Raw genomic sequence first — 72089 nt, 5'->3', positions numbered from 1 at the left:
TTGCATTTCAACTTGTAAACCCACTTTGTAGCAATGGCCTTTTTGCTAAGAGGCAAATCACATAAAGTCCATGTGTCATTTTTTATAAGTGCATCATATCCAGATTGCTAGCCATCCATTTTTTTGAATTCTGTGCTTCATCAAAAGACAGAGTCTCCTCAACATCACATAAGCTAGACACAGCCAAAGCATAATAATCTGATGCATAAGATGCATGAGGAGAACCTGAACAAGTGTGACTAGATAAAGGTGCATCCAATTTTAGCCAGAAATGCATTAAATTCATGAGACATATACTCCCCCCCTCAATCTGAACGGAGGGCACCCATATTACATTTTGATACATTTTCAGCCATAGCTAGAAATTGTTTGAAGCACATAAACACTTCAGACTTCACTTTAAGCGGATACACCCATGCATGCCTGGAGTAATCATTAATGAAAGTCACAAAGTAAAGGTAATTTCCCAAGGACAGAGTTTGCATGGGCCCACAAGCATCACTATGCACAAGCTGCAATCTACATGTGGCCCTAATTGAACCATCCTTTGGAAACTTTGAATGCTACATCTTACCCAAAATAGAGCCTTCACAAACATGTTTGACATGTGCTTCAAGAGGTGGCAAAGAAGCAACAATATCAAATATTTACAAACGCAACAAACTAGCAAAATTCAGATGCCCAAAACGTGCATGCCAAAGTTTTGCATCTGAAATAGCCTTAGAATCCACAGCTACAATTCCAAAATTTTACCCACACTTGTCGTACAAAGTGAGCTTATACGGCCCACAACATAAAATGCCTGATGCAACGATCTCATTACCAAAAGTGAGATCGTGAACTGTACAACTGTCATCCAAAAATTTCACAACAAGACCAAGTCTAGCAAGTGCAAATACAGACAAAAGGTTCTTCTTGATCCCAGGTACATAAAGTGCATCAACAAGTGTGAAAAAATTGCCATTCGTAGCAATAAGCACAATATTTCAAACTCCCTTGACTAGATAAGAGGCATTGTTGGCGCAAGTGATTAAATTCCCATGAGGGACATCCTCGAGTGAGGTATACAAGTCACGATGAGAGGTAATGTGCTTTGTAGCACCATTGTCAAAGTACCACACATGAGCATCTGCAACAATTGACAAACATGCATCATGTACAGAAGGATCATAAGTGCAATCTGCACTAAAAGCCCATTCTGCATCAACATCAGCATCACACTCTCCTTTCACAGAAGACTCAACAATAGTTGCATTTGTAGTGGAACCAGCCTCTTTCTTCTTAGCCTCTTTGGCCTTCAACTTACGACACTGCTTGATCAAGTGATCATTAGCTTTACAATAATGGCAATGCATCTTCTTTTTGCCCTTTTCACCAAAATTCCCAGACAAATTGCTGCCAACAAAAGCATTAGGAACAAGTGATTTACCACTCATAGAAGAACCATGAGAAGTGGCTACAATGTTGTTACCACCTTTTCTTTGAGCAGCAATAAGGCATGTTCAACTGCATGCTGTCTAGTCCTGTTTTTTTGGAGAAAGTGACTCTTGCAATAGCAATGTGCATAATACATCAAACTTGACAACTTCTAGATTTCCTTGGGTCATAAGTCTATAAGTACTAGCAAAAGTCTGGTAAGAATCTTGCAAAGCATCACGAACAGTCTGCACAAGGGAACTGTCAAAAATGACTTCGCCTACAGAAATAAGTTACTCATTGATATCCTTGACAGTAGCAAGGAAAGTGTCCATATCATCTTCCTCGTGCATAATCTTTGAATCCATCTCTTTATGCAGCAATGCAATTTTTGCCTCATTGCGACTTGCATAAAGACCAGTCAGAATATCCCAAAGCATGTTTTGAAGATTTTGTTGAGCGAATGTGAGGAGTAATAGTGCGCTTCACAGATAATGAGGGAAAGAGTGTGATTGAGTATGACTATCTGTCGTTTTTCTATTCTCGTTCATTTGATCTTTCTTGGTAGTTCTATGGTGACAATGTAGGGATTCTGTGGTCTTTGGACAGGCGGTCCCCTTAGTGTCAAAGGCCAAGTTCGGGGCTTACTCGATCAAAGATGACAAGATTGTAGTTACCTTCTTGAAGAATGGTTCTCCTGAAGAGAATAAGGTCATTGCCAAAGTGGCCAGAGTGCAGTCCCTTGCTACTAGCAAAGAGGCTCTTCTAGCTTCCGGCCTTGAGTTTGCCTCCAAGATATAGTCCCCATTCCCACGTAAATTTTTTGGCAAGACACGAGAATTGATTGCAAGTCTTCAGTTTCAATTATAAATTGTAATTATTGCTATTGAAATAAGTAGAAGTTTTGGGTAGGTGTACTTTAAGAGAGAGAGAGAGAGAGACAGATATATATATATATATATATATATATAGAGAGAGAGAGAGAGAGAGAGAGAGAGAGAGAGATTGAAGGAGAGGGAGATAAAGAAATAGAGATATGAAGAGGTAGAGGGAGATAGAAGGGGAGTGCAAGAGAGAGGGGAGAGGGAGAAAAAAAAAGCTTGCTTTGAAAACTCTATTTGGAGCGAGCTTTCTAGAGCAAGCTTTTAGAGTGAGCTTCTTTACTAGATTTGGTTAGTAGAACAATATCCAAAAAAGGGCTCACTATAAAGCTCACTTGAAAAGCTTGCTTCAAACCTCAGCTCAAGTGGCCACAATAGGTTGCTTCTTGCTAAACCATGATATGAATGAACTACCGAGCATGAAACAAAACTACTTGTGGACACTTGTGTGTCATAACAATCGGCCCAATTTGAGTTTGAAAAGAAAAATCTGGCAGCAATGATCCTCCCTCGGGATAAAACAACCCAAGAAGTAAAGAGCCACTCCTTGCTACAAACGGGAGCGTAGAGAGCCCTGCAAAATACTCAAAATAGCACATAGCAAGACATAAGCGAATAAATCTACGTACCTACTGATTCGCACAAATTCATAATCGAGCACAATACAAACAAAGAGAGACAGAGAGCGGGAGAGAGCAAGAGAGCGCGTGCAGGTGCACCTCCTAGAGTGGAGTGCTACACAAGCACGAAGATAGAGAAGAGAGGAGAGGAGAGAAGAAGACACAAGCACTGGGTGCAATCTCCCCCCGTGCAAGAGTGACCATTTCCCTCTTGCATGTATTTCATTTATAGATTTCTTGAATGGTCAATGTGAGTACAAACTGGCCGGCCGGTCATAAATGGCCAAAGGTCTTTAAAGAGCACTTGAATAAATATACATAAAATGTAATATCCTTTTGCAATAGCCTAGCTCGGTCAAGCCTTTTCCACCTGTCAGTTGCAATAAATAATAACATATCAATTCCATAACATACCTCTCCATTGGAAAGCAATTGTCCTCAATTGCAAAGATTTAAAAAAATCTACAAACGATACTTGTCAAAAACAATGATTAGAAATCTGTGTCAAAAACTAACATATAGTAAAAACAATGAAACTAAACAACATTGCTTATGCCTGTCGTCATCCACATACTACCTATTCTAGTGTCCCATACCACTGGAATAAGCAGTATATGTCATAGGATATCATTGGTCACACTCATCATTCCATTCTCATCATTCTCAAGTTCAATACTATCGCGATAGAAAATCAACATATATCCATTCCAAATCCAAATCCAAATATCCTTCATTTTGTATACGCGAGTAACAAAATCATACCAGTATAGTGATGGCCAGCCACTACAACGTGATTTTGTGAGTGGTGTTGCCTAAATCGACGAGTCTACACCCAACGTGCTGCCTAAATCGGAGAATCTGCATTGGATATTGTTTAACAATCATGAATCTTTCGTTTTATCAATGTGCTGCCTAAATCGGTGGATCTACACCGAGATGAATATCTACGTACTGCCTAAATCGGCGAATCTGTGTGTCTGTGATGACCAATGGACTAGGCTAGGCATAAAAAGTAAAAATAAATGACATGTTTGATATGAAATTGGAATAAACTAGAATGTGGAAGCATGTACCAAATGTTAGCGATTATCACACACCAAGTAAGATCATGTAAGTAGTGGTATGCAAGTCATCTCAGTAAGAGTCTAATCAAAGAATGTAGACGTCATGACATTAGAAACAATGGATATTGCAACATAATGTAAACAAGTAAGGAAGTTATGTTGTCTTAAAGCATCTGGCCAAATTATATAAAAAATTTATTGCCTGTTACAAAGGTACTTGGGTCTTATAGGGTGTGAGAATAGAAAAAAGACTCACTTAAAAGAAATCAAATTTAATTTATCGAACCACTATTGAACTAGAGGATTTGCAGAGAAGGAGTTGTGGTGAAGAGTGATGGAATTTTGAGGGGCTAAGATAAGAGAAGAGATGGGATAGGCACTTGTGGTGAATTAGATAATGTTACTTTGAGGTCAGAAATAGATCGTATTTATCAAGAATAATTGAAATGATATTTCAAGAGGGGTATGATCAGAAAGCATTAAGAAATGTCATACCTGGGGCTTGATATGAGAACATTGTAATTAGATTTATCTGCAAAACTTTTCTAAAAAACAAAGCACTAAAAACAACTTTGTGTTAAATTCAACAACAATCTAATCATACACTGAATTTACGTGGCCAAAAAATCAAAATATCTGGAGTCTATTGATTTTAAAATTGATAATTGGAGAGAGAATTTGTACAAAATGGGAACAATCATAGTGATAGACATACAGGGGACATGCCATGTTAACAGCTAGTGAGAAGTGGACATGAATGTGTGATATATTTTCTTACCGTTGGATTTAAAAGTGGAATTATAATGCACAAAGAGTTTGTGTAATTAAAATTTAGGTAGATTCATTTGAAAAGAATGCTAAATAAATGTAGAACACAGTTATAAACATTTTAATACCGATAGCAAGAACTTATCGAGCGTATGAGTAGTCACAGGACAACTTGTGCTCAGACAGTTTTGAAGCACTTAATTGTGGTTGAAAGCTCCATCGAAAAATTGTTGTCAACTCAGTGACCATGTTCAACTAGAATAAGTTGCTCGGGAGAAGCTCCAATTCTGAGGGCGGTTAGGGTAGGACACTGATGTCCAAATTATGTATGAGCCATGCCTTTTGTGTTTTTCACGTACCAAGTAGATGCATTTTCTCTAATGTATCTTTTTATTTTGTTTTTTTTTCAATAATGCATTAGTGGATTATTATACATTGCATGATTGTCAAAATATAACATGAATTGAAGTGAATTACCATAACATAACAATAGGGGGGTGGTAGGGGTTGTGAAGAGAGTGAAATGAAATGGAATGTTATAGTAATCGTCTTTAAAATGCCAAAATTACCTACGAAAATAAAGTGAGAAAATCCTTGTGTATCTAATCCAATACCTAGGTACAAAAATAAAATGAATTACAATGAAAGACTAAAAGTTTGAAATCATTAGATGAAATGCAGCCGCATCGTCGTGAATGCTCGAGGATGCCCATCATCGTGCATTGTCAGAGAAAGTATTGCATTGAAGTTGTAGTGGGACGGGGAAGAGAGAAAAATGAAAGGAAATGCTATCTTCCAAAGGCCTATGGGACCAATGATACAATCTTTATGGATCTAATACAATTTTTGGGTAAAAAATAAAATGAAGCAAAACAAAATCTAAGGATGGTGAATATCGGGCACTGTCAGAGGATGTATTGCATCTGAAGAATTTCGTTGCTGTCAAAGGATGTATTGCATCGGGCGATGAAGAACATTGTCAATATCCCTACTGTAGGTAGTCATGTGAGAGATAGAGAGAGAGAGTTTGTCACCTCACGAGAGAGAGGGGTGGCGTGGTAGTTGAGTGAACCACATACATGACAAAACGTAGTTTGCAAACAGCTTACAGTGTGTGTGTGTGTGTGTGTGTGTTCCCTGCTAACAAGTGGATCTCTCTCGTTATCTCTCGCCATAGTCGTGTGCCCTGTTAGACAAGGGGAACTAGAACCTAGGAGTCCACCTCCCAACCACCCACTATATAGCATGGCCCCTAGCCCTTTTCTCTAGTTGGACTCCCTTTCCACACTGCCTAGCCCGACCTTGCCCTTGTCTAGTGCGGCCTTGCCCTTGTCCTGACATTACTCCTCCCTTAAAGAAGATTTTTCGTCCTCGAAAACAAAAGTGGGAAACTTCTTCTTAAGAACACTAATGTTTTCCCAAGTGGCCTCCTTCATGGATCCAACTGTTTGGTTGACCGGAACACGGTTCCGCAGGAGGTTCAATGAAACCAAGAGTAACATTTTGATTTTCCACATTGTTGTCCGTTTGCAACTCGCTTGTGTTACCAATTCCTATCCTATCATTGTGTGTAGACTCCATTTAGAACACACATGAGTATTCAAAACGAGTTATCACACAAATATGTACCCTAAAGAGTACCTCTTTTCACTTTCCATGAAAGTAACTTGCTAACATACTCATCAACCAAGTTTAAGTCCTTGACTTGTTTTCCAATTTCAGCAGTAAACAACCCCACCATCACTAGTGTTCAAGGTTGAGAACTTGATTTATACATGAAGAGACTACACCTAGTCGCAAACATGCTTTAACTTTATAAGCAAACTCCAAGCATAGCAATAAATGCTTACTAATTGGATCGTGGTGCTAACGTACGCACTTGCATATCCTTTAGCACAAGATTACACTTTGTAATCTGCATATCCCCTTGGATAAGTGACAGTATTGAGGTGTGTTTCCCCCACGGTTTACAACCAGTCTTTACAGATGGCTGGTAAACGGGGATCTCAATATCGTACCACATTGCTGAGGAATCAACAATTGGATGAATAACCATCGTGGTTAACTTGGAAAATCTACAAGCATCTAAACCGAGCCATGACCTCTATTGGTGATTTGTAGACCAAAAAGTAAACTCATTGAGATATTGCACATAGAGTGCAAAAATGCTTCATAAGCAACAACTTGAGGAATATGCATGCCGTTCCAAATCAACCTTTGCTAAACACTAGGACCCATAACACCTAGTGTGCATGCATTTAGCAAAAAAAATAGATCCGAACCTGTATATCCATGGTGATCCTTGCCAATACTTATGGCAAATGTGATGCACCAAGCACACATTAAAAAGGAATGTAAATAGTTATGAAAAGAAACTAAATACTCTCAGTTGCAATCTTGTGCAAGCCTTGCTGAAATGTCTGAACCATAATAGAAGGTGAAACATTGATCACTTCTAGGTACAAACAATGAAACTTTTTCATTAACAACTTAGAGCCTTGCTATATGTATAAACAACCATCTATAATGTTGTTTAGCAATACTTGTACCTGAACAAGCCATTCTAAGTATCCGACAATTTTTGGCCACGAAATTGCTCCTGATACGTCGTGTTGAAAATGGTCTAGAAAACAGATGTGACCAGCACCTAGGGACTTTGTCGTGACACATATTTGAAATAGTGGGCGCCAGTGTCAGTCCCAGAGACTCATATTCGCCACATGTGGAATATATCTCAACTAAGGATGTTTGAAAAAAGAACATCCTACAAGTATAAGATGTACGTGTGTGTGGAGGTAACTCTAAATACTCTACGACAAGAGTGAGAGGGACCCTCATTCATTGCTCCACATTGGTTAAACTGAACTCATTGAGTCCCTAGACCATGTTGTATCCCATGTGACAACATGTGCCAAATCGAATCCTACAAGTGGATTCATAACAGCATAATGTACTTTGGACACTACGGCCCAAAATACTTGTTTCATCATGCCCTTGGTATGGCCCTGGGGATTGAACTGAAAGTTCAATTACCCGTATTCAAATGCACAAGAGTACGTCTCCCACCTGTGGAAAAATCAAGCAACATTGCACTGGGAACCCTGGGTGTTTCCTTCGCAATCCAAACCCTTTGGGAAAAATCTATGAAGTCAAACCACTTGGTAAGCCCTTTGTAGAAACTGCTCGACTAGCAGGTAATAGTAACCAACATAGCCAGCCGTGTATATAATGATTGGAATAAACTTGAGAAGGTGCCTTTGTAGAAACGGCTTGACTAGTAGGTAATGGTAACCAACATAGTCAACCGTGTACAGAATGATTGGAATCAACTTGAGAAGGTGAATTTGTCTGCTACCGCTTGGTATATTGTGGAAAGTATAACGAGAATAGATCAACTGTGATCCTCCATGACTATGGGGTGATTTATTAAGCACTCGCAGGGTCGTATCCCAAAAAAGTATGTCTATAGACACTCCGTAGTGCTATAGAAGGAGCAGGAAAAAAACAAAAGTGAAATGCCTAGATCTTATGGACAGCCATGCTGGCTCAATTGATTGTTGCATCGATACTTCCTTGTAGAGATCAGCTGCTGTGAGTGGAAGATTATCAAAAACTCAACTTGTGTGTCGAACTGAAAACATGTAGTGCAAAAATGACACCCTAGACAGCCGTACTGACAAGACTCCTGCTTGTCCAGTAACATCGATGTGTACTTCCCTGGGTAGAGCTGTTCGATCTTGAAAACAATCACCCAAAGAATGCCAGTAGTTAGGTCTTACCCTTGGCCTGACAATGGCTCTTAGCCAATGTGGCTCATAGCCATGATACAAATTAGTGATCAATGGAAGAACCGATGAATACTAATTTCAGTAGAATTTTAGTCACATGTTAGCTGAGAGGTAGAGCACCTTGGCTCAGACTGACTCACGAGTAAAACATGTATTGATAGCCGTTTACTGGCTCTCCGTAATTGCCATAGTAAGCTACCTCACCCTACCAAATTCACCCAAACACTATGGCTATCCCTACCATTTCACTGTACATAGGCGTGTGTGAGTTACGGGACTTTTTCCATATCTCCTTAAAAACCCTCAGCTAGCTAGTCACTGGGCTAGTTGAGCCAAAAAAATAAATAAAATCAAAAAAATAAAATATATTATGGCCCATTTGTGTGTAAATATTGCATTATATATATATATATATATATATATGGCCTAAATATAGGGATTTTTATAATTATTTTGGTATTTTATTTAAATATTTCTACTCAGGTGTGTGTTTTATTAAACCTATGTACACCTTCTTTCATCCTCTTACACCATAAATATATTTTTTGTCAATATGTACATACTCTAACCTTATATTTTTTCTTTATACAAATCACTCCCACATTTTCACCCTCACCCTCGTGAAAACAAAAAATTGATTTCTACTCATTGGTCACGTTTATTATATTATTTACTTGCATACCTTTTCCTCTTTCACCCAAAATAATTCAAAGAGGGACCGTATCATATGATCCCAATATCTTTCCATATCCATAACTCCTCCATATTTTTATCATTATTTTTACTCATTATTCTAACACCATGTGCTCATTGAGCTAAAGTCCATGAATAGTCCATACACTAGTCCCACCATGTATATATTTCTTTATTCACCAATAATCCTCCTCCATGCATGTGTCAAGGGCAACTTGGATGCTTTGTATTATGATATGACAAAGGAGGGGCTCACTCTTGGATGCATTGTACAAATTCAACAAAGGAGGGGGCCACTAAAGACTTTTTGTGAAGAAAAAACAGGTCTTTTGGTGTTTTTAATATCCATCTCCACTCCGAATTTGAAGCGGTGGTCAACAGAGAAAATGTAGCCCACGCTTTGATTAATCACCTCAAATTTTTTCATGATTTTTGGAGTAACCACCGGTGAGCTATGATTTTTTGAGTGGACCCCAGTTTGCCCACTTTTCTCACAAGTAGCCCATAGTCTTCTCTCACCTCTTTCCACACTTTTACACACACACACACACACACACATTTCTCTCAATCCCTCACTCAAACCTGCACCTTCAATGGTTTCTCTCACCTTCTTCACCATTAACCTCCCCACTTACTCCCATAGCTCTCATATGAACTCTCCATGTACATACACCATCTCTATGCCTCTCTCTATTATCTCCAAAGTACAATTCTATCTTACTCCTTATATATATACATAAATTCAGTATGTGTACCATGCTTAACCTCTGCAAATCAAGGGATCTCATCAACGGAATTACCATTTTCATCACGATGATCAACCTTGGCGGCGGTGGCGTAAAGAAGAGAAGACGAAGAAGAAGATCGATAGTCATTTTGAGAACTTACACAAGTAAGTCCAAAACTTCTTCAAGCTTCACCATCACAAGGATTTTCTCACTTCATTCAACCATCTTACTTCAACCATTCTACCCATTGTAAATATATCATTAACTTTCTAGTGATTACTAACACTAACCACTAACATACTAACACAAAATAGGCATTGACCTAACCATAAACGACACCTCACCTCAAGACATGTGTATAGTAACTCTCTCTCTCTCTCTCTCTCTCTCTCTCTCTCTCTCTCTCTCTCTCTCTCCTTACTTACTTTCACCTTATCTACCATCAATAATGCTCTCTTTCGAGGCCACACCCATGACTCAAGCAGACAAAGAAGGCCCGCAATGTTTTGATATTCAAAAAAATCATAATCCTGATTTGTTAGTTTGTAAATTAGGATTTCCAATAATCTTAATGAGGGGTCTCCAACCTATAAATAGGCCCCTCTCCTTCTTGTAAAACAACCTCCAACATCTCACATAGCACCCCAACACTCTATGCGTGAGGAGAGACTTAGGTGTAGCAACCACTTGTGAGCTTCACTCTTGGTGTGAGAGAAGCTTTCAAGCTACACATTGCAAGTGAGAGAGCGTGAGTTCCACAAATCTCAAAACCACTATTGTGTATGCTCCTTCATCATCAATAAATTGAGGTTTGGTGCATCAAAGGCGTGATTCGACGTTCAAATCTTCGTCCTTCCATTTGTGCAATACGGTTTGGTGAATTCAAGGTGACTTGTGTATTTTGAGTTTTTATTGGTTGATCTTGATTTTAGAAAGTGTTTTAGTGTGTTTTTCATTGCCAGTTTTTTGTCCATTGTAAGAGGGTATTGTGGTGAGAGGTCTCCCACACCCTAAGACTGTGTGTGTGTGTGTGTGTGTGTGTGTGTGTGTGTGTGTTTTGGCAATGTTTAGCAATCACTAAGCATTGAGTGAGTTTTGTACAAGTTCTACGATAGCATCATAACGAACCATCTCCATTTGCAAGTCACAAATAAGGTATTACTCAAGATCCTTTTCTCTCTCTCTTCCCTTTGCTCTAGCTCTCTCTGGTCCATTTTGTGTGTGTCTTGGTGTGAGGTTGCTTGTGTGTGTTGTGTGGTGCATCTTATTGGTTGTGCCAAAATCTCTCTTGCGTCCTAGTTCGCATACCATAACTAGGTGGTGCCCCTATCTTGTTTGGGTTTGGCTATGGGTTTGTTGTTTTGTTGTGCTTGTGGTTGCCCCAGCCCCAATTGAGCAGCACGGGAGCCTTGAGGGGTGTTTAGAGGTCGCCTCTCTTGTTGCCCGCCCCGGACCGCCTCAGTATCAAAAGCTTCTTAGATGATTTGCATTATTCCCTTAAAGAGAGAGAGAGAAAGAGAGAGAACACGAGCATGCTGGGCTGAGGAACTTTCCTTAAGTTTTTAGAGTGTGTACGCAAGTTGTGTGCTCTTACGCATCTTATGTCTAAATTGCAGCTTATCGTATAAGCATTCCACAGTTTTCAGGTATGACTCTCTCATCGAGAGAGGTAACAGAAACACAGAAAACTCATTCCGACCCACCTACCATGCAGGGGTTGTGATTGTATGAGGATGACTTAGCATTAGCACTTTGCCCGTAAAGTATGTCCTAGAGTTAGGTTCCTTTTAGTGTTGTTGTGTGTTGATAGCAACCAACAATCATATTAAACAATCCCTTTTTTAGTCTGTCCGTTACAGAGTTGCAAGTGTGATAGCGGAAGTGTAATTCATGAGGCAGTAGAATTGAATCCACCTAAGTAGCATGCCTTGCATCCAGTATGGTAAGCCCTTGCCGAGAGTGATGGCCTCAACCGTGAGAACCAAAACCATGAGTGCCTTGCACAGTTTAGACTGGTAGGGATTTTGTGAGCTAATATTCCCTATTGTGCTAGTTTCCCAAAGCCTTGCTGCATATGAAATTGCCAAAGCACTTTGCTTTGCACAATGCGAGTAATTGCCCAAGTAAAGTTTAAACAGGAAAAAACAAGAAAAACTTAAACTTGGCTAACCTGGTCGTTGTTGCTGCAACCAATTGTCACTAAATTTGGAAGGAAAAACTCGTTCCAAAACGGCGTATAGCCATATCTGCACAGGCGCCACCGTATATCCTATACACCTGTCTGGTACAAAATGAAATAACCTGCAAACACATTGCCTATTTCTTCCCAATCTTGTATGGTCATACCATATGCCAAACGTGGGGAGTCGCAATGCATATAATTTCGTCTGGCCTCATTGCCAACAAACTCTATTGGCGACAGATGTCATAGCTAAACAAAGTCGATCGTGTCGACCATTCACAAAAAATAGACCTTGTCCATTTGTAGATCTGCTGGAAAAAACAGAATTATGAGTGCAAAGTATGTGCATCTTGTACATACTTTAAGTCTTATGAATGATATCCGTGATCAATCGTATACCATAGTGGTCAAGCACATGCTCAATAAACAAATATCAATTGCGTACCTCATTAAGTACACCTGCTGACGAAGCTTACCGTCGTAAGAACCAAATGAGTTGCAATAAAAAAGAAATCGAGAATTATGTTCGAGACATTATTGTTTGGTTCAAGAGATTCTCTACTTGTTGCTGCCAAGGGCCTTGCCCGATGCACAAACGAATCGAAAACTTGTGAGCAATTCAATGCTGAAGTTGGGTTATATAACTCGTGGCCATGAGCAGTTGTCGACAAGCCTTGCTCTTTTGTCCCAATAATTAAAAAAAACAGTCTTTAAAGATTGGAGAAAAATAGGCATACCATCTTTCTCAAATCCTTAGAATGTGTGATTGCTGATTGCCGCCTTCTGAGAATTGTCTTTAGGATCAGCCTTGCCAATCATCATTAGCCGAACTAACAGCAGGCCTTGCCGTTGCATTAAAAGTAACTTTCGGAAACCCATCCGTAGAATTCTGCAAAATATCCTCACATAGGGATTAAGAAAACCTTTGAAATTTTGAAATGGCAAACCTGATGACCATGGCGTTTGTGCATGTGTTTCTCAAGCATATCTTCATTGTTGATACCCTTGAGAAACATCTGTCATGCCGCATAACCGACTCGGCGAAGTATTCCTGTCAAAAACCACTTTGGTAAAATTGTGCCGACAAAAATTCAAAAATTTGGATACCTCCCTAATAGGAAATTCGAAATCTGCATGTTGCTTTGAGTAGTCTTGAGCAGTCATTGGCCATGTCCTTGATAGGCTTGGCATGCCCATCAGTCGCTTTGAGTTGCCAAGCCGTGCGTCAATCTACCGGTCTTTACCGTGGGCTGAGGCCCTTAGGATTAGGTTTGCAAACTTGGGCTGCCCGCTTGTGAACCCCCAACAAACAAAATAAAAATAAACAATGGCGATGGCTTCTCTGTAGCGCTGTCGAGAGCAGGGTCGCCTGCCAATCGCTTTGCATGGCTCATTTGCACCCGCCCCAGTGTGACGGGATCTCCTCAGCATGGCCGCGTGCTCTTGTCAAGCTCTACAACGCTTGATTTGGAGCCAGTCGACACACCACCTCCCGTCGCCTCAAGGGGTCCTGCACACGGGGTCACCACTTCATCACCATCCATGCTTGACAAGAGTTCATGCACACACCGTGTGCCTCGTCCCCGACCTCGAACACCACGGCTTGCATGATATGCAAGACCATGCACGGCCTGCTCTCGAAAACGAGGGGGAGAGAGAGAGAGAGAGAGAGAGAGAGAGAGAGAGAGAGAGAGAGAGAGAGAGAGAGAGAGAGAGAGAGAGAGAGAGAGAGAGAGAGAGAGAGAGAGAGAGCTGACTCCGGAGAGAGGGAGGCCATGCCTCATGCTGCTGCATGAGAGAGAGAGAGAGAGAGAGAGAGAGTCTTTTCCCCTCCTCCATAGCTCTCCCGTCCCCTGAGCTCTGATACCAATATTAGACAAGGGGAACTCGAACCTAGGAGTCCACCTCCCAACCACCCACTATATAGCATGGCCCTTGGCCCTTTGCCCTAGTTGGACTCCCTTTCCACACTGCCTAGCCCGGCCTTGCCCTTGTCTAGTCCGGCCTTGCCGTTGTCCTGACATGCCCATTGACACCATCGTCCTCACAGATGACGCACACAAGGAGAGAGAAAGGACTACTCCACTCTGATGTAGTACGGCCACACAGCACACTTCCTTAAGCTCTATAGGGCTTCTACCTCTGATCCACACTTTGTCGCAGCCTGTATGACCTTTGGCAATAAAAAAGAAGAAGTGGGCAGACAAAAACAACAGCGCTGTGCGAGAATTAAGTATTGCAGTTGCAATGGTTGCAGCAGATCTTCGTCAATGCCCGCCGATATACTCACTTGTACTGTGGGAGAAAAAGAGATCGCTATCAGCTGCTGAAGAGCTAATTTGACACCGTCCAACTCTGTAGGTAGTTGGGGGGAGAGAGAAGGAGAGTCGCTCAAAGATGATTGTCGATGGCCGCATGGAGGTGAGAGGCAGAGAGAAATGTGCTTACGAAGGTGGGGGGGGGGGTGTGCAACTGTTCTGCAACAACGAGGGGTAGAGAGAGAAAGCCAGAAGGAGAGATGGCGGCACAGAAGGTTGCATTATGTGGAGTGGGTTGGAAGCATGCATGGAGGGAGGGAGAGAGTGAGGGATAAAATCAGATTGCGACTCGATGTAGTGGGTGGTGGTCTGCGCTAACTGAAGCGAAAAAGGAGTGGTCTAGGATTGCATGCAGTTAGGGCGTGGGTACTATGGGAAAGCAGCCCACCAGTCTCTAGCCAAGGAACGAAAGCAAGTAAAAAGAAGAAACCACTATGTAGGTATGATTCCACCAGTGATCATGATATCTATAATATTGAGCTGGAACAGATTAAGAACCTTCGCAAGTTGGCCATAGATAGAGCTTTGTATGGGCCTTCATGTTACTCAAAATCTCTGGGGAAGGGCGAGGATGGTGAATAAGAAGCAGTTGTGCCTGCATCAGGCAAGTAGCACTGTCGAGCTCAGAGACAATGGCACGAAGCCTCTCCCGCACATCACCCAATTCTTTGAGCTAGAGATGTTAAGTATGGAGCCTGATTTACCCCTTGTAATTTTCTGTGTTAAAAATGCACATTTGTAAGGCCCCCATTATGAGGAGAAGCCATCGTGCGTGAAGAAAAATAACTCGCCAAAAACCAAAATTTTCACGCCCCCGGGGCCGGACGACGGTCGAAAAGTGGTCGGAAAACAACCAGTCGGTTGGTCGGTTGGCCGGTGGCCGGTAGTCAATGGCCGATGGTCGATGGTCGAAAGCCAATGGCCGGTGTCTGGTGGCCGAATTCAAAAGCGGACTTGTCTTCTCAAGGGCGGCCACACATGGGCGGATTGGAGGGTCCGATTTGGACTTATCTACACAAGGGCGGCTACACATGGCTACCTCTCATGAGAGAGGGCAGCCCTTTTGGCCTATAAAAGGAGGCCATTTCTACACACATTTTAGAGTGTGAAGCTGATGCAACAAGGTGGGTGTGAGGTGGTGAGAGTGAAGCAAGTCGGGAGCTCCAAAAGGGTATAATCCCTTTGTAACCTACTTCTTGTTTTGAAGTACTAAAGCCATCGAGTGGCTGCTTTCCCGTGGACGTATCCCACATTGGGTGAACCATGTATATCGTGTGCACTCTCTCTCTCTACTCTATAATCTCTTGTGTGTGAAATCTATCTCTCTCCATTAAGTAATCTACTCAAATATCTATTTAGCTACGCCATATTTCCTAACAACTGGTATCAGAGCAAGGTTTGCTCGTAGCTAAAGTATCTCAAGGAAAGGATTCCTTGAATTGAGTGGGAGTTATGGCGGAGGAAGGGAAGCTCAAGATTGAGAAGTTCAATGGCAAAAACTACCAACATTGGAAGATGCAGATTTAAGACTATCTCTACCAGAAGGACCTCTATTTTCCACTAGAGGCGGTCTTGCGAAGAAGCCCGCAACAATGGCAGATGAAGCATGGATTGTCCTTGATTGAAAGGCACTCGGAACAATCCGGTTAAGCTTGGAGTCAATGGTGACCTTCAATGTTTCAGAGATGAAGACCACGGAGGACTTGATGAAGTCACTTGACGACTTCTACGAGAAACCATCGGCATCCAATAAGGTATTTCTTATGAAGCGCTTGTTCAATCTAAAGATAGCAGAGAATGGCTCAGTTGCAGAAAACCTAAATGACTTTAACACAAACATAAGTCGACTTCGATCATTGAAAATCAATTTCGATGACGAAGTGCAAGCTCTCCTTAAACTATCATCTCTACCAGATAGTTAGAACAACCTTGTGATGGCTGTAAGTACTTCTATTTTTGGCACAAATACTCTTAAGTTTGATGATGTTGTGGGTGTTCTCCTAAGCAAGGAAATACAAAGGAGAAGCACGGGAGAATCATCAAGTGCTGCACTGTCAGTGGAAACAAGAGGAAGGCCTAAGGAGAGGTTCAAAAACCAAATGGGTCGTGATCGCTCAAGGCGGAGCAAGTTACGCACAAAGTCAGTTCTTGAATGTTGGAATTGCGGCAAGAAGGGCCACATTAAGAAGGATTGTTGGTCCAAGAAGAAGAAGGAGACTGAGTCTCAAGACAACAAGCCAACATCGGAGGCCAATGTGGCAGGTAAAGTAGAGCAAGATGCTCTAATTCTCTCATTACACAATGTGTCTAATTCCTGGATAGTAGATTTCGGGGCTTCATTCCATGCGACACCACACAAGCAGCATTTCCAAGATTACACCAAAGGTAATTTTGGGTATGTATACTTGGGAGATGATGAAGCTTGTGAGACTGTCGACAAAGGTACAATTTCCGTCAAAACTGCTAACGGAAATGAATGGAAGCTTAAAGATGTTAGGCATGTTCCTTCTCTTTGCAAAAATTTGATCTCTACAGGACAATTGGACGATGAAGGTCACAACATTGCATTTAGAAACAAACAGTGAAAGATCTCAAAGGGATATTTGGTGGTTGCCAAGGGAAAAAAGGTCGGTACACTTTACTTATGTACTATCAGCACGCAACCTTCAGCTTGTGCAGCAACTACAGAAGTTGACAGTGCGGTGTGGCAATACTGGCTTGGGCATATGAGTGCCAAAGGAATGCAAATCCTTCAAACAAAGAAGCTTCTACCAGGTTTGAAAGAAGTGGACTTAGAGTTCTGTGAAGATTGTGTTTATGGTAAACAAAAGAGGGTAAAATTTCAAAAATCAGGAAATGAAAATAAAAATAAAAAACTTGAGTTGGTTCATTCTGATGTTTGGGGTCCTGCAAGTACACCATCACTTGGTGGCTCATTGTACTTTGTAACATTCATAGACAATGCGACTAGAAAAACATGGGTTTATGTCATGAAGAATAAGTCCGATGTGTTTTCCATATTTCAAAGGTAGAAAGCCTTTGTGGAGAATGAAACAGGTACCAAGGTTAAATGCCTCATATCCAACAATGGAGGCGAATATTTCCGTCGAGCTTTTGAAAGCTTTTGTGCTAGCAATGGCATTCAAAGGCAAAGGATAACCCCAAGGACAACTCAACAAAATGGGATTTCGGAAAGGATGAACAGGACAATCATGGAGCGAGCACAAAGCATGCAGCTACATGCAGGCCTACCTCTTGAGCTTTGGACGGAAGTTGTAAGTACGTCTGTGTATTTAATCAACCGGTCACCCTCAATGGCATTGGATGGGGGAGTTCCAGAAGAGGCATGGATAGGTAAACCGGTCAATTATGCATTTCTCAAAGTGTTTGGGTGTGAGGCTTTCATGCACATAGATAGAAGCCTAAGATCAAAGCTAGATGCAAAATCCAAAAAGTGTTTCTTCATTGGCTATGGAAAAGGTGACTTTGGGTATCGCCTATGGAATCCTGAAGATGGTAAAATTTTAAGAAGTAGGGACGTAATTTTTAACGAAAAAAATATGTACAAAGATTACTTGGAAAGAAAACAAACAAAAGAAACAGGTGATGAGTACATGGAGCTTGAGGACGGTGAAGAATCAAGGACTGCAAATGGTGACAATGTGCAACAACGTCAACCAAATGAGGAGCCTCAACCTATTCCACAAAGATCTACAAGAGCGAGTAGACCTCCAGAAAGGTTTGTTCCTTCCTTCAACCATCTCTTGATCTCAGATTCTAGAGAGCCGGAATCATATGAAGAAGCTATGCAACACGAATACAAAGAAGAATGGATGAAGAGCATGCAAGTGGAGATGGACTCGCTACATCGCAACCAAACATGGGAGTTGGTTGAGTTGCCTAAAGATAAGCGGGCACTTCAAAACAAATGGGTGTACAAGGTGAAGGAAGAAGGTGGGAAAAATAGGTACAAGTCTAGGCTTGTGGTAAAAGGGTTTTCTCAAATGAAAGGTATTGACTTCAATGAAATATTTTCTCCTGTTGTAAAAATGAACTCAATTAGGCTTGTCTTAAGCTTTGTGGTTGCTTATGATTTAAATCTCGAGCAAATGGATGTAAATACGGCATTCCCTCACAGTGACTTAGAGGAGGAAATCTACATGCTTTAACCAAAGGGGTATGAAGTAAAAGGTAAGGAGAAAATGGTTTGTAGATTAAAGAAGAGCTTGTATGGTTTAAAGCAAGCATCAAAACAATGGTACTTGAAGTTTGATTGATGGATATTGGATCATGGATTCACAAGATGCAACTCAGATCACTGCGTCTACACGAAGAATTTGGGAGATGGGAAGTTCATCATCCTAATGTTGTATGCTGATGACATGTTGATTGCAAGTGCTAACATGCAGGACATCAAAGACCTAAAAGAGGAGCTGTCTAAATCTTTTTCAATGAAAGATTTAGGTGTTGCAAGGAGGATACTTGGTATAAAAATATCAAGGGACAAGACGAAGAAGACAATAAAGTTATCTCAAGAAGATTACATCAAGAAGGTACTAGAAAGGTTTGCAATGCAAAATGCAAAACGAGTTTCTACACCTTTAGCTGGTCACTTTAAAGTAACCAAGGATATGTGGTTAAAGACACAAGAGGAGATAGCCTATATATCTAAAGTTCCATATGGTGCAGCAGTAGGTTCTCTAATGTATGCTATGGTCTGGACAAGGCCAGATATTGCACATGCAGTGGGAGTTGTGAGTAGGTTCATGGACAACCCAGGTAAAGAGCACTTGCAAGCTGTGAAGTGGATACTTAGGTATCTAAAAGGGACAACAACAAATGCTTTGTATTTTGGAGGAACTGACATTTTTCTAGAAGGGTATGCTGATGCAGATATGGCAGGTGACAAAGATACTCGAAGGAGCACTACTGGCTATGTCTTCACGGCTGGAGGCACAGCAGTAAGCTGGGCTTCAAAGCTGCAAAAAGTGGTCTCACTTTCTACCACACAAAAGCAGAGTATGTAGCAATGACGGAGGCAAGCAAAGAAATTCTGTGGCTTCATAGATTCTTAGAAGAGCTTGGATTCAAGCAAGACAATTGTGTCTTGTACAGTGATAGCCAAAGCGCTATCCATCTTGCGAAGAACTCAGCCTTTCATTCAAGGACAAAGCACATTGAGGTGAGATATCACACTTCATACGCGCTCTTTTGGAAGAGGGACAGCTAAAGCTAGGAAAGGTGCATACAAGTGAAAATCCTGCAGACATGTTTACAAAAGGTGGTCAACAAGGAGAAGTTGAGATTTTGCTCATCTTCAATCAGCATTCAAGGATAAGAAGCTAGGATGGAAAACAGTCACAGGTTTGGTTTGGAGATCAGTCTCCAAGTGGGAGATTGTTAAGTATGGAGCCTGATTTACCCCTTGTAATTTTCTCTGTTAAAAAACGCACATTTGTAAGGCTCCCATTATGAGGAGAAGCCATCGTGCGTGAAGAAAAATAACTCGCCGGAAAATAAAATCGCTCGTCGGAAGCCAAAATTTTCACGCCCCTGGAATATTCCTTTTTGCCAAAATATTATGGTCGGACAGCGGCCGGAAAGTGGTCGAAAAACGATCGGTTGCCGGTGGTCGGTAGTCAATGGCCAGTGGCTGGTGGTCGGAAGTTAATGGCCGGTGGCCGAATTCAAAAGCGGACTTGTCTTCTCAAGGGCGGCCACACATGGGTGGATTGGAGGGTCCGGTTTGGACTTATCTACACGAGGGCGGCTACACATGGCTGCCTCTCATGAGAGAGGGCAGCCCTTATGGCCTATAAAAGGAGTCCATTTCTACACACATTTTAGAGTGTGAAGTTGATGCAACAAGGTGGCGTGAGGTGGTGAGAGTGAAGCAAGGGGGGAGCTCCAAAAGGGTATAATCCCTTTGTAACCTACTTCTTGTTTTGAAGTACTAAAGCCATTGAGTGGCTGCTTTCCCGTGGACGTAGCCCCCATTGGGTGAACCACATATATCGTGTGTACTCTCTCTCTCTCTCTCTCTACTCTATCATCTCTTGTGTGTGAAATCTATCTCTCTGCATTAAGTAATCTACTCAAATATCTATTTAGCTACGTCAAATTTCCTAACAGGAGACGGAGTTCTTCAAACTGGCGATCCACAAACATGAGCTCCAACATGGGGCCTGCTTTACCTACTTTGGTGCTAGAGCAATTATATGGTGCCCTTCTTGCTGAGACGACGTCCCAAAAAGAGACTCCTCTCTTCTTCTTACAATCTCAATCAAGCCCCTAATCGGGGTGGTCTTGATTTTAAGTCATCGCGGCCTACAAAATCTCATTCTACTCTCCAATTATTTCTCAACTAAGTATCCTATAGCAATTCAAAATAATCATTCTATTAGGCTGGCTAATAAAAAGAAACATCAGTTTATACGTGCTCATTTGACAACTTAAGATTCACATTATGTGCAACCTTTTGTTCTTCACTCAAAGTACTAATACAAACTCCCATATATGAAAGAAGAAATGGAGATATCTTAGCTTTATTAATTGTAGCTCTTTTCCTTGTGAACTCCATGCTTCCTTAGTCTTGGTTGCAATTCCAGGATCATTTCCAAGCTCTGATACCACTGCTACAAATGAGAGCGCAGAGAGCCTTGCAAAATACTCAAAATAGCACATAGCAAGACATAAACGAATAAATCTACGTACCTGCCGACTCACACAAATCCATAATCGAGCACAATACAAACAGAGAGCGGGAGAGAGTAAGAGAGCGTGCGCATGTGCACCTCATAGTGCGGAGTGCTACACAAGCACGGAGATAGAGAAGAGAGGAGAGGAGAGAAGAAGACACAAACACTGGGTGCAATCTCCCCCGGTGCAAGAGTGACCATTTCCCTCTTGCACGTATTTCATTTATAGATTTCTTGAATGGTCAATGTGAGTACAAATTGGCCGGCCAGTCATAAATGGCCAAATCTCATAAAAGAGCACTTGAATAAATATACATAAAATGTAAGATCCTTTTGCAATGGCCTAGCTCGGTCAAGCCTTTTCCACCTGTCATTTGCAATAAATAATAACATATCAATTCCATAACACTCCTCAAGTAGCGAAATATCCTTTTAACAACTTGCCAATTCTTAGACCCTGGGCTATGTATAAATTTGCTGACTTGTGAGACTACCAGTTGAATATTCGGCCTCATATTCCATACATAAATAAGGCATCCAACAATACAGATAAAGAGTGACATCAGCAATATCTCCATCACATGAAGACTCAATTTAAAACTTATTTCCATTGGAGTAGCAATAGGGTTGCAATCCTCAAATCCAAACTTACATAGTAATGTCTTTATGTATCTTGCTTGACACAAATCAATACCTCCATCACACTGCTTAAACTATAGGCCCAAGTAATGATGCAAAAACCCAAGTCTTTTATCTTGAAAGTAGCATTCACATCAACCTTGAATTCAGTAATGTGCGTCTCATTTGGACCAATAATCAACAAATCGTCTACATACAAAACGACGATGAGATTTACATCACCCTTATGTTTGAAATACAAAGTGCTTTCAATTGGATTGATAGAAAAGCCTTGTTTAACCAAATGAGTGTCAGCTTTCTCATACCAAGAATGAGGAGACTGCTTCAACCCATACGAAGCTTTCTTGCATGAAAACTGACCCGAAAGAGAAAAGAAAAAATAGGACTAACACGTGCTATGTAGCACAACCAAAGAAGATTGTAAGGGACATGCTCTACATACTATGCCTGGGAGGACGCAACCTACCTTGATACCAATTGTTGGAATTAGGGTTACAGGGATGTACACAAAACTTGGAGAAGATGAAGAAACTCAAGGCACACAACTAAGTTGGTATATCTTAGTGTACAAATAGAACAATACGTTAGCCCTAGAGTGATGGGTGTATATACAATGCACATGGGGAAAAACCTCCTAGTGAGGAAAAAAGTGCCCCGATAGTCCTAAGTATGTTCACAGACATCACTACCACATATAATGTAACACAACGTTGTTAATCAAGATGTCTTGGTTAATTTCATTGAACCTCCAAGTTTCTTGGAAGAACCCAAAAGAATCATGGATTCTCATGAGCTATGGATGTGAAATCATGCTTGTCGCTAGTAGTCAAGTAGAAAGATAGACCCATAAAAGGCGCCACTTGGAAAAACATGGTCACGTCAAGAAGAAATTTTCCATCTTTGTTTTTAGGAGAAAACTTTATGCAAGGGGGGAGGAATGTCAGCATAAGAGTTCTAGGAATCAAGGATCCAAGATGGCATGCATGGGGGTCTTGTACATAGGAAAACCTATCTAAAAGGGTTGAATGAGAGGAGTGCATGAGGCCATCATAAAATGGTACCCACAACACAAATGTTGGTTGTTCATATATCAATATGCTAAATAATTTTGACATTTTTTCTCTTTCTATATGCTGGTTGTTCTCTCTCTCTCTCTCTCTCTCTCTCTCACACACACACACACACACACACACACACACACAACAACAACAACAACAACAACAAATCATAACACAAAGACTAGAGTAGAGGAAGGTATTTGAATTACCTTGTCTCGGAAGTGCCGCTTTCTTCGAAAGAAAGCTTAGAGTGGAATTAATTTAGGTTACTAGTCGTTGGTAGTGAGCAAATATGCATGCGCATTTATTAACCTACATCATAATTAATGTTAGGTGTTCATTTTGTCCAAGCTAATGCAAGCCAAAAGTGCTCGGTAATACAAGAATATATCTTGATCCTCTAGCATGCTTCAAGGTCGTCTTAACTGATACAGGCATACAAAAAGCTTCTTCAAATTTGAAAGATTTAAGGTCCAAGATAAAATGAGTAATAACTTGTCATTTGGGCCTTTTTGAGCTGCGAGCACATTTGAACTAGTTTTTTGACTAATGTGTGGTAGCATTATGTCAATTCTTATAATTTGTTAAAGGCGCATCCTCTAGCTACAAACCTTCATAATAACTTGAAGGATTGTAGTTGGTGTGGCTTTCAATTTATGAATGCTAATTTTTGAGACCAAGCCTTTTGTAGCTCTCCCATGTACCTAGGACTTTAGGGTTAAAAATTAAAAGTTGTAAGAAATCATAGCCACGAGCAAGGGCCCTTATTTTCTTGGTTTGTAATACTTCTTAGTTGTTAATGATGAAAATTTTGGTTATAATTCAATAAACTTTTACTTTTAAGGTAGAATTTACGATTTTTGGCTGAATCCTAGTGTTGTTAATTTTTTGCATAAATCTTGATTGATTTGCCCCAAAAGATCAAGGCTTAAAAAAAGAGAGTAGAAATCCTCCTTGGTCACGATTGTTGCAGCTCGGCTAGCACCACCCTTAATACTAATTATTGCAAGACAACGGTCATAGGATCAATAAAATGAGAGAAAATCGGGCATCTTGAGCTCATTTGGAGAAAAATGAAGGATAAAACAAAGCCATATGCATTGACTTCCACCCTACCCATTGCAGATACAAACATGTCGCCTACCTAGCTAGAGGCTCATGCCCTATACACACACTTGTGTTTGTTTGGTGGAAACACCAACTCATATATAAAACAAGCCCACCCCCATCACATGGATTTTTTGCGCCCCAATTTTGAATCTTGAGCTACTTGCCAATAATTCCATCACTTGGGGCTCCATTTCAAAGACGCAAGAGTTAGACTTGAGGATCACTTGGGCCTCTTTGCAATGAAGGGGAGTTTGTCGGTCAAGCTTAAATCAAATTTAGGACATGCTAACACATATAGAATCAAGTAGAGCCAAAAAGAAGAAGGAAAGAAGTTCTATTAACATCTTTTGGAGGCCATAGTTGACTTGTAGGACAAATTAGATATTTTCATTTTCCATCCACTTCAACTACTGTAAACAAAAGTAAAAATACAAACAATACTATAACAGTAGTTATGGAAAACTCTTAGGAGTTTTAAGAGTTATTATGACATGGGGATTCATTACATGGAGTGAAAATAGCTATGAAGCTAATAGGGATGGATTCACTCCTTTAGGAGTGGGGTACAAAAATCTCTTATGATTGCTTTTCCTCCTTTGTAAACTATTCTTCCTAGCTTCTTTGACTTTGGCTAACTATGTTGGTCTATTTTTTTAGTTGTAGTGGGGCTAGCTTGTCAACTATCCATACCTTTGTCCCTTTGAGCGATCTTGTCCGCTTCTTAACCGTCAGTTTGTCAAACCTGTCCATGTATATAACTTGTTCTTGTGTGCCACCAATATATAATCATCTTTCTTTAGGGGGGGGGCAATGTCTTCCCTGTCCTAGCCCATGGGAGCCCACCTATTGTGATCTCATTCTTGGTGTTGTTCACCCTCTCCTTTTCTTTCAGTGTCGAGATAAGTTCTTGAACAAACTGCTTGAAGTTTGAGGAATTTTCCTTTTGGACATGATTTGTCACTTTTGTTTAGAATGTCTCTGGCATGCGGCCTTCTCGTGCATTCTGTTGTATTATGTTAATGGCTTGCACTTGTACTTGAAATTCCACAAATTTCCCATCTTTCTTGGTTAGCTTCTTTTCCATGGTTGCCACTTCTGCATGGTGTTTCTATATCTCTTGCATCGGATGGGATTCCCATGGTGGCCACTTGATTTTTAATTTGTAATTTTGGGGGTGGGGGTGGTTGTTGCTCAAAGGGATACTGTTGTCGCAAAAGGCTTCTTTTGCTATGTGTGGTGCTCTAAAAATGAGGAGAAGCTAGGGTAAATGTCCAAATAAAAGTATGGGCCCCTTTTGAGGATCCATCCTACCCCAAAGCATTTGAATTATAAGCGCTAGTTTAGTGACAACATGAAGGCAAATTTTTTGTGGTTATCGTTGGTGAGATGAAATGTTGGCCATCAAATCTTGTGTTCATTTTTGCTTGCAATAATATGTGCGAATCTTTCAAGATCCTTTGAGACTCTTGATTGGCGGGCAAGGAGTGCATATGCAGGTGGCGTGCGATGGCAGGATGCAGCAGTAGGAGTAGGGGATGGCGGTGGCATCAAGATCAGGACGGCGAAACCCTTCGCAACACGAGTGAGCAGGGGATGGCGATGGTGGCAGGAGCAGGAGGACCGTTCTTTTTTTCTTTATAAAATACATCTTCAATAGCAGCTTTCCGGGGAAGTGTAATGGCTAAGGAAGCTGCACTCAAGGTTCTCAACTTACCTCCCCGCGTTCGATCACTGTTTTGGGGTGTGCTGGTGGGGTTTTAGAGCTCCTCTTCAAGCAACAAGAATTAGGATCTATGAAGATTTCGCTAATAAAATAACGAACCTACCAATATGGCAATGTTGCGTTGAGCTAGCCGAGCTGCAACTTTTTGCTGCAGATGCACACGCTCATGGCACATCATCTGAGCCCTCAACCACCCAAAATGCCTAATCATATACAATTTCATATGGCTGCTGGAGCCTACCGGAAATTTTGTGCGTAACACTATGAAGGTTTGCTGCTCAAATTAAAACCCTAACCCCTAAGGTCTCTCTGGAAAATTTACAAAAACAAAAAATGAAGAACTGTCTCGGAATGTTACGAGACTGCAGAAAGCGCGCGCAAAGCGACGCTGGTTAGGCTGCTCGACTTGGCAGCGCGGAGGTGGAGCTGGACGCGGGCACAGAGAGAGAGAGAGAGAGAGAGAGAGAGAGAGAGAGAGAGAGAGAGTATGACGTGATTGGCGAGGAGTGAGCATGGCTTCAGACACGAATCCTGCGTCCATGGCCTCCCTCTCTTCAGCACAGGTATGCCGCTTCAACCTGGTTTTTCTTGTTCGCTCTCTGTATGTTATTTTTGTACGCTGAACATTGTTGAAACAAGTTTGTGAGATACCATTGCAAGCAGAATATTGTGCGACCAGGCTGTGACTTGGAATATGGTGGATTGAGCTTGTTAGAAATGGTAGGACCTTTGCTTTGGCAGTTTGCAGACGAACACTTCTTATGCTCGCTCAGGAAATTTGAAACCATACTAAGGTATCAGAAATAGGACATAGGTTGCACCAAGTTAGAAGTACGATCAGAATTATTGGCTCACAATTTGAAGGTCCACCAAATTCAGCGACACTTATAAATAAAAACTAGATATAGAAAATTTGCATTAAACTAAAAAATGTCACGTGACACATCCAACCCTATGTGTCCGTGGACAAGCTACAACATGATCAGGGTTCAATTCAGTCAAGTCAGTCTAGAATAGAAGTGATCTGGCACTTTTGTGAGTCTGTTCACAGACCGTGCATGTCCAGACACTTAGTGTAGATGCATATCCTCTGGTTGCACACAGCATGATCATAAGCATTCCCATCAGAATCCATCAAAATCAGTCGGGAATATTTCAGTGCATTTAGCCTATTGTACCTATTTTTGACATTTTTCACTTATTATTTTTAAGTGACTTTTGTTGGAAAGTAGGTAGGGCAAATTGAGTAAGTTTGTATATAAGAAAACCTAGATTAGCACTAATTGGCAGAAGAGGCAAAAGGAGCCAAGCTAAGCAGGCAACTTCTCAAGCAAGACCTTGGCGGTTTCCCCCTCCAAGTAAGAAGAACCATCCCTCTAGCGTTTTCTCCAGCAAGTAGCCATCGCCTTCGAGCCCTTGCCCTAGCGTTTTTGTCATCAGCAAGCTTCATCGTTGGAGACCATAGACCTAGCATTTTTAACCCCAAGCAGCATCGCTAGGCAGCCCAACAGCTAGCATTTTTGCAACAGTTGCATTGACAAACAGATGTGCAGCCCTAGCGTTTTGGAGATCCTAGAGTTTGTAGATTTTCAGCAGTAGAAAGATCATCAAGTTCAGCCCCTAAAAGAGTAGCAGATTCAGCCCAGAAAGACCCTCAGTTTCAACCCTTAAGAACCTCAGTTTTCAGTCCTAAATCTGCAGATTTTCAACGTCAAAAGACCTACAGAAACAGTCCCAGAATCAACGTTTTTGGACTAGTCGTAGATTTCAGCCCATAGCGTTTTTGGACAGCAGATACTCACTTGCTGATTTCAGCCCTTAGGTCGGTCTCGTCGTCTCCGTCATCATCGCCGACATAGCCTAGACTTGCATCAGTCACATGCATTCAGTTTGTACCAGTTTGTGCAATCATAAGTAGACCACTCTCGCCGATAAGAGTGGGGCCTTCCGAGGAGGGTTTTACGTCTCTGGTGTCGTATCTCTCTTCTCTCTCTATCTCTCAGTCTCATACACTTGCACGCACAGTGTCCATTCACTTTGTTTGTGATCATAGCATTCTCTCATTAAGAACGGAAGGCTCTACCTTCCATAAGAACAAAAGGAACCTTGAGCACAGATCGGAGCACTCATCTTGAGCAAAGCGCAAACATTCATTCCGCTGCACCTAACAAAAAATATGTATGGAGAGAGAATATCTCTCTAGTGATGTGTCAAAGCGCCGTTGCTTTGCCTTAGAGTTAAGTTAGGACAATCTTTTTGGATAGAAGGCTACCTATATAGACCAAATAGTTGTTGTAGCTTATTGTGTAATGTGCAACAGAATTGATTTATGGTGAATGCCTAGGATGAGTGCTCAATGTGTACTCAAGGTTCCTTTTACTGCATGAGAGATTCCTTTTACTTCATGTGAGATGTGCAATAGATTAGAGACAGAAGAGGGAATGATAGTGTGAGTGAAGGTTTTGCTAGATAGAGAGAGAAGAAGACTAACACCGGATAGAGTCGAGGGTTTCCCTCTCTATCGCTAGAGAGGTATTTGCTTTAGATTGCTCAAATGATGACCTAGACGTTGAGATGCTGATGGAATCTTGCTGTATATGCTGGGATCTGTAAGGCTAAGGATTGAAAATGGAAAACGCTAGTGAATCTGTCTTGGATTTGGGATTGCGAGGAGGCTATGGGCTCATTTGCTGATGTCAATGTCATGATGGGCTGAAAACTGAAAACGTTGGTGCTGATGATGTGAAGGAGACAGATTTGATGCTATGGCTGATGTAAAGCAAAACGCTGATGGGTTGGTTGATGCTGATGCAAAATACACTAAGGGTGCTAAATAGGTACTGCTGGCCAAAAAGGCTAGAGGCTGATGGGTACTATGGGCTGGCTGGTGCTGCAAAAATGCTAGAGGTAGTGAGGAGCTATTGGTACTTGTATTGCCGGTACTGATATAGTATTGAGAAGTGACCCCAAGGTCGCTTAAATATTGAATTAAAGTTGGGTTGTTCAATGCTAATAAAAAACCCACGATTTCTATAATGCTCATTGAAAAGTCAATTATCATAAGTTAAGAACTCATAATAAGGGGTGCTTTGTATGTAGTGAACTACCTAGGCTTGGTAAAGTGATAGACTATGGGAACACTCCAGTGCCTACACCTAGCACACGCTGGCTATGCTCGTGCGTCATTAGAAGATATGCAGCCACTCTAAAGTGCCTGACCATGCATGTCCTGCATACAAGCTCGCAAGGGTGCCATAACACTCCCTAGGTCGTGCTAAACCCTAGAAGTAGGAGTTGGCTTGTCCACATGCACATACGGTTAAATGTGCATGTGACAAATTGCCTCTTTGACCTGTTTTAGAAACCCTAACCCTAGAACCCTTACAAAATTAAGTGCCGAAAACAAAATTCAAGTGAGAGGGGCATGATTACTCTTCGTCGTCGGAGTTTTGAGGGTCATCTCCTAGGTTTTCCTTGACCTAAGCAAAGAGAGCTTCTTTATGGTTGTGCTCGACCTTGTGAGGTGGACCGTGGTTCCTCCTTATATTGTTTGAGGCCTTGTGGCGATGTTTGTGTCCGGTTTTCAGGTGCACGGAGTTGAAATGGTGACAAGATTTAGATTTTACTCTTCCACAAATCTTTACTTCTTTACTTGCTTGAATGTGTGCTACTTAGTATGAATGATGGTTCCTTTATTTTCTTGTAGAGAGAATGAGAGGTAGAGATGTTTAGACGGAGCGAGAGTGAGAAGAGGAAAATGACATCCGATGGGGTCCCAACCAACTCTCTCAAGGGCCCTCCACACCATTGCCGATGTCATATTTGCTTTTGATTGCGTAGATGGATTGTACACACGTGTAGTATCCCAATGCAAACTCTAGTGACTCAAATGGGAAATGTCGTTGCGGTAATTCTTCAAAATGAAGTTGTAAGGCGCAGCGGTAGTGAATGTTGAACTTTGCTCAAGATGAGTGCTCCCTCCCAACTGTGCTCAAAGGTTCCTTTTACTTATGGAAGGGAGAGCCTTCCGTTCCTTTAATGAGAGAGTGCAAATGATCACAAACAAAGTGGATAAACACTGTGAATGAAGGTGCTGAGATTGAGAGATAGAAAGAGAAGAATACGACACCAGAATGTTGTCAAACCCTCCTCCAAAGGCCCCACTCTCTATAACGAGACCGGTCTACTTATGATTGCACAAATCTCTACAATGCTTGGACTTGCCGACGATGTCGACGACGACGAGACGAGACGGGCTGAAATCTGCAAATCTTTATTTGCTGAATTCTGACTCTATGTCGATGACGACGGCGATGATGACGATGCAACGACGACGCGTTGAAAACGCAGATGCTGAAATCTGCGTTTTCCGGGCCGAAACTGCAAACTGCGTTGGATCTGACCGTGCGGCGAGGATCTGATGTAGGAAGGTGAGATCTGCGAGGTTTGGGACTTCTTTTGCGGGTTCTAACTGCTGAAAACTGAAAACGCTGAGTAGTGGGCTGATTCCGTTGCGAAGATCTGCAAAAACGGTGAGGTTGATCCGCAAACCAAAAATGCTAGGGGTTGAAAACGAGTCTTGCGGGGAATCTGCTAACGCTAGGGCTGATCTGTGGTCTGTTGTCGAAACGCTAGGTTCCGCTGTTGCCAGGAGGGTTTGCAAAGCAAAAACGCCAGGCTTAGTTCTTGATGGAAAAACACTAGCTTTGCAGATGGCGGAAAACGCTAGGTCTTGTTGCTAATGGGGGTCCTGCTGAGAAGGTACCTGTTGAGCAAGTGCTCCTGCTGCCTCTTCTGCCAGAAAGTGCTAGCGCTAGGTTTCTATATATACAAACTTATGAAATTTGCCCTACCCAGTTCCCAACAAAAGTCACTTAAAAATAATAAGTGAAAATTGGCTAAAATAGGAAAAATAGGTCTATGCACTGTAAAAATGCTCCTGATGGGTTTTGACTGAAATTTGATGATCATGTTGTTTTGCAACCAAAGGATATGCATCTAATCTAAGTGTCTAGACTTCGAACTGTGCTCAAGGTTCCTTTTACTTAGGGAAGGGAGAGCCTTTCGTTCTTTAGTGAGAGAGTGCAATGGACCCGAACAAAGTGAATGGATACTGTGCGTAAAGGTGCATGAGAATGAGAGATAGAGAGAGAAGAGAATACGACACCAGAGATGTTGTGAAACCCTCCTCCAAGGGCCCCACTCGGGGAAGCGGGAAAGGGCACCAAATGGTGCTGGCCCTAGCAAGAAGAAAGGGAAGGAGAAAGAGAGTGAAGATGCAAAGACCAAGAAGAAAAGGAGACCTCGCAGGAGGTTTGAAGTAGCGGATTTGCCATTGGGAGAAGGTCAGACAGCTTATAGTCTCAAGGAGGATCTGATTGGGAGGAAAGTAAATTGTACTTTTGGACAGTTGATGAACATGGTACCCAAATTTAAGAGGCAGTGGAAGTCGTTAGTGAATCTTATTGAAAAAGAGCCGAAGCGTGGTCATGTCAGAGTGTTGTCTCTGGAGGAGTTATCCGACATCTGTCCTGTGGTGAACGCTTGGCACAAAGGTGTGGGCATGGGAGAGGCCTACATTGATGGAGGTGCGCAAGTTTGTGTGATCACACAGTCATGTGTCGAGAGACTTGGCTTGATCATGTCTGGAAGCTCTGGGTTCAGGATTTGACTAGCAAATCATGCCAAAGTTAAGTGTTTGGGACTAGTCAAAGGTTTGGAGATTGATGTTTTTAATGTGAAAGTAATGGTGAACTTTCACGTTATGTCGGCAGGTTTAGGAGCTTTTCCTCTCATATTGGGACGACCTTGGTTAAGAGATGTTGGTGTTGTACAAGATTGGGGCAAGGGCACAATCGTTGTGTATAGCAAAAAGGGAGAGAAGAGGATGTTTGATATGATTACCAAACAGCTTCTGGCATTAGAAGAGGTGTTTGAAGATGATGAATCTGCAATCACCAGTGAGGGAAGTTCAGAGGATTCAGATAGTAGTGCTACTTCAAGTTCCAGACGAGGGTGAAGTGTCCTTTTTGTTACTTAATGAAGAGGAGAAAGAAGATGGTGAAGTGCTGCAGATTTCAGAGGATATAAATGCGTCAAGTCGATTGGAGCAGCTTGAAGAGTTAATGCAGCCCAAGCAAGAGCTATCAGTGAAGAAAGGACTTGTTCAAAATATGCTAAGTACAGATTTGTCACAAAAAGAAAGGGCAGAATATCTGAAGATGCTGGACAAGTTTCCGAATCTTTTCATTATATCATATCAAGAAATAAGGGGTTTTGTTGGGACCCAGTGAATATTGAGTTGATAGAAGGAGCAAAGCTAGTGAGACAGAAACTAAGAAGAATGGGTAAGGAGCAAATGAATGCCTTAAAAGAAGAAGTGGATAAGCTATTGAATGCAGGGTTTATTGTTCCAGTAGATAATGCTAAGTGGGTCAGCCCTGTAGTGGTCACTCCCAAGAAGGATGGGCGTTGGAGAGTTTGTGTTGATTATAAGCCGTTAAATGCAGTGACCAAAAAGGATTGCGTGAGTTGTTTAACCAAGGAGCATGTTTAACCAAGGGTGAGTTAAACCCTAAAAAATGTCATGTGGCACAGCCAAGGGTGAAGCTTCTTGGGCATATGATCTCTGAAAATGGAATTGAAGCAGATCCAGGGAAAGTAGAAGCTTTGCTATTGCTGTCATCCCCAAAGGATACAAGACAATTGGCTACTTTCATTCAGAAGGTCAAATATGTGTCTCGTTTCATACCTTTGGCATCACAGTTGTTGTATCCTTTGCAGCAAGTGGTAAAAAATGATCCTTTGGAGTGGACACGTGACTGTGAGGATGTTTTTGACAAAGTTAAAGAAGTGTTGAGCACCTTACCTGTTATGCAGGCCCCTGATTGGGAGAAGGATTTTTATGTTAACCCGTCAACTGGAGAAGATGCTATTGGGGCTATGTTGTTGCAAAGAGGGAAAGAGTCTCAATATATGAAGCCTTTTTATTATGCTAGCAGGGTGAAAACTCCTCATGAAAGAGAGTACTCAGAGGTTGAATTGGTGATGATTAGCATGGTCTATGCGTGTAGACGGTTTATATATTATTATCTTTTGTGGTGCGTATGCCCTATCAACTACCTCATTTTTGTGCTAATTTTTTCGATTTAATGCTTCTTTTAGTGCTAGGCTTCATTATGGCTGAGTCTGCCCTTGATCTCCGGAGTCATGACAGAAACTCAATACGTTGAACTTTGTGTTGATGTATGCTCATGTGTGTGTGCGCGTGTGGTGTGTGTTGTGTTTGGGAGCATATGTTAGTACCTAGTTCTACACCCACTATTGGGCACTGACGACGTTAGTGGGGATGTCGTGGTATTTAGTCAATACTGTGCATGATGGAGCTGATGGTTATATTGTCTTGTGGGTGACTACCATGGGTCTATACCTTGCACTTCCCTTTAAGGGTGAATCTGGGCTTACCCTGGATTCATCTAGGTATATTTTTTAGTCGTATAGCGGACATGCAGACTTCACATTGTGAAGTTTTCGTCCGAGTTACGACCAGTTGATATTGTGCTAATTCTTTCTATCTTTTGTGGTGCGTATGCCCTATCACTACCTCATTTTTGTGCTAATTTTTTTGATTTAATGCTTCTTTTAGTGCTAGGCTTCATTATGGTTGAGTCTGCCCTTGATCTCCGGAGTCATGACAGAAACTCAATACGCTGAACTTTGTGTTGATGTATGCTCATGTGTGCCTGTGCGTGTGGTGTGTGTTGTGTTTGGGAGCATATGTTAGTACCTAGTTCTACACCCACTATTGGGCACTGATGACGTTAGTGGGGATGTCGTGGTATGTAGTCAATACTATGCATGATGGAGCTGATGGTTATATTGTCTTGTGGGTGACTACCATGGGTCTATACCTTGCACTTCCCTTTAAGGGTGAATCTGGGCTTACCTTGGATTCATCTAGGTATATATATTATTTGTTGCAGAAACCGTTCACCTTTCTCACTAGTTTTTCATTGCTTCCTCAATTGTTCAATAACTCAAATATATCAAAGGCAGTGATGAAATGGATTATTGAGCTGCAAGAGTTCCAATTCACTTTTCTAGTGGAAGAGAGTACTTGGGCTACTTTGGCAGACTTACTCACTTATAAAGAGACTCCTGTTTTGGTTAAAAAGGAGGTGGTCCAAAGGAAAAAAGTAGAAACCCTTGCTATATCAAATGCTTCACTGCTACATTTTGATGGCTCTTATAGAAGAAGTCATGATGCTGCTTCTGGTGGGGTTGTTATTTATGATGCGCAGGGAAATCTTGTGAGGAAGTAAGGGTTAAAACTCAATGCAAAGAGTAATAATGAAGCGGTGTATATGGCTCTTGAAGGTGGGTTACACATTTGTCTACAATTGGGAATCAAACGTTTGCAAATCAAAGGTGATGCGTTGTTAGTGGTAAAGCAGGTGTTGGGAGTATGGAAGAATAAGAATCCTAAACTGAAGAATCTATGCTTCAAATTGAAATCGCTACTTAAAAAGTTTGAGGCATGGAGCTTGCAGCATGTCGAAAGGACTCAAAATGAAGAAGCGCATGAGGCCGTGCAAGCAATGATTACTTGTGTGTTTGTGTTGAAAGCGGATGCCCCTTTGTATCATGGAAGAGAGGTGTTGTCAAAAGAGGTGGATTTCTTATTGACCGGTCTCTTGCCTGAAGATTTGCCTTCATCTAAAAAGTATGCTTTTATGAGAAGAGCAAGGAAGTACAAAATGATTGGTGATATGCTTTACATGAATGGAAGTGATCTGGTGTTGCGTCATGTGCCTTGCAAGGAGGAGATTTACAAAATTTTAGAAGAAAACCATGAATGGTCTTGCGGAGGTCATTTTGCTATGAAGATTATGCTTCACAAGATCTTGCAAGAAGGCTATGTTTGGCCTAGTATTCAACGGGATGTCAATCACTGGTGTAAATCTTGCTTGGCTTGTCAAAAGATGGGAAACAGGGTTCTTAAACCCAAGCTGCGGAAGACAATCCTGGCTAATGAGGTGTTTGAAAAATGGGGCCTCGATGCTATTGGGCCATTACTCACTACAAGTAAGAGGAATGTGTATATTTTGACAGCGGTGGATTATTTATCACGTTGGGCATAGGCCAAGGCTGTCAAACAAATTACCAGCAAGGAGATGGGAAAATTCGTGTACGAGCACATATGCTGCAAGTTCGGGGTGCCATTGGAGTTACTGTCTGACAGAGGGCCAAGGTTTAGAGGTGAAATGTTCGATTTCTGATGCAAGAAGCTTGGCATAGAGTATAAATACAGCACCCCTTATTATCCGCAGTGCAATGGACTTAATGAGAGGTTTAATGGAGAATTGGTGAAGATTCTGACAAAAATGACTTTAACACATGCCAAAACTTGGGACTCATAGTTGCCTTGTGCGTTATGGGCATATAGAACGGCAATAAAAACTAGCACGGGATTCTCACCATATCACTTGGTTTATGGCAAAGAAGCCTTGATGCCTATTGAAGTGGAAATCCCTGCACTCAAGTTTTTGTCATTGCAAGATGAAGAGCAACAAGATGCTTGGCAACAAAGGTTATTGGATTTACAATGTCTGCAGCTAGACAGGCTTCTGGCCTTGGATTACTATCAAGAAATATGTAAAAAGGGCCAGAAAAGAGCTATGAATGCATGAAAGATAAGGGAATTGAGAAAAGAGATCTCGTTTTGCGATACAATAGTAAATTGGACCACACTTTAAAGAAGTTTCAGATCAAGTGGGAGGGTCCTTTTACTGTTGTAAACAAGTTTGATTGTAAACAAGTTTGATAATGGGACATATCAGCTGGCTGATTTAGATGGTACACTACATAGCTACCGTGTTAATGGTTATAGACTTAAGAAGTATTTAGCACAGTTGATGACTATTGTGACAGATGAGATGCTATCAATGGAAACAAAGAGTGTGAATGCGCCACAAAAGGTGGATGAGGTTTTTGGGGATGAGTTGCATCAATTGTTCACCCTGGGACCTTTGCTTGTCATGAATGATCAAGCAGGCTAGGGGGGTTGACAAGTTTTGTCAGGTATTTTTTGGATGAGTACAAAAGCCAACTTGCTGACCACCCTTATGTATATATATATATATATACATAGTGCTTCCAGCTTTGAAAGTATCCGTGTAAAAGACCCTGTACAAAGACTTGGTTTTGGTCAAGCTGTTGGTTGAGTTTTGGGTTGATCGAGCTTTCAAAAAATAGTTTTTAATGAGCATTCCTAGCCGTGCTTGATAGCTTGCAAATCGGATTTCGACATCATGAGTTACATGCACTCGAAGTGGATAGTTTTTCGCTTGAAAAGTGGCGGCGGATGCACGTGGGAAGACGGCAAGTGGACTGACTTGATGGTTTTTTTTAGTAATGGTATGCTTAGAAATTTTTGGAGTTAGTCGGGGTAATAAGTTCCAAGCCGTGCTTTACCGCACTATATTTGGTGGTCGAGGTCACCCGCTACGCCTCTGAGAAAATGGCTCAGTTTGGGGGCAAAACAAAAATTTCAGGTTTGGACATGGGGAAGTTGGGGAGAGCATGCCATGTGGCAATGGAATAACCCCACATGGCGGGGAGCATGTGAAAATTGGAGGGTATAAGGGGGGGAGTGGGTACCCCTAATGGTGTATCAAAGGAATTAATGGAGCTTCTTGGCCTTGCTTGAGAGGGCTCGTGGGCTTTGGGGAGAGGAGGGGGCGCCCAATCTGTGTTCCCACTGCCTGGACAGGCGCCTGGTCCATTTTTTGGTCCTGGGACACTGTCCCCCCTACTTGCCTTGGTCAAAAAGTGTCCGACAGCCCATTTTTTACCCAAAAAAGGCTCAAAATGGACCAATAAAAAGGTGCCTAAAGAGGGAAATGAAGTCGGCTAAGAAGGGAGAGAAAATCCCTTGGGATAAGAACAAAAAAAATCCCCCTTTAATAGCTGTATTTTCCTGCACATCCTTTTTTGCCTACAGAGACTTGTTTTTTGGAGCTTTTGAGAGACCTTCCATCTTCAAAAGCTTGTAACTTTCTCGTCGGTTATCAGAATCAAGCATATGGATGCTCTACAGAGATCCTCACGACACAAGCTTCGTCTTCATGGTTTCGGTTTTCTAAAATTTTAGTCATGGTTTGAGTTAGAGCTGTTTCTCGCCCATCTTCATAGGTGTTCGACTATGGTGTTTTCTACCGTCATACAGGGTTTCTTTCCAACGGTGTAACTCGTGCAAAGCTATAGAGGCGCTTGTTTTCCTCGTCGTTTGCACGTCAACAACGTGTCAAAGCCTAAAGAATGGGGCCAACTTACATATGCCGGCCGAGGGGCCTAAATTGTAAGAAGAACAAGTAGTAGAAGAAGAAGAAGTCCTACCAACTTATGGGGACCCCATCCGATGGGGCCCCAGTGACATGAAGGCATCAAAATAAAGCAGGACCTGCACGCACGCAAAAACTGATGACGTAGTAGATTTTCGAAAATTGCACTGACATGATGACGTGGCAGGTTGTATGGATTTCTGCGTTTTGCGATGGCTGATGACGTGGCAGGTCGTACGGATTTCCGTAAATTGTGCTAGTAGTTTTTTGGCTTTGCTTTTTGGATTAGAAGCTTTTGAGTTTTAAAGGCTTTTCACTGTAACTGCTTTTCAAGCCAAGGGCCTTTAAATATGAGGCTAGGACTCATTCTCTGGCATGCTTCCTGGAGAAGGTGTAGAGTCTGGAGTACCGGCTTGTATTGTGTTGATGCAATATAAAGAAATACCGAAATGGGCGCCAAGGTTTGGGGCCAATACTCTCTGGGGTGGAATTCCGCCACTCCGTGTCGCATGTCGTCTCTCTCTCTCTCTCTCTCTCTCTCAGTTAAGTTGTTATTGAAGTGCTAAAAGTCTGTTCAGTCTGTTCTTTCTCTATTGGCACGTGGTGCCCGTCTTGTGACAATACCATTGTCTCAAACGGGAGCGCACACGAATAATCAACAAGATGAACATAAATAATCTTTCAACTAAACAGAGTTGAGGGAGAAGTTCGACACACTATTTGGGACCAATAGATGGGCTGGTCTCCCCTTAAAGAGAATCCTTTATTAGGGAGAATCTTTTTACAAGCACAAGAACCGAAGAAAATCCCTTTGTTCTAATTCTCAAACTTGATGGTCGTTCCTTCCCGTGAGGGGAATCCAAGAGACGAGCTCTCAATCCTTTTTCGGTTGTACTCGGAGTCGAGATTCCGCAGACAATTTCCGTTCCCGGAATTCCCAAGCGTAGGTTGAATCCTTCCCGCTTCTCCTTCGCGATGAAGTACCTGCAAACACACACACAAACACAGGACAACAATTCGTATGGCGAATCCACAATAGATACTTGTCGCTCTTGCGCGGGAAAAGCGATTCCGTGCTTCATAGTCTTGCGATCTCTTGCGTCTTCTGGCAGCAGAGTCTTCTCTTGCTGGCATTGACAACTCCTCCCTCTGAGTGAGGGCATGGGATGCTTTTATAGCTCCTTGGCCACGACAAGAATAGCTGAGTAGAGGCTGTCCGCGTAGAGATCCCGACATTTCTTTTTGTTTTTTTTTTTTCCCCTGTCCTACCTGAAATAGGGAGACAGAAATCGTTGGGTGGTTTTGTTGCTTTATTTTCCAGGTGGCTGTCCACTTATTAAGTGGGCGGCCGACATATTTTAAAATTGGTCCAAAAACTCAATAAAACCTTATAAGTTAAAAACAATGCTTTTCACAGCACTTCCCTAGCATCCCTGGATGCAACCACATGCACAAATGCAATGCAGACATAGATTCCTCGGGGGAGAGGGTCTGCTCTTCCCGGAAAACTCGTTAAAATATTCTGCTTTTTAAGAAAAGCTTCTCAGAACCCATCTTTATTCTTGTGCTTGTGTCTTTATACGTATTCCTCTTTCCAGTTCGGGTTTCCTGCCAGACCAACGAGAGTTTTTCTTTCCGATTCTCCCGTCACCCTATTACGTGATGCATCAGGAATATTCGTTTCCCGATCTCTCCTACCGAACTAATGGTAAAACCCCTTCGCGATGCTTAATGTCTCCCATCATATGACGCATCAGAGTTTTCCGTTCCTGATGGCTTTTAATAATTCCAGTAGATCTACAGTTCCTAACCTTACGATTCAAGTGCACATCTTTAAATATCCTAATTTCAATAAAAAGAAAAATTAAGAAAATAGTCCATTTAGCAACAGAATCATTGGTGCGTGGTCGGAAAAGGTAGTCCCTGCCAAGATGCAAATGCTGCAGCAGTAGCCAACCTCGCTATCTTTGGGGCCGGTTTGGATGGGGAGTAATCCGCATCCGAGTGACCTCTAGACAAAGGCATCTGAAGAGACTGTCCCACCCAGGCCCAGGCTAAGCGTGGAGTCCATAGGGCTACATCCTCCCTCCAAGAATCCTCATGTACAATTACATAGCAAGGGGGACTCTGAGTGTCAGCAAACAAGTGCACCACAATGTGCCTACAACGTACTGCATCCGGCGGCGTCACACTAAACTTGGCTAGAGGCCAAAGTGTCTGCACCAGATCTGTCACCCCCAGGTCCCCTGTGTGGTGTGAGAACTCAATAGCTTGGGCCCTGGGCCAATCAAGAACTGTGTGTAGGGTCCACTCTGTATGATCCCTGCCGCACAGCGGAAAGGAGAAACCTACCACAGTATCCAGAGCCTCAGTGCGTCGGGCTGCTAGAAAGAGGACGTGGACTCGAAAGCAGGCATCCGCTAGGTCGGGAGAAGAGTCACCAAGGAAGCGTGTGAAGCTGTAGTTGAAGAAGTCCCATCGTTTGCGAATGTCAAAGCTGGTCAAACCCCGAGGGACTATTGCAAAAGGAGAGGTCTGAACCAGAAGTGGCGTCCTCAGGTGGGGCCATCTCTCCCTCGCAATGCGACTCGTAGCGAAAGTACTACCAAGAGATCGTCTTGCTGTGGATGTGTGTCCAATCCCCTGCATTTGAGGAGTGTGGGATGGGTCGGGTGATGAGGCTGAGGGTCCCACCAAGGAGAGAGGAGGAGCGGGAGGTGGGGGTGAGGGTGGAGGAGGGAGAGGAGGAGGCGGCGGAATGGTGGAGTCTGAAGGTGTGTGTGTGGGGGGGGGGGGGGGGGGGGGGGGGTGGGGGGGGGGTGGTGAAGCTGAGGTGGAGGGGGCCTCCTTAGGGGGCTCTTGTTGGAGGGGGTCGAAAAAGTTCCCTGTTGGAACCCAATGTTGTTGAGCTACAGGAGGTCGGCCACCGGGGGGGGGGTAGTGTGGCAAGCCCGTCCTGTCGACGGTGGCCAGGCACCTGTTGCCAACCGTCAGTTGTCTGATCGTTGGCCTCTGTCGAGGTACTAGCCTGTGTGACATGGATACCTGTCTGCTAGGCATGCTCAACCTTGGGAGGCTGTGCATGCGCTGTGGGTCGAGATCTCTTGCGAGGACAGGCCTTTGCTAAGTGGCCCATCTGCCTGCAAATGAAGCAGTGGTTCGGGAGTCCCGAATACTCCACCCTCTGGCTTTACCAACCCCCACTCACCCTAGGTAGAAGGACCACCTTCGGGAGAGAGTGGGTGTCACAAACCAGCACGCGTACTGAAGGCACATCGACAGCCTTGGCTGCAATTGAAGCTGTGGTGCGCGGGGTCTGCAAGATTGTCCCGATCTCGGAACCAATCCTGAAAAGAAGCGGTAAGTACCACCTCCGCAGGCCAGGGAAGCAGATTGAAGTAGGCAAGTCTGCCTCCTCGACAAGAACATCCGATGTGGGATCGAAGCCATGGCGCCACTGTCGAAAATGAGCTCTGACCGCTCGGATGACCAACAGGCTCATCGAGATGACCTTGTCAGCCATCTCGGGAGTCTCAAACTCTATCTGATAGTATCCTTACCCGAGAAGCTGGATGTCAGTGATCTTCCCCACCTCTTCTAAAAGGCAAGCCTGGAGGAGGTCATGCACCTCCCTCTGCTGGGTATGATGCTGAGAATCTTGCAGATAACAGAGGTGGCATGAAGGCGCGCCACCTCTGCCTCTAAGCTCGCTTGCTTTATCGGCGATAGAGCAAGTCGGATGGTGGGTTCCGTGGAGTCAGGCGAGGGGGCTTTCGTCGAGTCCCTCTCTGGCGGAGCGGAATCCTCCATCTGTGTGTGTTGCTACAATATCGAAGGAGAACGGGACAAAGGCGAGACTAGAGATCGGAGGCGAAGCAAATGGCGATGCCCTTGCCCTGAGTGAACAAGAGTCAGGGAGGGAGGAGGTGGGCTTTTGGGGGGGGGGGGGTGTGCAGGAAAAGCTTCGGCAAGCGGGAGTGGCTGCAGGGGGTAGTGGCAGCAACAGTGGGCAGAGGCAGCACGGTGGGGGGCTGGGGCAGCGTGTTGGGAAGCGCAGCGATGGGGGGGGGGGGGGGGGAGACTTGAATCCCATGATAAATTATAGAACCCGAACTTGAATATTGAAAGAACTCCAAATTTAGCACTAGTATTAGACATGGGAGCGGTGGAATTTCCGTCCCTAGAGTATTGTCCACGAAATTGGTGCCCCTGGCAGTCTTTTCTGACTTTCTCAATCCAAACGACACTCAGTGCGATTACAAGAATCTCCAAAAGAGTTTTGCGACCCCTCCCGCAATGGAGTCTCTGATGCAACTTGTGTGTCACCAGCATAGTCACAAGGGACGCGTCCCGAGGAGTGGGGACGGGGGACGGGGCTCATATGAATTTTTAGTGTAAAAAAGAGGGCGGGACAGTAAGTGAGGACGGGAAAACCAAAAATGGGCGTCCCCTGTGGCTATGGTCACCAGAGGTGGCTATCAAGCTGGTCTACAATAGGCCATGAACGGTTGAACATAAAAGCAAACCCTTCAGAAAGCAAGGTGCCCAAAAACAACCTCAGCTGCTTTTTGCTGTCGAAAACAGCATAGATTTGCGATCTTAGATTCTGATCGCACAAATGCTATGTTGTGCTCTGCCATATCAGCACGCTGATGACAGGATGTCCAGTCCACATACAAGATCTACCTATGACCATAAGTTGAAGAGAAGTGGCCGCAAGATTCTTGTATAGCAAAAGGATTATTGAATTTAACATTGGTAGTATCTTATGCTGAGATTGTATGGTTTGTTTTTTGTTTAGGGTTTATGAGTTATTGACCTGGTTTTGTTGCTTTGCGACAGCTTGCTGAGAGGTTGGAGAAGAGTGAAGCTGGAAGAAAGAAGCTGCGGCAAGCAATTTCTATTCTCCAGGAGAAGTTGGAAGCCATGGAAAAGGTCCTCAAAGTCAATGAAATGCTGCGAAAAGGTAAGATCCATAGTTTTTTTCGAATATCAATGCTGGGTGTATGAAAAGTCAAATCAAGCATTTTGTTTAATTGCAGAATGCGAGCAAGAAAGGCAACGGGCAGATAGTGAAAAGCAGAGAGCTGAAGAGGAGAAAAGGCTCAAATCCTTGTTGGAGAAAGATTCTACGGCATTTAAAGATCAAATGGCCAAGATTTTACAGCGGTTAGGAGCCGTTGAGAATAAGCAAAAGGCTGACAAGAAAGAAAATGAACGTCTTAGAAATGAGGCAAGTATTATTTTGTTCTGGTGTGTTTATGCAGCTTTTGAGCTTTGATGTGTTGGCTTTTGTTTTAAACTGGTTTGAAAACAATGCAGGTAAAGCTTTCTGTGGAAGGAATGCGTGTAGCTACTCAAGCTGTAAATGCAGTTCAAAGCTCGTTCCAATCCTTAGAAACAAATTTACTCGAAAAGGTTTGCCTTTTTCACCCCTCGTCTCTCGAGGAACTTAGTAGTGTTGTCTTGTTCATGTTGCGGCATGATGCAGAGGATGGATTTGATGATGCAGGTAAATGCAGCATTTGAAGAGGCACATGTTGCCACTCAAGCAGTAAAGCATATGCAAGATTCTCTACAGAGCATGGAGCAGATTGTTGACAAACAGGTGATTTTGATACCAAAAATCAATACAATGACCTTTTTAGAAATTTATGCTGGTTTGTGTGTGATTGTTTGGGAGTGGATCTGCCGAACCATATATTATTGTGCACCATTGTTGGGCTCTGATGATGTTTTTGGGAATGCTGTACTCAAATAAGCAATACTAACATGATGGAGCTGATGGTTATTTTGACTTATGGATATGTACCATGGGTCTACAACTTGCACTTTCCTTCAAAGGAGATTTTAAATGTTGTTCGTATGGTGAGGCACCATTTGATTGTCTTTCTTTGCTTATGCCTGTGCAGGGATCTTCACTCATTAATGAGCTAGGGCTTCCACCAGTTGGACGTGCTCCAGAGAAGCTTGTTGATGAAATTTCACGCCTTTTCAACAAGGAGAGGCAGTCACATTGCAAGATAGAGCATCGGCTGTCTATGCTTAAATCTGCTTTCAAAGTCGGCAGGAGGCACCATGCTTTAACAAGCGCAGAGAATGCTGTTGATCTAGAAAGTCTCGCATCTTTAAAAAAGAAAAAGGACAAGGTGTCAGAGAAACGTAAGTCACGAGGTGAGGAGAACATTTTTGACAGGAGGGTAAGGAAAAGGATGGAACCATTTGATGCGCCTGCTGTCAACAGTGCAGTAAACAGATTGGCTTTTAGTGGACATGCGCAAGCCCATAAGGATCAGAGTCTTAGCAGTCCTGTGAAAGAGCAACAGAGGACTTCAGATGAGCCAGGTGCTTTACCTGTTGAACCATGCTCTCATAACACTGCAAGCAATGATTACCTCGAAGAAGCTGTTGTAGATCACAGGGGGAGTTCAAATGGCAATGTAGATGTGCAGATGCCACCAAGAGGAGCCATAGTTCCTACACATAAAGAGAATTTGAGAGATCCAACGGTTCAAATTGTGAGCAGCAGTGATTGTAAAGAGGCAATAATGCAAAAGAAATGCAGCATAGAGTTACGATCTGCAAATGATCATGGAGTAAGCCATGCCACAAGAAAAAATAAAACATCTGCAGAGCAGGAGGAACTGGATCGAGGCTTTCTTGCAAGCAGAGACCCTGCTAATGTGTCTAATGATGTTGATTTGAAAGATGTTAATGAGCCTGATCCTGATGTTGACACAAGTGATGATTCAGATGAATGGTGGTGGTCTAACGAGAGGGTCTTACTATCACCGTCATTACCAGAGATCCCTTCTCCTGTTCCATTCAGAGAATCTTTGCCTGGTCGGGAATGCTTTGATTCGGTTACAGACTCAAGTATCAGTCGCAAGGAGCTTGTGAATGATGCCTCCGTTGTTTGTGAAGCTGCTAATTTACAAGGGAATGCTATCGATCACAACCCAGATTCACCGGATGCTTGTAATAATCGACTTGGTGGGACCAGTTCCAATGTTTACAACCTGCTTGACAGTTTTTCTGGACTTGAGAAGCAACAGCGGTCTAATCATAGAGTGTCCTTGAAAACAGAGTTGGTCTTGAACACCCCCACTGATCTGGGAGGTAAGGTTTTAGTTCAAAAGGTGCCATCTACTCAAGATGATGGTGTGAGAGTACCTGAAATAGGCAATAATCTGGAAGCCCACGATGTTGACAAAACGTCCCACAACATTCATCCTAGTTCAGATCCGCTTACCACAGGCACTGGCAGTGTTGCATCCCATGAGACTTGTACTTGTTCAGGTCCTGTTTCTAAAACCACAATTAGGCATGAAAGCAGTGTTATGTTAGATAATTCACAGTTTGAAGATTACATGCTTGAAACTGTTGGTGCCGCACCTTTAACTGAAATTGATGAATTTTTGGAGGTTCTTCCGCCCCTGCCAGACATTTTACCCAGTGAATGCTGTGCATTTGATTCTCATGTAAGTGTGCACAGAGAACTTGTTGATAGCACATACTCAATCAACAAAGTCTGTGCATCAAGTCAACCTCAGGCTGCATGTGAAAAGCAGGCTATTGATAAGGGGTGTAAGGAAGAATCTGGTGAGAAGTCGCCTACTTCCACTGATCTGGACCATGTCGCTCATCCCATTTCTCAAGGACAGCCTTCTCAAGTAGAATTGTCTGATGCTGAATGTACCAGGGACAACGAAGCTTCTTCTGTTATGGAGTCTTTAAATGGTTTCACTTCTCAGGACAGGCTGCCTTTGAATAATAAGCCATCTAACTCAAGTGAAGCTTCTACAGTGTTTCTGCTGCAAGCATTTGATATAGATGGTGCTGATGCTAAAGTTGATCTCACAGCTGCATGTATCATCGTAAACAAGTTGGAAACCCACTTACTACACTCTAATTCATTGAAGGAAGGGGTGGAGCTGCAAGAACTAAACCTTTACAAAGCCAGTACGGGTTTACCCTTGGTGTAAGTGTTTTGGCATCATTTTCCTCAGCTTATCAATTTCTGAGTGTTAGGTGATAATGATTATGTTGCTGTTTACAGATACATGGCCTGCTGCATTATCTCAAGTGCAGTAAATTTGGTGAGGTCGGAAAAAGGAGAGGTAGAATCGAGTGCCACAGCAAAGCCAATCGATTCCTTGCTGCAAGCTTATGTAGCTTTTATCAGAAGCAGTATGTAAAACCTAATTTGTCCCCCTTCCCCCTTTTCTTCTCTTCCTATCTTAAATAGCTTTTGGTTCACGTATGCATTTACACTAACCTTTGCTGGTATTGCAGTGTTTGGAGACAAGGCAAGTATTGTGCTTAACACCATCCTTGCTCAATTAGGCAGATTCTTGATTCAAGGAAAGGCCATGCTGGTGACACTTCAAGAAACAGTCTCTCCTTGTGAAGATCCCCTTGGTGTTGCCAAAGTGTTTCATGACAAGAATCAGTGCAAGTATGAGTACTTTGAGGCAACTCTGGGAGATATTTATGCTGGAGGCAAGGTATTGGCTGCACTATGTCAAGTTCTTGCTTGTGTCACTCACCTGCAAAATATAGTTTATGAGGTTCTTGGATGGTGTGACAAGGATATTATATGGCTTCTTACAGTTTTTTCTTCCTTTTCTTCCATATGTGGGCATACTGCTTTTATGGTCGAGGCAGATGATCTCTTGGGACATGCTATTTGTGCAATCATTGTAGAGCTTGTGGCTAGTGTTGAACAGGATTCAGAAAAAAAAGCCGAAAAACCAAAAGTCAGTGAAGCCACACCATGTTTACCTGATGTGGACCCAAACCATCTTGTAAGCTGGGATTCTTTGAAGGATGTCTTGAAGATCAATGGCACGTTTAGTGTAAAACAAGTTTTTCTTGCGGCACTGGGGGCTCTTCAGTACCTTCTCGGCTCTAAGGGGGACTCCTTGTTATCATCGTTTGTAAAGACGGATCTTCTCACTGCCAAGGATTGTGTTGTCAATGATAGTGACCAAAGAGAAAATCATGAATGTAACATATCCTACCAAAGGTGCGTGGAGGATTCATGCATGCATCCAGAGGTGTCAACTTTGTTCAAGACCGTACCTGAAAGTCTTTTGAAGAATCAGGCGGGTTGTGCCCTGAAGACTTTGGGCCCACGTAAGTGGCAGAGGAAGTATATGGAGGCAGTAACATCAGTGGAGTTGATTGCGCAATTCATGGTAAGTTCTTTGACAGGTTTGTTTCTAAAAGCAAAAAGGGATTAGAGCCTATGTTAGGAATTTCCATTAATTATTTACTTGCTTGTGATGCAGGGTTGGGATTGGACTTACAATCATCTCATCCTAAAATGTCTTTGGAAAATGGTAGCATCAGGCTTTACCCAAATTTGTGCAGCAGGAGTATCACACGTTCTCAGCATACTGATGAGGTATCACAACATGAATCAGATTATTTTTTGGTGAAATGTTCAAGGGAGAGGGGAGAGAGGAAGATGGGAAGGAGCAAGGTAGGGTGTCTAAGAGAGATGAACATGAATTGCTTGCAAGCGTTCCACATACCATGGTTTAGTGATTATTTTTCCTTGCCTGTTGTTAGCGTCAGTGAAACCAGTGATGCGTAGAGGTTGATAGGATTATTGGTGTCTAAGAGTAACCCCTGTAAGTCTAGTAACATCATTGTCCCCCCCAGGAGCAGCCAGCATTGGAAAATGGCCATTAAAGTGCTTTGGAAAGTGTTATGAGATGAACCTGTACTGGACGTTTGCCTTTAATAGTGCAGCATGCTTTTATCCTCCCTTTTTCCTGTCATTCTTTTCAAATTGTTCTGTGACCATTATATGAACAGTCTTTTTCAAGGGACAATATAATTGACCTCTAGCCTTGATGTTGCTTTGCTCATCATTCTGACAAACTTGGAGTGAAAACTTTGGTGTGGGCGCCGTCAGATTTTCCAAGTATAAAGGCTTTGAGGAGGCTCGTATGTGTACACACCTACTTGGACATTGCATGCATACTGTAGAGGCTTCATCCTGAAGGTGCCAAACATACTGTGATGGGGAGTGAGTTTTGGAGGTTATCTCTTGGGTTTGCCCGTCTAGATCTTCTAAGTGAGGGCTTCTTTGTGGTTGTGCCCGGCCTTGTGAGGCTTTTCAAGATTCTAGGCATGTGGGGGAATATTAAGTCTTTGTTCAGTCGGCCACTTGTAAGCCTTTTTGATTGTTGGCGCCCTTTTATTTGCGAGTTTTCTAATTTATGCCCCCATTTATGGGTTGTGGTGAGTCGGGCATTTTTGTAGGCTCCTTATATAGGGAGGGGTGGTTTGTGTCTTGACTTGGAGAAAGTTCGTGAGAGAACGCTTTTGGGCATTCTCAAACTTTTTCCAAGGAGATTTAGAGATGCTACCATCGCATATTTAAACTCCATAAAGAAGCACCGGTGCCACCAAGGTGCTATGGGAAGCTTTGTATGGTCAGAGACAAAGTCATCTCGATATTTGCTCAAGGAGGCTTTACCTCCTTTGGACACTCACTTTGGTTGTGCACGACAGCTTCCTACTCTAGGATTCCACATATAGTTCTTATGAATTGGATGCTCTCTCTCTCTCTCTCTCTCTCTCTCTCTCTCTCTCTCTCTCTCTTGGAGAGCCATGTATGAAGGCTTCCCCGAGACTTGGAGTATGTCCACGATTGTGCCTATTTTCAAGTTAGGAGATCCCATAATTCCCGGGAATTATCGCACCATCATGGTTGGTCACACATTAGCTAGGCTGTATGCATCCAGTCTTGAACAAGAGTTGAGTAGATGGGCAGAGCGAGAGGGCATAAGAGCACCAGGGCAAGCAGGTTTCAAGAGAGGTTTCTCCACTCTTGACCAGGTTCTGACACTCAGAGCTATTATTGAGGAGGGTAGACACCATGGCAAGAGGATCTATTGTAGCTTTGTGGATTTCCGTAAAGCTTTCGACACAGTGCCGAGAGCCAGACTTATATGTAGATTACAGGACATGGGTGTACCTACAGAGCTGATTTGGGGGATTTTGGCTCTATACAGGACAATGATGGGGTGGGTACGCACCATTGAGGGAATGTCTGACATGGTCCTCTCCACTATTGGAGTAAAGCAGGGTGCCCCATATCCCTGACTCTTTTTGGGATGTATATGGATGAGTTTTCGAACTATGTAGAGCGTCAGGGGGACAGGGGGGGTCAGCTAGCAGGGACATGGATTCCACTGTTACTATATGCTGATGATATTGTGCTGATTTCTGACTCTCCAGAGGGGATGCAGCGTCATTTGGATGCTTTGCATACATTTGCTCGTGACAGTGGATTGTTTGTCAATCTAGGGAAAACCAAGGTTATGGTGTTCAACACCACACCACAGTGGGTCAGGAGGTCGGCACCCACATTTATGTATGGCCAGGAGATTGTGGAGTACACAGGTGCATATACTTATCTTGGGGTAGTCTTCGGTGGACCTGTGTTTTCACTAAGGAGAGCATCAGAGACTAGGCTGACGAGAGCATATGTAGCTTTGGGAGGGCTGGAGAGGATGTGTTCGCAGATTCAGTTTCAGGAACCGGGAACAAAGCTTTGTCTTTTTGACACTCTAGTCACTCCAGCTATGCTCTATGGAGTTCAAGTATGGGGACGCTCAGTAGACCACCATGGGAGATCTGGCAACACAGATGGATGGAGATGTATGGAGAGGCCTCTGGTCTCTATGATCGCTTGGATGATTCGGGCTAAGGCCTCAGTACCACATGAGATTATCCGAGCCGAGCTAGCCCCCCCCCCTCGTGGTGGAGGCATTGACGAGATCAGTTTCCTTTATGCACGGTCTATGGGATCTCCCCAGGGACAGGTACGCTAGCTCCCCCCCCCCTCGTGGTGGAGGCATTGACGAGATCAGTTTCCTTTATGCACGGTCTATGGGATCTCCCCAGGGACAGGTACGCTCAGCTTGCCCTGGAGTCATCTCGACAACTAGCTCAACTAGCTCTACAAGGCGATATAGCATGTTGGTATGGACAGATGACAACATGGTTTCAGTCGCATGGTCTCAACATGGATAGATTACATCCGCTTCAATGCTCCCTGGATACACCCTCCCTGTTGTCTCTCACACGGACAGAGATCACTAGACTCATATGTCAGGATCTGATTCAACTAAATACCAAGAGCACATGGATACAGCCGACATAGGAGTTAGGCACGAAGATGGCCTTCTACAGAGAGCATCTTCTCCAACTCACGCAGGACGGCTTTGTGACTAAGCCTGCATACATGGAACACACTTATCTCATGGGATAAGATGCGCTATTGGACAGATACACACATCCTCACATCAGCTCCAAATCGAGACTGGCCGATTTCGAGGGGTGCCGGCAGGAGCTAGGATATGTCACCTATGTAACTTAGAGCCAGAGACAGAGCTGCACTACACATGTCACTGCCCGACATACTATGAGATACGCGGCCGCTTCCACTGCCTGTTCAGAGAAGAGTTCGGACCTTTTTCTAGAGTCATGAGATACAAGGATCAGAGGTGTCTTGGATTGTTCCTGCTAGAGCTGCGCAGACTTAGGGAGAGCTTGCTTAGGACATTAGCGGAAAGACAGAAATGAATCACAGATTTCTTTACACCAGCTAGAGGAGAGCCAACGGAGCAGTCATTACAGCAGATCTCAGAGCCTACTCATACTAGAGGTACACTGCTTGATCGAGCCACGAAGCTTTGCAGATCCAGACGTCCACAACCTCGGGGGGTCTCCCACTACCGACGAAGGCTGCAAACTGCCCAACCAGAGTACTGACCATGGTGGAGGTCGATGAGATCCAACAGCGACCGATGAGAGATTTCATCTGAACCCACAAACCCCCCCTCCCCCCCCCCCCCCATCTTATTTCTTTTCTCTTTAGTGTTTTAGTGTTAGTTCTTTGTTCTTTGTAACTTTGTAATTTCCGTACTCAGACATGGTATCAGATTCACCAATTGTAACTTTTTGGTCTCATAGGTCATTTTGGCCTTTTGAAGACGTTAATATAACATTTCATTTCATTTCTCTCTCTCTCTCTCTCTCTCTCTCTCTCTCTCTCTCTCTCTCGGAACCTTCACTCAGAGTGTCATTCTCTCTTTTCTCTCTAGTCTTTGCACATCTCTCATGAAGTAAAAGGATCTCTCTCATTCAGTAAAAGGAACCTTGGGTACGCATTGAGCACTCATCCCAAGCATTCACCATCAATCACTTCTGCTGTACATAACATGTTCTCAGCCCATTGTCATTGGTCTGGGCTTGAGGAGGGGATTGCTGGGTTCAAGCTCTAGTTAATGTGTCTAACCCATGTGGGAACACCCTATTGTCAAACTGATGCACTCCACTCTTTATAGTGGAGTTCTGCATGGATAAAAAGGGTGGCTAACAATCAGTCAAGTTTTCCTATATATGTGAAAGGCTTTTTATCAATCAAATATAGCGTGTGAATTCTTGGTCGAAGCTCTCTCTGCTTTCTCTCTTGTTATTATTGCTCTCCATGCCATCCCTCTCACCATGGTACTCCTTTGTCATCATCTTCCATGGCCATCTTCACCCAACGTTGATGTGATCCCTCATCATAGTGACAACCCGAAACGGAAACGGAAAAACCGGAGTTTCGAAGTTTCGACCAAGGTCTAAATGGTTAAGAAACAAGGTTTTTTATTTTATTAAGAAAAACCATTGTAATACTTAAAACAAGAAGCCTAGAAATATAAGGCATTGATCATATTATACAGAACTTGAGATTTATATGACAAAACTTAGAACTTTCAACGTAGGGTCTACCAATGACCACTTTGAACTTTGAAGAAGGTCTGGCAAAGTTCAAACCAAGACTCAAGAGACATTCAATTTAGAGACAATTTTCAGTGTCATAAAAAGACATCCGTACATGATACTACTCAATGTCAAAAAACTAAGCAAAAAGTGACCAAGTCATAAGTGAAGACTCACGAGCCATAACATGTCTAGTCTTGAAATCCATAAATCGCCGCAATACAAAAAGATAGGGTTTATTAACATAAAGATAAGCAATCCATTGAGCCAAGCCCAACATAGTCATTTAATGGAACTATTGATTCTCAAGAATGTGAGTCCTTGAACATTAGACATCTGCCCTCAACTTTTTTTAGGGAATTTTTTTTTTTCACTCAAGAAACTCTTTTTCGTATGGTCCGAAACTCCCAAGAAACTCCATTCCGTTTCTCGGGGCAAGAAACGACATTTCGTGTCACTATGTCCCTCATGGATGATTGCTTGGCATCGAGGGTCCTCAGCTACACCTCCAAATTTATCAGCTTCATCAGAGGAACTCCATCATATAAAGATGAAAGTTGATCCCAATTTACTTCGCATTCTTCATCAATTTGATGTGATCAAGGATAGATGGTGGACTACTCAGGACAATAAATGATTGGATTCGAGCATTGATACTCTCCCATAGCTTTGCTCCCGCAAGATCCCTTGGCTTTAGAAAGTTGCTAGTGACAAAACCTCCAAGCTCGCAAGAGTTGAAGACCGCGATCTCCAAATGGCATAGTTGTCACCATTCAATTGTCATAGTTGTCTCCAAGTGGCATAGTTGTCACCATTCAATTGTCATAGTTGTCTCCAAATGGCATAGTTGTCACCATTCAATTGCCGATCTGTGGGAAAGGTAGGAAGAGTAGGTATCTTGATTGGTTGATCACCTATGCCGGAGTAGAATTGAGACCAATCTCCCGAGTCGTTGATGGATGCTCCATCATGAACATCATCTTGTTGTACTTCTTCGGCATGGACTGAGTTAACTTCAAAATCACTCCTCCATCGTGTGGGAGTACTTGGGTGTGTGATGAGGCTAGGTTGAGGTGGATGAAGGGAAACCTTAAAATCAACCCATTGTAGAAGAAATCAGCCCCAAATCAGTAAAAAACAGCAAATGGGCAGCCAATGGATCTTAGATCTATCGTGATAGATCTCCTTAAAAAAGACCTCGTATTGCATACCGTCCACCGAATGGGCATGGGAACTCGATCTGTAGCAAAGTTTGCACTTTAGGGTGTCAGAGCGGAGGAAAAGCCTAGCGCTAGCAAGGAGAAGTGAGATCCCTTTGGGAATCTGCAAGAGAGAAAAAACATTGGCGAAAGTGAAAAACGACTGAGAGAGCAGCTGCAACACACAAACGCTAGAGAGAGCCCAAACGTTGGAAGCTGTGATAAAATTGATATGACTAAATACAACACCAAGGTGTTGCCTATATATGTGCACACAGAAAATAATGTACTTGCAAGCTAAAAACCCCATGGATAAAAAAACAGGCATTGCTGCTAATGAATGTGTAAAGTCACTTTAGTGACATATTGTCCACATTTTTAATAGGGGAAAAATGCAGAGTACTGAGACTCTCACGTAAGGAAGCCCTAGGAACAGGGGTCTCGCCTCATGCCACCCCCAATTCTTAATCTGCTCCTAAGAGACATTGGAGCCACCACCAGATAAGAATCTGAAACTCTTTAATATGTAGAACTGTATGTGTAATGCATGCTAGAGAATGTATTGTTTGGCAATCATGGGCACTAGGCTGTATGCATAAAGACAATGTTTGCTAAAGAATTGGATTGAGTTTTTTGGTCTAATGGCGGGCGATTACTCTTCTTTCAAGAGGGGGGTATGTCACAAGCTGTTGACGTAGCATGACCTGCTATAGACTTGGACACCCCAAGTTGGAAATCTGGCACGACACGAGAGAATTGCAAAGTAGTTCACAACTTTATCAGACTTTTAAAAATAGAGTCGACATTGCCCGACGTAGTTTCGTGCCGAGAGGTATTTGCCCCAAAATCTGGCGCCCCTTTTGGGTTTTTTTATGCTAATGCTTGAGCAAAGTTACAACTCTTGCGGGCCCTCTCTACTCAGTAGCTTGTGAGCTAACTGAGGGGAGAAGTGGCCTTGGGTTCTATTTTAAAGGCCCTTGGCCTCAAAATCAAAAGCAAGTACATGAAAAGCTGTTAACTCAAAAGCTCTTCGGCCCAAAAGCAGCCAGCGAAAATCGCGGAAATCAGTAAAGCCTGCCACGTCAACATGTCAATGCTTTTTATGGAAATGTGTACGGCAGTCCACGTCATTAGGTCCTGGCCCGGGTGGTCATGCCACATCATCAGTTTGTGACATACCCCCCCTCTTGAAAGAATTGTACCTCGATTACGCCTGCAAAATTAGACAGAAGCCATAAACCAATTCAGTAGACACTGACTCTAAGTACCGACGCACTAGACAACACAAATTTAGCACTTGCACAAAGACGACAGTCATTGCACATTCACATCACATTCAAATCATGTCACATAGAATCCATCTAGGTCTAGGACCATGATTCCTGGCAACATATTTAGCAATCACATCTAGATCCACACTTGACCTCACTGATGTCGGATTAGCTAATTCTCATTGCGATCATGTCCATAGATTTCTCAAGACCAAAATGTTGCAGTCATTTGGTCTTTCAATCCTGCACTCAAACACAATCACATGTGTGAGTAATCAAAAATCGGTTTCATTTCCGGGAATTCCAGTTCATCAATCACACATTGAGTTCATACTCAACTTAGTGTTTCAATCATTCAGTTTAGTCATCTTTTCTCTGTGTAGCCATTTCATCCCTCGGGAACTCTTAACGCGCTCGCCGCGGTTTCAATCATATCATTCATCACCTGTCATTATTGTCATTCGAAATGCATGATTCTTATTTTGAATCGTGATCGGGTTCATTCTAGAGCATTCATTGCTCCCAATTGCATTCATTTGTCATCATCTCATTCTCGATTTCACCTATTATCTGTTCACAAATATCATTATCTTCCACACACATTAATTTCATGCATAAATCAGAGTCATCTTCGGGAATTCCTATTTCAAAATTATTCATTCATAAAGTCATAAAGCAAAATACTGTCAGCTCATCAATATCTTTTTTAATTTTTTGTCCTGTATTTGTTCCCCGGAGCGAGTATCTCCTCGCCCGATTCTATTTTAGTCTGTTGGTCGTTCTTATTCTTGTGTTTGTCTGGGGCACCATGTAGATTGTCACAAACTGCTGATGTGTCAAAGCCCTGAAGAATGACACCAACTTACAGATGCCGGCCGAGGGGCCTAAATCCTAAGAAGAAGAAGTAACAGAAGAAGAAGTCTTGCCAACTTATGGGGACCCCGTCCGATGGGGTCCCAAGTGACATAAAGGATCAAAATAAAGCAGGACCCGCGTAGCAATTGATGACGTGGCAGTTTTCGAAAATTACGCTGACAGTGCTAACGTGGCAGGTTGTACGGATTTTCTTGTTTTGCGTTGACTGCTGACGTGGCAGCTGTACGGATTTTCGTAAATTACGTTGACAGCTTTTTGGCATTGCTTTTGGACCAGAAGCTTTTGAGTTTAAAGGCTTTTCATGTAAAACTACTTTTGGGGCCTAGGGCCTTTAAATATGAGGCTAGGGCTCATTCTTTGGCATGCTTCCTAGAGAAGGTGCAGAGTTTGGAGTACCGGCTTCTACTGAGTTGATGCAATATAAAGAAATATTGAAAGGGGCGCCAAGGTTTGGGGCCAATACTCTGTGGGGTGGAATTCCGCCACTCTGTGTCGCGTGTCGTCTCTCTCTCTCTCTCTCTCTCTCTCTCAGTTCAGTTGTTATTGAAGTGCTAAAAGTCTGTTCAGTCTGTTCTTTTCTATTGGCACGTGGTGCCCGTCTTGTGACAAGATTTATGTCCTTGTTTCCCACAATCAAAACACTTCCTTGTTTTGAGGTATTCGTCTGTGTTCTTCTGTCAGTCGGGGACGCGCATCTTTCTTTCGTCTGCTTCTATTATCATTTCTTGAGTCTGTTGGATACGGGAAACTACTTGAATGCATAACAAACCCTTGCTTAGCATGTCCCATCAATTGCTGTATGGACTCAGATTTTTGTAACAAGCAGTGATCTCGTATCTCTTTGGGCAGTCCACAACAAAATCGCTCGATTTGCTGCTTAAAATTTATCTTTTTAAAGGATGAGGTAGGTAGAAAAACATCCCAAAACCTCTCGCAATAAGTATCCAGAGTACTTGCCTTGGCCATCTGAAGTTGATTCCAGGCGGCAATCACGCCACGTTTATACTCTTGTGTGAGACACGAGGAAATAAAAAGTTTCTCGAATTTTAACCACTTTGTCGGTGCTTCTTTCGTAACAAAAGAGTGGACCACCATGTCCGTGCATTTCCTTTCAAATAAGATGCTACCTTTCTAATCTTGGAGTGCTATGAGTAGCGCCCTCTAGAAAAAGCTATGTCAAACCGTTGAATAAAAGCGAGGGCCTTGTGTGCATCTCAAAAACTTGAAAAGGTATCAAATTTTATTGCTTGTCCGTCCTCCTTGAATTCTTTGGTCTTCTTGCTCTTATCTTCGAGAAAGTCATATTGATTGGCTCTATAAAAGTGCTTTCTCTTTCAATAAAACATCTGGTCATCAGACTCTGAACTCTCAGAAGAGAATGAATCCTCCTCAGAAACGTCAAAAAATTTCCAAGATTTGCGGTGGGATCTACTATTCTTGGCCTTCTTCTTGTTCTTTTTATGTCTTTGGTTCTTCTGTCCTTTCTTGCTCTTTCTGTCCTCATCATTGGAATCAGAAGAGGAAGAGCTGTTAGAATCGTCAGAAGAGGATGAGGACAAATTGGACACACCCTCGAAGTGTACACGCTTCTTGGTTTTTCGTGCATTTGCAAAAGAAGACCGTTGACCCAAATAACTAGGGTAATCTGTTCCCTTGTTGGGCCTCTTTGGAGGCTTCGCGGTCTTCAATATTTGGTTTGACTCGGCGTTTGATCGTATTATTAAGTTCATCATCAACGTACATCCGCAGGGAATGCGGACTTTAATTCTTGAATTGATGGCCGTACGCCATCGGAAATCTGGCACGACACATGAGAACTTTATCACACTTTTAAAATAGAGTCGACACGGCCCGACATAGTTCCGTGCCCAGAGATATTGGCCCCAAAATTCGGCGCCCCTTTCGATATTTATTTTTTTATTGATGAGATGAGCGCGCGGCGGTGTGTGCAAGTGAAAGAGCACGCGAGGAAGTGCAGTGTGTGTGCAGAGAGGAGAGGCGAAGGCCAGCAGGAGAGGAAGCGCTAGCAGAAGAGAGAGGGCTCACGGTTATAAGTGAGTTTTGGGTTTTCCCACTTTTATTATAAGTGACCCTTAAAAAAATGTGTATATTGAACCTGGACAAAGTATAAAAATGTACAAAAAGGGGTTATTTATGCCTTTAACCCAACAACCTCCCACTTAAAAGGCATAAATGGCGCCTTTAAGCTACGTGACTCCCACCATCTCTATGCATAGATGATGTTGTGCTTTGGGTAAGCACTTAGTGAGAGCATTGGCTGGATTTTGTGATGTATGGACCTTAACCAATGTAATAAGGCCATCCTCAAGCACTTCTCGTATGAAGTGATACCGCACATCAATATGCTTTGTGCGTGCATGAAACATGGAGTTCTTTGCCAGACATATAGCACTCTGGCTATCACAGCCAAGCATAGGTGCCTTGGCAGGCAAGCCAAACTCACTGCATAGGCATGCTAACCAAATAGCTTCTTTGGAAGCCTCAGTGGCTGAAATATATTCAACCTCTGTCGTAGACAATGCAACAATCTTTTGCAATCTAGAACACCATGAAACAGCACCTCCCGCAAGAGTAAATACATAGCCACTTGTGGATTTCTGTGTATCCACATCACTAGCCATGTCAGAGTCACAAAATCCCTTCAACTCCATTGGTCCTTTACCATAGCCGAGGCATTTGTTTTTAGTCCCTTTCAAGTACCTCATAATGGACTTCACTGCATCCCAATGCAACTTGCCTGGATTAGCCATAAACCGGCTCACAACTCCCAATGCATGGGCTATGTCAGGTCTAGTGGCAACCATAGCATACATAAGTGAACCACAAGCTGAAGCATAAGGCACACCTTGCATGTCATTGGCTTCTTCCTTTGACTTGGGACAATCATCCTTGGAGATTTTGACATATGGTTGTAATGGCACACCAAGAGGCTTTGCTTCAGCCATGTTAAATCTGTCCAGCACCTTTTCAATGTACTTTTCCTGCGACAAATACAATAGGCGCTTGTCTCTTTGCCGTGTAACACGTACTTCAAGTATATGTTCAACTGCCCCAAGGTCTTTCATTGAAAACGCAGATTTCAGCTGCCCTTTAAGAGCATCAACAGTGCTTCTTTTCTTTGCAGCTATCAACATATCGTCGACATAGAGCACAAGAATGATAGGGCTGCCATCCTCATCACGTTTGGTATACAAACAATGGTCTGGATGGCTTCTTTTGTAACCATGTTGAAGCATAAAGCGATCAAACTTCTTGTACCATTGTCTACATGATTGTTTCAGCCCATACAAGCTTCTATTGAGTATACATACCAAATGTTCCTTGCCTGGTATAACAAAACCCTCGGGTTGCTTCATGTAAAGCTCTTCTTCCACATCACCATGCAAGAAAGCGGTATGTACATCCATTTGGTCCATTTCCAAATCAAGAGCAGCCACAGTGGCAAACAATACACGCAAAGTGGTCATCTTCACAACAGGAGAGAACACTTCGTGAAAGTCTATGCCCTTGGTTTGAACATATCCCTTTGCAACAAGCCTTGCCTTATACTTGGGTTTTGCATCAACAGTCTTGATTTTATACACCCATTTGTTAGGAATAGCCTTCCTTCCTTTGGGCAATTCAACCAAATCCCAAGTATGATTAGCATGCAAAGCTTTAATCTCTTCTTGCATAGCAAGCTCCCACTTGTCGCTGTGCTCACATGTCTTTGCCTCTCTATATGTAAGAGGCTCTCTCTCATCCGTCAACATAATGTAATGCAAAGAGGGGTCATATCGACTCACAGACCGTCTATGACGAGTAGACCGCCTCACCCAATGATCCACATTATCCGGCAATGGGTTTACATCAAGTGGCACTACAAAATCATCAACAATGGGCTGCTGTACATCATTTTCAGCACCATTTTCAGCATTGTTTCTTGGCTGCAAATTCCCTTTAGGAGCCTCAATTTGCTGTCCAACATCATTTGGCTCAAACACCACTGGATCATCTACATTTTCAGCCATTTGTGGTGCATCCCGAGGGTCAAAAATAGGCCTAACAGGTGGCTGGTCATGCTGAAATTTCACCCTTTTATGGTCATGCTTTGAGGCACAATTGTTTTGAAGCAGCCTTGCCTCATTAAAAACAACATCCCGGTTGCGTACAACCCTTTTGAGCTGAGGTAACCAAATCTTGTAACCCATTTCGCCTTCTTCACCATATCCCATGAAGAGGCATTTAATGGACTTCGCATCTAGTTTACTCCTCAACTCAGGTCTAACATGCACAAAAGCTTCGCAACCAAAAATGCGTAAGTGATCATATGAAGCAGGCTTGCCAGACCAAACCTCTTCAGGGATGTCACCTTTCAAAGACATGTGAGGGGATCGATTGCATATATGCACTGCAGTTTCAAAGCTTCTTCCCAAAATCCATGAGAGAGATTAGCTGTGGACATCATGCATCTCACCCTCTCACAAAGTGTCCTATTGAATCTTTCAGCCACACCATTAGAAGAGGGGTTGTATGGCACAGTAAGCTCCCTCTTAATGCCCAAATTTTCACAAAACTTGTTAAATTCAGCACTTGTGTACTTCCCCCCATTGTCTGTATGCAAGCATTTTAGCTTTCTACCAGTTTGGGTGGTCACAAATGCATGAAATTTCTTAAACGCAGCAAAGGCTTCATCCTTAGACTTAAGCAAATAAACCCAAATTTTCCTAGAATGATCATCAACAAAGGAGACAAAATAACATGCACCACCCATAGACTTAGTAGGCATGCTACATACATCAGAATGTACAAGATCAAGCACACAAGATTTACGAGAGACACCAGAGTAATAAGAACGCTTTACTTGTTTGCCATAATGACATTCATTACAAAAGTCAAGCTTTGTGCCTTTAGCATCAAGCTTGTTCAAAGTACAAAGCTTAGAAAGGCCCTTTTGGCTCATATGGCCAAGCCTCTTGTGCCACAACTCCATGTGAGAGTTAATTTGAGCCAATGCAATAAACTTGCCCAACACGGCTTTTCCATGCATGCAGTAAAGTGTCCCTTTCTTTGTGCCCTTTACAATCAGCCTTGAGCCTTTGGTCATTTTCCATGATCCTCTCTCAAACAAGATACTGTAACCATGCATATCCATCTGACCAACAGAAAGCAGACTCTTCTTGATTCCTGGCACATATCTAACATCATGCAAGACAAGCTCATTTGTGCCATCTATGGAGAGATGCACAGTGCTAGTACCCTCAATGGAACATGCATGATTGTTTCCAAGGTATATATGGCCACGCTTGCCTGCATCAAAAGTAGAGAAACACTCCTTGATAGGAGTCACATGAAATGAAGCACAGGAATCAATAAAGCATCAATAAGATCACTCTTGGTGATCTGCATGTCAATAAGATCTGCATGTCCTGTGAATGAACATTTACAGAGGCATCAAAGTCATAAGCATCATCATCTGACAAAGTGGCACACAAGATGTCCTCTACATATGACAGCTCCTCAATCACGACACTAGAAGCCACATTGGCCTTCTCTTTGTCCTTTGAGCTATCCTGTGCATCTGACTTGACTTCCTTCTTCTCTTTCTTTTTGTCTCCGCCATTCTTTTCCCTTTCTAACTCAGCTTTATAGTACCTGCAATCGGGTTTCTTGTGACCTTTCCTGCCACATTGATAGCAAGTCACATCACCCTTGCCTTTGCTTGCATTTCCCCTTTCTTTACCCTTACTCTTACTCCTTTGTGCATAAGCATTCTTCTTTTCTGTCCTGCCTCTAATCATGTTGGCAGAGCTGTCTCCCTCTCCACTTACTTTCCTCATGATTTCTTCATTCAAGATAGAACCCCTAACACCATCAAAGGTCAAATTGGGGTTATTGGACAACGAAACCACCAAAGTTTCCCATGACTCAGGTAAGGTCATAAAGTACTTGCGAACAATGACAAGTGCTCTGCCGCGCTCTTGGACTCATCTAGTTGCATGCCAACAAGCTTTCGCATCAAGCTCACCTCGTTGACAAGCGTTGTATTTTCATACATTCCCTTTTAACTTCTCCCACACATCAAAAGCAGTCGTGAGACCTTTCACATCAATGACGGTCTCATATGTCATGGCCATTTTAATGTATGTAACGGCTTTCTTGTTCATGCTAACCCGTGCTTCATCTGTCATATTCTGTGGCTTCACCTGTTCAAGTGTCCCTTCGCAATCTTTAAGAAATAGGATTCCTTGAATCCTGTCTTTCCAAAGATCAAAACCTGTTCCATCGAACCTCCTAATCTCGAAGAGGTTCTTCACATCCGAAGAAGATGAGGCCATAGTTGCACGAAATAAGAGGGGTAAATCGCTGAATTTTTGGGCAAAATGCGCAAAAATCGGAGTATAGCCTCACAGAGATGTGTACTACAACTCCAAATGGTCACAGGAGCAATTTGGGGCAAAATAGGACGATTTGGGCATAAAATTCAAGTTCTGAAATTTATGCGTAGGAAATTTCAGCGAGCGAATTTGTGCTCGAAAACAACAAATTTAGTTGTTTTTAACCTCAGAGGACATACATAAGGCTAATACACAGCCTTTAGAAGCATGTAAGCACAAAAGCCCCAATTTGTAGCATCAAAATTGCATGAAAATGAGCCACAAATGGTCATACATTGCCAAAATTTGTCAAATGTGCATGGATTGCATCTATTTGCACTTTCCCCAATGTAATTGCACCATAAAAACACTTGCAAAAACCTGCGTAAATCTGAAATTTTCTTAAAACACCTGTTTTAGGGCTTGTTTTTTTGGCAATTTCAAGGTTTTCGGGTAGCGGGGACTTAGCAAAAGTATTCCCACACCTTAATACATCATTTGCAAAACTTGTATTTTGCTGTCATAACCTGTAATTTCCTGTTTTTGACCTAATTTCAGCCTGTCTTAGGTCAATTTTGGTTGCCGGGAGCTCTCTAGTGTCCGGAGACGAGTCCTTTGGCGACGAAATTGCAAAATCTCGCGAGAAAGTTGACCTTCTTGGCTGAAATTCAGCGCTTGCAGGTTTGGAGGCAAACCCTAATCGGGCTCTGATACCAGTTGATGAGCGCGCGGCGGTGTTTGCAAGTGAAAGAGCACGCGAGGAAGTGCAGTGTGTGTGCAGAGAGGAGAGGCGAAGGCCAGCAGGAGAGAAAGCGCTAGCAGAAGAGAGAGGGCTCACGTTTTTGGGGAAAACTCAATAAGTGAGTTTTGGGTTTTCCCACTTTTATTATAAGTGACCTTTAAAAATGTGTCCAAGTTCAATATGAACCTGGACAAAGTATAAAAATTGTACAAAAAGGAGTTATTTAGGCCTTTAACCCAACAATTGATGCTTGAGCAAAGTTACAACTCCCGCGGGTCCTCTCTGCTCAGTAACTCGTGAGCTAACTGAGGGGAGAAGTGGCCTTGGGTTCTTATTCAAAGGCCCTTGGCCTCAAAATCAAAAGCAAGTACATGAAAAGGTGCAAACTCAAAAGCTCTTCGGCCCAAAAGCAACTAGCGAAAATCGCGGAAATCAGTAAAGCCTGCCACGTCAACATGTCAACGCTTTTTATGGAAATCTGTACGCAGCCCATGTCAGCATGTCAATGCTTTTTACGTACAGTTCTGCCATGTCATCAAGTCCTAGCCCGGGTGGTCATGCCACGTCATCAGTTTGTGACATGACCCCAGGGGTTAGACCTTAATGGAACCCTACCATGGACAATCCTTGCCGAGGGACACACAACCCAAAAGTGCTGACGTGGTAGCCGTTGTACGGGCACTCCACGTTTTATGGATGATGATGTGGCACACTGTATAGACGCTCCATGTTTTATGGAAGCATCTTGGGTGTCAACTTTTGGGTCCATTTGTTTTTGAAGGACAAGCTTTTCATAGCTGTTACATTTTGAGGCGAGGTGTAAGGTGCAACGGATGTGAATTTTGAACTTTGCTCAAGATGAGTGCTCCAAACTATGCTCAAGGTTCCTTTTATTTACAGAAGGGAGAGCCTTTCGTTCCTTTAGTGAGAGTGCAAATGATCACAAACAAAGTGAATGACACTGTGAATGAAGGTGCTGGGAGTGAGAGATAGAGAGAAGAATATGACACCATAATAGTTGTCAAACCCTCCTCCGAAGGCCCCACTCTCTATGGTGAGAGTGGTCTACTATTGATTGCACAAATCTCTACATTGCTTTGGACTTGCCGACGATGTCGACGATGATGAGGACGACGACGAGACGGGCTGAAATCTGAAAACACTAATGTCGGTGACGACGGCAATGACAATGATGCAACGACGACACGCTGAAAATGCAGATGCTGAAATCTGCATTTTTCGGGCTGAATGTGCAAACTACGTTGGATCTGACCGTGTGGCGAGGATCTGCTGTGGGAAGGTGAGATCTGCCAGGTTCGGGACTTCTATAGCTATGTCTTGATGTTGAAAACTGAATACGCTGATGCTTCTGGGTGTCTTGTCGCGAAGGATCTGTTGAGTGGCCCTTCTGATCCAAAAACGCTAGGGCTGATTTTGTGCTGATGCAAAAACGCTGGCTGATCTGCGACTATCGAAAAATGCTGGCTGATCTTTGGTTTGTGGCTGAAAACGCAAGGTTGACTGCCCCCAGGGGGGGGGGGGGGGGGGGGGGTTCTTGCTGAGAAGGTGCCTGTTGAACACTTGGTTCCTGTTGCCTCTTCTGCTAGATTATGCTAGTGCTAGAGTTTCTTATATACTTGACTTGCTAATTTGCGCTACCGAGTTTCCCAACAAAAGTCACTTAAAAATAACAAGTGAAAATTGGCTAAAATAGGGAAAATAGGTCTATGCATTGTAAAAATGCTCCTGATGGGTTTTGACTGAAAATTGATGGTCATGCTGTGTGCAACCAAAGGATATGCATCTACTCTAAGTGCCTGGACATGCACGGTCTGCGAACAGACTCACAAAAATGCGAGAACACTTCCTAAGCTAACTATTTGAACTGAATTGAACCCTTGTCATGAAGTAGCTTGTCCACGTACACATAGGGCTAGATGTGCACGTGACATCCCCTCCTTTTCAAAGTGAGGTACTGGTACCGAACTGTATGGCGTCGATAGAGATCGCCAACAGCGTTTGGATGAATCTTGGGAAGGACTCTTCGCCGGTCCACTTTGATGCGTGGGATGCGATACTTGAACTTTATAAAGGTCTGCAACGCTTGCTTCTTTGGGCCGTGCCGAAAGCGACACAAAGTCTTCTGTGGCTCCTTCAATGCTTCAATTTCGTCTATAGTCATGCGTCTACCTTCTTCAAGAATCTCCGAGTTTGAAAATTTTTGGAACCACTTTTAACAGAAAAACATGAACATACCCATTCCATGTAAAGTGACTAGAAAATGCAATGTAGATGAACAAAGTGACGGAGTGCCAAATCGTTCATTAAACACACGCAAACAATGGGGTCGAATCTTGACTTTCTGATCTAAATCAATCTACTGTGGCAAATCACAATGGAAATGCCCATGCTTGATGCTTAATCCTTTTTGTGCTCTTTCGGATACTATGTCATGCCAAGGAAGAGACATGGAATGTGAATTCCTTGGGTGCAAACATTTCATCATTTCATGAGAAATCCGCATACATCCGTGCTCATTCATGTGTGAATCGTGCTCAATGTACAATAAGTCATGCCTATGAAAAGGGATCACATAAAGACGGTGACTAAAATACAAGAAAGCATCACGAATGAAACACTCGAACAATGCTACTGACTAATCATGCGCATACACAATACTTCCTGTGGGGGTTCTTTGGACCTCGACTCGAGAGCAAAGATCGGTTGTTCGTGATCTCTCGAATCTGCAATGAGGTTAGCTTCACTAGACAAAGTATCAACTAAACCATGATCCTTGCGAACAATCACATCTTTGTCATGCAAATCATCATGCTTATCATTGTCATGGAAATCATGTGTGTCTTGGTTTGGAGAAGAAAAGACTGAGAGAGTCTCCTTCTCGTGATTCTCTTCAATGTGCACCTGCTAGGACAAACTCTTGCATGCGTTGGTTTGTCTGCGCTTCATGCTCTAACCGTCTTTCTTTGCGCTTGCGAGCCAATTCGGCTATTCTTTGTGTGCGCTCGCAATCCAATTCTGCGTTTCTTTCTGTGGCTGCCAAGCGCGCTTGCTCGTGCTCACGCTCTATGGATGCCATTCTTTCTTCATGCCATGCTTCTTGTTGTCTACTTTGTCGTACCATCATGTCCATCATCTACTTGACCAAAGCCTCCATAGGAGTTGGTGCAATCCTTGGCTAAGTGCACGGTCCGCTCTCAATGAGTGAAAAGAGAAACAAGGGGAGGCTGGACAAGACCCTCTTTCTTGGGATTCCTGCACTCTTCAAAAACACGATTAGGAATCAACACGCCTAAGAGGACTTGGGTTATGTGTGATCTTAACAAGCAAAAAAAAAATATCTGTGGTTCTTTTGGTTCTTTCCTTGAGTGATACAGAACACTGCCAAAGCTCTGATACCAACGTAAGGTGCAACGGATGTGAATGTTGAACTTTGCTCAAGATGAGTGCTCCGAATTGTGCTCAAGGTTCCTTTTACTTACGGAAGGAAGAGCCTTTCGTTCCCTTAGTGAGAGAGTGCAAATGATCCCAAACTAAGTGAATGACACTGTGAATGAAGGTGCTGAGATTGAGAGATAAAGAGAGAAGAATACGACACCAGAATAGTTGTCAAACCCTCCTCCGAAGGCCTCATTCTCTATGGCGGGAGTAGTCTACTATTGATTGCACAAATCTCTACAATGCTTTGGACTTGCCGACGGACATAGAGTCAGAATTCAGCAGATACAAGATTTGCAGATTTCAGCCATTAGCGTTTTTAGATTTCAGCCCGTCTCGTCGTCGTCCTCATCGTGGTCCTGCTGATCCAAAAACGCTAGGGCTAATTCTGTGCTGATGCAAAAATGTTGAGTGGTCCTGCTGATCCAAAAACGCTAGGGCTAATTCTGTGTTGATGCAAAAATGCTATGGATCTGCTGTGTCTTGCTAATGCCGGGGCTGATCTGCAATGCAAAAACGCTGGCTGATCTGCGATTGTTGAAAAACGCTGGCTGATCTTTGGTCTGTGGCTGAAAACGCAAGGTTGACTGCCCCCGGGGGGGGTCCTTGCTGAGAAGGTGCATGCTGAACACTTGGTTCCTGTTGCCTCTTCTGCCAGATTATGCTAGCGCTAGGGTTTCTTATATACTTGGCAAGGGGATCCATGGCCTCTGGATGTTTAAAAAAGAGCACACCTTTCTGGTGGATGATTGGAGGAGGACACACACGGTTTGTCATTATACATGTTGTCCATGTTAATTGGATCTTAGGTTATTACAACTTTTAGGCCTGTCAGGTGTAGGCTGGTTTTGTTTTGAAGTTTAACTTGGTGGATGCTTGTCTTCAGGATAGCAACAAAGGGTGGTGGAATGGACGTACCCGGTTTGACAGATCTCAATCAACTCATCATCCATCTTGTGCGCTCTACATCCACATTGCTGGGGAAAGCAGAGTCCATTTTACTCTTTGATCCTCATTGATTGTGTAACGACTAGCTCAAGAGCTTGTATTTTTGTATATGGTGCATTTGGCAGTCCCGTGTTCAGGTGCATCCTCGTGTTCAATATGCATCGACCCTGTTTTCACTGCTGTCGTGTTGGTGTGATCAAGGTCCTTAATGCTCTTGGTAGAGCAATGAAATTCCCCACACAATGCTTGTATATAGTGATGTCTGCAGAAGGCCAAAGTGGTATATGAGTAATTTCTTGTACACTATGTGCTCAGGAGAGGCTGTTGATGATTGATTCCTCTGATTTGGATGGATGAATGAAGGAAGAGTCCTCAGGAGTCATAATTGCAATGGTATTTGTGTATTGGGGCTATGTATGGGGGATGGAAAGCTCTGCCAATGTGTGGGTTGCTTGTGTGTTGACAAAAAAAGCCGTGCAAACAGATGGTAACAAGCAAACCAGACTCTTGGATGATGGAATCAAAGGTGATCTTGTTGCAATGTCTCCCTTCAAAAAAAGACTGTGATGGCATATGTTGATTGCCTTAATAGCATGGCGAATAATGGGTAAGGAAAGCTGCCCACGTGTGTGGGTTGTTGCAAAGAACTGAACTTCGATGGTTGGAAGCAAGGCAAAGACTCTTATTTGACAGTGAAGTTCGACAACTCAATAATCAGAAGCCTCTTGTTTATTAGGTCTAGGATTTTGGAAAAGAGGGAGAGCACTACTGAGATGCGTTGTTATGGAAGCCCTAAAGCAGTACACATTGACATAATGGGCTTGGCCGTGCCAAGTGTATTTAGACATGGTGACGTCCCTTCGCATTTTTCTTCCGCCGCCTAGTCTGAACCCACCCTAAGTAGAAAACTCTAGAATCATACTGGTGTTTTCTTACGACATTGTCAGCGTTAATTATATGCATATCTCATAGAAGTGTATAATTGGAAGCCTAATAGATGATGCCTCTCATAGAAGTGTATAATTGGCAATCTAATTCACATTAATCTCTTATTCTATATGATGTAATCATGCATATTTGTTTCGAGTGTTTGCATGAAGCACTAACATGTGCTGCATAATCTTTGGAACTCACATTTTGAGAAGTTTTGTTGATTTGAAATGAATTGTGGATAGCATAGGTGGTAAAATCCCCATTGGCCATCAAGCATGCAAATTAGAATGATCCTTACAATAGTATGCTTTTACATATAAGAAAAGCAAACTACATGATAAGGGCAAACTAGGGTAGGAATGGACGACTTCATGCACTCACTATAGGACAAATTTCAAAAGAGGATCGCCTTACCTTCCTTTTGTTGTGGGAACATGGGTTTTTATCATTATAATTTGTTGTCTTTGACATATGCATTAACATCTTTGAGCACAAAGCTACACAATAATTGGCTATAAATTATTTTATACAATAAATGTACTATGGTAAGAGAATTGGAAAATTAACGATTCTTGATGACTATAGGCTAGTGCCATTCCATTTCTTTTACTTCAGATATTTAACTATAAGTGTTACTATAGTTGTAGGAAGTTTGGAACAACTAACTCTATTAATTGCATTATCTTTTCTCAATATAATATGGCAATGCACATAAACTCAAGGCAAATATCACATATTTGTAGATTTTAAAGCTGTTTATATACTAAGTATGGTCTCTTTTTTATTTCTATCACTCCTACACACTTGTGTAGCCTTCTTGATTAAGTGCTTAGGGTAAGGTATCTACTAGGTTCCAAGATCTTGCGGTAGGTAAAACAACCAGAGTATAGTTTTGACACTTGTCTTCACATTAAAAGCATGCCAAAAGTTCACTTTATGTTGGCTTTTCTCGGATGGTGGATGGTGCCAAGTGTCACGGGGATTTCCTACGCATTTACTAGGATTAGCAATTCACTTTTCCCGAGGACATCATGACATGGGTCAAGTTTTTGGAATCCCTTTGTCTTATTGTGAAATCCTTTTAATCCATGCTTCAATGAAGTTTATTATTATTTAATATTTTGTGTAATTTAGTCTATTCATATGGTTCATCTTATGAAGGCATCACACACACACACACACACACACACACACATACACACACAGACAGTTACTTCATCTAACAATACTTGTTGCATCCAACTACAAACACATACCTTTTGGCAATGCATTTTGCTATGGCTCCTGTAGATAACTCTTGGTTTGCCATTGCATCGGGCTGTAGTTGCTCTAGCACCTCATTTGGAGGGTGTTGTTGACTATGCTTTGAATCATTGTGACATCCAACTATATGCACTCGAGTTTAAACTTGAGTTGTTGCCTTACGGGAGATTACCTTGTGCTTTATTATACACCTCCTTTAATGATAACTCTTAGCTTTTTCTAGGCAGATTAGGTTAAGTGGAGCTATCCACCATAAATATATTTTTATCTAAAAAAACTCCGCACCCATTTTTTGGTTATCTTATAGGTATCACCACTTAATATAGCTCTTACCAAGTTTACTTAGACCCCATTTTTGGCCTCATACCTGGCCGAGAGTGGACGCTTCGGATTTGATCGTTTTACCTAAGATTTATCACTTTGTCGCGACACTCATAGTGCGTCACGATCTCATTTTGATGACCTTGCTTGATGATGGGTTGCTTGGTACGAATTCTTTGTCTTCCTCTCTTGGAATGATACTTAGCTGTTAAACCTCCTACATTCATATTGAGAAAGATCGATGCTAGGCCGTTGCGTCACCTCCACAACTGAGTACTTTTGGAGATCTTCCTTGCCTCTTGCACTATATAAGGTGAGGGCCTCTTCCCTTCACTTAGACTTGGTCTCCCCTGGCACTTTAGAGAAAATCTTGGGATTACGTATGCTCACAGGTTATATATTTTTTATTTCAATCCTTAAATAAACCCTTGCTTTGTTGGGTGGTAACAGGTTTTTCTTGACATTAAGAATATTGAAAGAACTGTTCATTTGGAATTTTCTTTAGCAAATGAATATGGTATGATAACCTAGGTATTGATATTTACACATCAATAAAGGGTTTTTGCTTCTTGCTTGGTGATGATTACATACATACTTAATCTAGTTTTTTGTTGCTGTACTAAAAAATGGCATCAAATTTGACATGCATATGGATACTGATCTGGTTTTGTTACTACCCAAATGTGTTGTATTATGGTGATATGGAGGAGACTGTTTTGACTTACAAAAATTTGGATATTGGCTATAATCAGATTGATGAGATGGATTCCTAATATTGGCTGAACTCTGACACTATTTTGTGAGAAAGGCCTTTTTCAAGGAAAGTTGTTAAACTGAAGCTTGGACACAATACATGAAGCATTTGAATTTCTGATGGTCTTTTTTACTTGAAAATAAACTGGTTTTTTTGGGGCTTCAATCCTGCTCACTTTACTTGAGAATTTTCTCTATGCTATCTTTGAAGTAGTTGCCTATCATGAAAACTTATGAAAAATTAGTGTTTTTGCATAAACATGCTACCTATGGTGAGTATGGTGTTGAAAGCCTGGTGGCAATGCTGGTTATGCCGCCATATAATGTATGTAAACAATCTGACGTTTGTACCAATCTGGTTTTGATACTGATTTGATACCTATGGTGAGTATGATGTTGAAAACTTGGTGGTGATGCTGGTTATGCTGCCATAGAATATATGTAAACATTCTGACTTTTGTACAAATCTGGTTTTGATAATGATCTGATTGAACAATAGGTATTGATTTGGTTTTTTTACTACCTAAGTATGGTTGGGTATTGTGATATGGGGGAAACTATTTGCTTTGACTAAATAAAAATCCTAACCTACAGCTAGTTGCTTGGATGTCTGGCTTAGATCTGGTCCCATTTTACAACCATATTCATATATATATATTCCACTACATTTTGTTCTTGGTGGTGATGCTGCCTTAAAAGATATATATAAACTATCCCTATTCTGGTTATGATGTTATAAAGGGGGACCCTGGTGGCCTTAACTTACAAACCTCAGGTCAAATCTGACCTACAGCCTGTTGCTTGGATGACTGGCTTAGATCTGGTTTTTATTAACCATATTCATTCCATTACAGCTAGTTCTTGCTGCCTTAATTTTTTTTAAATAAAACCTTATATATATTATGACTTTGTTACCAATCTGACACCGATCTGGTTTTATGATACTTCAAACGTATAGGTACTGATCTGGTTTTTCTGGTGGTACTTTACTACCTGGCTTTGGTGCACTGAGGAGTTGAAGTTTTACTTGAAATTTATGAGAAAATCTCTTTGATGATCTAAGCAGATCTGCTCACTTGGTCTCTATGGATTAACATAAATAAAATATTGAAATTTGGCTTTAGCACAAAACAGGTTGGAACTTTTCTAGCCAAGTATGGCTTAAATTTGGATAAATTGTACTTCGGGCGTGCTCACTGAGCTCGAATAAATACTATCTAAAACGTTTTTGATGGATCATTGTGGCACTGATTAAGGGGTGACTTGAGAGTATTTTTTACCATAAGAAATGAGCTCCATTTTTTGTGGCTGTGGCTGATACTTCCTAGGCAGACTAATCTAGCTTCTATTTTAATACTAAAGAAAATCTCTTTATGGTACTTAAATGGGTGCTGATAGGTGAACATGCCTATTGCAAATTAAAAGATTTCTCATTTAACTCAGGTTCTTGATGGCTGACCTAAGCCTGGGTTTTTTCATACAATGGTTAGCTAAAGAAATACATAGGATGATATGGCGTAGTCGACTTCTTCTCACAGTAAATGGTTATTATAAAGAGAAATTTTTATAACATATGAAGCAATTCTGGTAGGATTACTTTGTAATTTATCTACTTTAATGTATAGGACATTAGCTAGTCTAATAATTTTTTAGTTTGACATGGATAACAACTGATAGGTTCTTTAAGCCTGCCATAGGTAGCCAAGTCTAACATATCTGTTGTCTTGACTATATGGATGCAGGTGAAAATTTTATCTTGGCTTAAAAAGGTTTAGCTTGCTGCAGTCTGACTTTGAAAACACTTGATGATCCAACTGGGATAGTTATGATCCCTTTGTACAAACTCATTTGGAATGATACTTCATTCTTATTATGCTGTACAGTTATCAATCAAAGACTAAGTTGTTTCTGTACTTATCTTTGCCTAGACATCTTTAGCCTGTGGCCGGCGGTCCCTTGCTCCCAATCATACCTAGCTAGGTATGTGGTGCCTCCCGAGCAGAAGCTCATGATGTTATGCATTGTATGAAAAACATTGAAAAAGGCTCCCTTTTCCTATGTGAGAAAAGCTTGTTCTTAAAAAAAGATGTTTTGAAAAACAAAGGTAAGAACATGTTTTTCAAAGATATGAATATTGCACTATAGCTATTGAGTCATTGCTTGGAGTGGGAAGAGGATATCCCAAACTATTGTCCATTTTTTTTTCAATCAAAGCAATGCATGGGAGAGAGCTATTAGGGGCTTTAAAGGAAAACTCAAAATTTGAAAATATTGATGTTTTAAAGTTTTCAAAAAAGTCTCTTTAAAGGTAATAAATTTTGTAATAGTGGCCAAGAAGCTATCCAAAACATTATCATGATGAAAAAAGGATAGCTTAATTAGAGAAATATTAATTTTGCCAATCTTTTTTTTTTTGCAATGTCCATATTATGTGGACTATTTTAAATATTGAACCAAGCAAAAAAAAAAACATCACCATGCCAGATTGGTCATGACTACACACATTCATCCCAATACGGTACCATTCACAACAAAGCAAACCATGTTCCATCCCCTTTACAAGGAGGCATAACCAAATAAGGTACCACTCATAAAAACCTTGGACAAAAAGCCAAGAGAAGAAAGAAACCTCAAGGAGCCACCATGGGGACAACTTGCCACACATCCACCATGCCAGAAGCATCAATCAGATTGGCCACCCTTTGCCCTTCCTACGAGGAGGTGGGAGCGACGAATTTCTTGACGAGCCAACAAAAGAGGGTCAATGCAAGGAAGGAGCATTGACAAAGATGAAAGCCCCGCCCGGCCTCACTCACCCCAAAACAACCGCTACCTACCACCAACACCAACACAGCCTTCAGACAAAAATGTCCCCCGCCTTGTCCTGCCATAGCACCCCCTTCCAGCCTCCTTGCTTGGAGGCCTCACAAGTAGCAATGCGACAACCGGCTTGCTCCAACTGCAAATCCTAAGGAAAACCCTAATCCTGCCAATCTTAAGGGATAATAGAGCTGTCAAGCATGATCACAAGACTTGTATATATTTCATACAGGAATTCCCAAACCGTGGATTTGATACAAAATGTCCTACAAAATCCTCCAAAGAGTGTACATGTCCCTTTTCTAAAG

General features: G+C 42.5%; 1 protein-coding gene across 1 annotated transcript; it reads left to right on the top strand.

The window, feature by feature from the left end:
* The first annotated feature begins 25458 nt into the window (after nt 1-25458).
* Nucleotides 25459-66082, top strand: LOC147436146 (uncharacterized). Its single transcript, XM_086489064.1, has 10 exons — nt 25459-26249; nt 41871-41994; nt 42071-42261; nt 42351-42446; nt 42541-42636; nt 42941-45009; nt 45088-45218; nt 45324-46228; nt 46322-46437; nt 65630-66082. The coding sequence occupies exons 1-10, from the start codon at nt 26199-26201 to the stop codon at nt 65760-65762; spliced, it is 3912 nt and encodes a 1303-aa protein (XP_086345190.1). The 5' UTR covers nt 25459-26198; the 3' UTR covers nt 65763-66082.
* The last annotated feature ends 6007 nt before the right edge of the window (nt 66083-72089 follow it).

This window comes from Adiantum capillus-veneris, chromosome 18, assembly GCF_014529385.1.
Source record: "Adiantum capillus-veneris isolate H3 chromosome 18, ASM1452938v2, whole genome shotgun sequence".
NCBI lineage: Eukaryota > Viridiplantae > Streptophyta > Polypodiopsida > Polypodiales > Pteridaceae > Adiantum > Adiantum capillus-veneris.
This window is presented reverse-complemented; position numbering and strand designations above follow the sequence as displayed.

Coding starts and splice junctions, on each gene's coding strand:
- LOC147436146 (XM_086489064.1), top strand. CDS start 26,199: ATGGCTTCAGACACGAATCCTGCGTCCATGGCCTCCCTCTCTTCAGCA. Junction 42,447..42,540: donor AAACAAATTTACTCGAAAAG/GTTTGCCTTTTT, acceptor TTGATGATGCAG/GTAAATGCAGCATTTGAAGA. Junction 42,637..42,940: donor AGCAGATTGTTGACAAACAG/GTGATTTTGATA, acceptor ATGCCTGTGCAG/GGATCTTCACTCATTAATGA.